The sequence below is a fragment of the Callithrix jacchus genome, chromosome 6, assembly GCF_049354715.1.
Source record: "Callithrix jacchus isolate 240 chromosome 6, calJac240_pri, whole genome shotgun sequence".
In the NCBI taxonomy this organism is placed as follows: Eukaryota; Metazoa; Chordata; class Mammalia; order Primates; family Cebidae; genus Callithrix; species Callithrix jacchus.
The window spans coordinates 28,143,464-28,215,084 of NC_133507.1; the positions used below are offsets into that span (position 1 = coordinate 28,143,464).

Sequence of the window (71,621 nt, forward strand, 5' to 3'; positions counted from 1 at the left end):
GACATAATTTAAATGGGGAAGCTTCCATAGAAAATTCCAGGTCCTTGTCTAATATTAAGCTAAAAAGGAGCTGCTAACCTATATTTGAAACACACTGAAAATTTAAATACCTGGAAAAGTACAGGGTAACATAACACCTATCTGTCTCTAATAATTAGCAAATTAATATTTTTGCTTATTTGCTTCTAATCTTTTTTTTTTTTAAGAAATAAAATGTTTCAGAGTTTATGTAATCTGTATACCCTTCCATGGTTTTCTCTCACTATCCAGAAGTAATTACTATTTTAAAGGTAGTCTGTGCACATTTTTATTACATAGGCAGCATTTATGAAGATTAATACACTTCTTTGTTTTCATGCTTTAAATATAATAAATGGTATTATATTCTATATAATTCTAAAAGTAGCCTTTTAATTCGACAGTATATCTGGAGATCTATCTGTGTTTATACATATAGATTGTCTTCTTTTACACTGGTATATTTTGCTCCATTGTATGACTCTATTCGTCTGTTCTTGCATTGCTATAAATAAATACCTGGCCGGGCGCGGTGGCGCATGCCTGTAATCCCAGCACTTTGGGAGGCCGAGGCGAGTAGATCACGAGGTCAGAAGATCGAGACCATCCTGCTCAACGTGGTGAAACCCCGTCTCTACTAAAAATACAAAAAAAAAAAAAATGAGCTGGGCATGGTGGCGCGTGCCTGTAATCCCAGCTACTTAGGCGACTGAGGCAGGAGAATTGCCTAAACCCAGGAGGCGGAGGTTGCCGTGAGCCGAGATCGCGCCATTGCACTCCAGCCTGGGTAACAGTAGCGAAACTCCATCTCAAAAAAGAAAAAAAAAAATTACAGCCGCGCTAAGCTGACTCCGCGCTGCCTGCTGCGATGGAGGCCACCGCCCAGGTCTTCGTCGAGAGACCGGACGTGGTCTTTGGCCCCGAGGCTATCGAGGCGCAATTCGAGTACTGGACAACCCGCGTCAGCCGTGAGGGCGCGTCCTCAAGGTGCACCCACGACCAGGCACTTCACCTTCCAGACCGCCCGGCAGGTGCCCCGGTTCGGGGTCATGCTTGTCGGCTGGGGTAGGAACAACTGCTCCAAGATCACCACCGCGGTGCTGGCCAACCCACTGCGTCTGTCTTGGCCCAGGAGCAGGGGCCGCAAGGAGGCCAACTACTACGGCTCGCTGACTCAGGCGGGCACCGTGAGCCTGGGCTCGGACGCCAAGGGCCAGGAGGTATTCGTGCCCTTCAGTGCGCTGCTGCCCATGGTGGCGCCCAACGACCTCGTGTTCAATGGCTGGGACATCTCGTCGCTGCACCTCGCCCAGGCGATGCAGCGCGAAGGTGCTGGATTGGGAGCTGCAGGAGCAACTGTGGCCGCACATGGAAGCCCTGCGGCCTCGGCCTTCCTCTACATCCCCGAGCTCATCGCGGACAACCTCATCCCGGGCTCGCGCGCAGCACCTGGAGCAGATCCACAAGGACATCCCAGACTTCCGGTCTAGTGCGGGGCTGGACAGAGTCATCGTGCTGTGGACCGCCATCACAGCGCTTCTGTGTGTGAGGTGGTTCCAGGCCTCAACTACACGGCCGAGAACCTGCTGCGCACCACTGAGCTTGGCCTGCAGGTGTCTCCCTCCATGCTCTTCGCCGTCGCCAGCATCCTGGAGGGCTGTGCCTTCCTCAATGAGTCCCCGCAGAACACCCTGCTGCCCGGAGCTCTGGAGCTCGCGTGTCAGCGCCGGGTTTTCGTGGGCGGAGATGACTTCAAGTCTGGACAGACCAAAGTCAAGAAAGTCAGGTCCGTGCTCGTGGATTTCCTCATCAGCTCTGGCCTCAAGACCATGTCCATCGTGAGTTACAACTACCTGGGCAACAACGACGGGCACAACCTGTCGGCGCCGTTGCAGCTCCGCTCTAAGGAGGTGTCCAAGAGCAACGTGGTGGACGACATGGTGCAGAGCAACCCACTGCTCTATACGCCCGGCGAGGAGCCCGACCGCTGCGTGGTCATAAAGTAGGTGCCCTACATGGGCCACAGCAAGTGTGCGCTGGTTGAGTATAGCACGGAGCTAATGCTGGGCGGGACCAACACAGTGGTGCTGCACAATAGGTGCGAGGACTCGCTGCTGGTAGCACCCATCATGCTAGACCTGGCGCTGCTGACAGAGCTGTGCCAGCGCGTGAGCTTCTGCGCGGACGCTGACCCTGAGCCGCAGACCATCCACCCCGTGCTGTCCCTGCTCAGCTTCCTCTTCAAGGCGCCGCTGGTACCGCCGGGCAGCCCGGTGATCAATGCGCTTTCCCGCCAGCTCAGCTGCATAGAGAACATCCTCAGGGCCTGCGTGGGGCTCCCGCCACAGAACCACATGCTCCTGGAGCACAAGATGGAGCTCCCAGGGCCTGGCCTCAAGCAAGTCAGACTTGTGGCTGTCGCCAGCCCTGTGTCCAACAAGAAAGGTCCGGTACCCGCTTCCACCAACGACTGCACCGGTGATGCCAATGGGCACCCACAAGTGGAGGAACCCCAGATGCCCACCACCTGAGGTCCCTGTCACACAGCTTCCTTGCCCTTCCTCCCCGCTGCTCCCCAGGACGCCACCTTTCCAGGCCCCCCCAAAGACAATAAAGCCGCTGCCACTCTCAAAAAAAAATTACAAAGGGTTGAACGACAGAGGAGTAACAGTACGAAGAAACTTACTTTTCGTTAGTAACCATGATGATAATATATACATTAAAAATTGTGGTATCAGGGATTCTGTCATGTAATGTGAATAAAATCAATATTTACTTTGAAAAATGTGTTGAATTACCTACAAGAGATGAATTTAACAGAAGAAAAAGGAGAGAAGTGGGCAACTTAAGAGGCCAGGCGACAAAGGGAAGAATCCTTGCATCCATTTGACAACATTTATCACACTCTGTGGCATATCACAGCAATCATCACACACCTGTTTCCTCTGTGCTATGTCATTCCTAATAATAAGTACCCATAGAAAATCGGCTTGCCTCCTGACTAACCTCTCCCATATTCTGTACAATACTAATGAGGCCAGCAAGGATCACAAGGAAGGAAAAACAAAAAATAGGAGCATCCTATTTTTGTGTTTCTTCAGTACAACCTGCAATAAGACCTTTCCCCCACTCTCTCCATTTACCAAATTTTTGCCCACAAAATTTTATAGATTTCTCCAGAATCCTCTGACAAATGCAAATGTTTCTAACATGAAAAAGTTTACTTACAGAACTGAAATATTCTTCAAAGACTAAAGTTTGAAATCCATCTAATGTCAACCTCCTTTATCTAGAATCCACTAGTTTTAAGTAAATAGCACTTTTAATATACTTCCAAAGTAAATAGAGACATTTTCATTAGATGAAACATTACAGTTACTCTATACGTTCTTATCTTGTATTTGGCCTGTTGTCCCCTATTATGTTTTACGCTTCCATTTACTTACCCAGTAAGTCAGGCCTACCAGAGAAAAGTACATGAGTTCATGAACTTAGAGTACCCTGAGTTTTGCTCTAAGATTCATTATAGTGCTCAGTTCACTAGGTTCACCTACTGGGCCACTAAAAAGCATGATATAGAGCAGCAACTTTTCATTCTATGTAGAAGAGGCTGATGGTACTCATAATCTCTCCATGTTAATTGGCAATGGGGAGAAACTCAACCCCAACCTCCCTTCTCTAGCCCCTCTCTGTTTTGCTCTATTATCCTCAGTGCAAATTCCACAGGCATTCTGTCACCTGACTATTCCAGTATGTAGATTCCCAAACCCTCCTAGAATATGTCATGATAAAGTGATCCCAGGTGAGACCCTTATCCCTTCAGAATGCCCAGCACTGTTCTGATCCCCAACTCTGACTCTGTTAAGGTATTTCTTTTGTTTGTCCTCGTATCTTAATCAGCTTTTTCTTTTCTTTTGTGCTGGAGTCTCACTCTCTTGCCCAGGCTGGAGTGCAGTGACATGATCTCGGCTTACTGAAACCTCTGCTTCCCAGGTTCAAGCTACTCTCCTGCCTCAGCCTCCTCAGTAGCTAGGACTACAGGCATCTGCCACCACACCTAGCTAATTTTGTGTATTTTTAGTAGAGATGGGGTTTCACCATACTGGCCAAGCTGGTCTCAAACTCCTGACCTTGTGATCCACCCACATTAGCCTCCGAAAGAGCTGAGATTACAAGCGTGAGCCACCACACCCAGCCCCTAATCAGGTTTTAAGTCCCCTATTATATGATGCTTTTGAATCCTCCTGAAATCTTAAAGTATAAATTACATGATCTGTAATTGTTACACCATCCAGTCCTCAAAAAACTGGATTTTTTTAAAACAGTAAAATCAGCCCCACTAGCATTTATGGAGTAGTTAGTAATGCAGCAATACTATTCTGAGAGGGAGGAACACATAGGTAGACATGAGAAGCCTTAGAGCTTACAGTGAGAAATAACGGGGCATGGTGCTGAGAATGTACACACAAATATAGTCTCTCTAAATACAGGGATGTAAAACTGCATTTTATTAAACTGCCATTTACACATCTCATTGTATTCTAATTGCTTCATAGGTAAAAATGCTTAAATGTTTTTCCTAATATCCCAAACTGGAAAGTGATGAACATATTTAATTCTCTCTCTTTTCATTTTACTTGATTTCTTAGACAATTCAGATACTGTGGGGGAACATAGGGGAACAAGCTTGAAAACCAAAGTACTTAAGTAAACTTTATTGAGTGCTCACTATATGCTAACTACTAGCGTGGCAGATTCTGGGGATAAAACAGTGAGCAAAAACCAGCAGTGATCTTTCACTGATGGAGTTTACAGTGCAATGGAACGAACCGGTAATAATCAGACCAGTCAATGATGAATTATCACAGGAATAAGTGCTGCACAGAAGAGCCAGGGTGCTGAGTGCACAGCACAGAGGGCACAACGTGGACCTGGCCTATGAGCAGGGAATGGACCGGGCGTCCGGGAGGGCTTCCATGATCAAGGACACACAGCTAGAGGAAAAACCTGAGTAGCACAGAGAGTACGCCAGGCAGAGAGAGGTAGGGGCAAATTCCTTGTGACTAGAGGGTGCAGGACAGTTCCAAGGAACTGAGAGGAAGTGGGAACCAAAGGGTAAGGGACAGTTTGATGGGAAATGAGGCAAAAGAAGCAGGGAGGGACCAGACCTTGCAGGACCTTGTGGGTTGTGTTAAGGATAGATCTTCACCCTCAAGACAATAGGCAGCCACAAAGGAGTTCTGCCTCTGTTGCTAATTACATTCTAAGACCACTTATGCAGAGCATCTGACATAGTCCCAGATCCGTAGCAGTAGGCAGCAAATGCTGATTCCCTCCCAAAGACATCCTACAACATTTACTGCTTTATCCAAAGAGTCTACCAATTAACAATCAAAATGAGTATCTCTTGTATTTTCACATCAGTATCATTGTGAAATGAATTAGTATGTTGGAGTCTTAATGGAATGTCCATTATCTCTCAATATACAAATACAATCACCCTTTGATATCCAAAGGTTCTACCTCTGAAACCAAATGCAGATCAAAATGCAGAATCCAACAGATGTGAAACCTGTGGATAGAGGGCTGATGTTTTGTATATATGGGTTCCAAAGAGCCAACTGCAGGACTTGAGTCTGTGCAACTTTTGATATCTGTGGGGGTCTGAGAACCAATTCCCCATAGACACCAACGCGCAACTAGATATACAAAAAGCAATTGTAGTTTTATTCCCTAGAAATGAACATTCTGGAAATGAGATTAAGAAAACGATTTCATTTATAACGGCATCAAAAAAACCGAAATACTACTAGTAACTCCCAAAAAATGAAGCACAAGATATAGTCTGAAAACAATAAGAGTATGGGAAGAAATTTAGGAGAACCTAAACAAATGGAAGTACACCACATGTTCTTTAACATGGGAAGAACATAGTATTATCAAGACAGCAATACTTAAAATTCATTGAAACCTTAATATAATCAAGATGGCAGTATTCCCTAAGTAGTTCTACAGATTCAATCCAATTTCTATCACAATTCAAGTTGCTTTTGTTCCCAGAAACCAACAAGCTGACTCTAAAATTCATATGGAAATAGAAAGGATTCAGAATGACCAAAACCATTTTGTAGAACGAAGAGTAAAGCAGAGTACTCCCACTTCTAGATTCCAAATTTTACTACAAATCAACGGTAATGAAGACTCTGTGTACCGGCATGGAAGAGACATATAGGTCAATGGACCAGAACTGAGAATCCACATGTCAATTGATTTTTGACAAGGGTGCCAAGAAAATTTAATGGGAGAAAGAGTCTCTTTTATTTTTCTCATCAACGAAAATTTATTTCATTAAGCATGAAGTTATATTCACATTTGTCTACAAACACAGTAAGTAAGGAAAAAATTATCAGCTTTTTTGCTGTAGTACTGGATGTTCAGTGACAGGCTCACTTGAAGGCAGAGTCTACCCTGACGGGGACTCGAGATCAGTCACTACTACTTGGGAAAAGAACACAAAGACCACCAGGTTTCTTGCCATGGTGCGGGAAGTTCAGTGGCAGGACTACTTGATGGAAAAGTCAACCCTAATGGGGACTCGAAAACAGTCATAAGTTCCTGTGAGAAGAACACAAAGACGATGAGCTTTCTTGCTGTGGTGCTGGATATCCGGTGGCAGGCTCACTTATCTTCATGGTTACTAACGAAAAGTAAGTTTCTTCATACTGTTACTCCTCTGTCATTCAAACCTTTGTAATTTTTTTTTTGAGAGTGGCAGCGGCTTTATTGTCTTTGGGGGGGCCTGGAAAGGTGGCGTCCTGGGGAGCAGCGGGGAGGAAGGGCAAGGAAGCTGTGTGACAGGGACCTCAGGTGGTGGGCATCTGGGGTTCCTCCACTTGTGGGTGCCCATTGGCATCACCGGTGCAGTCGTTGGTGGAAGCGGGTACCGGACCTTTCTTGTTGGACACAGGGCTGGCGACAGCCACAAGTCTGACTTGCTTGAGGCCAGGCCCTGGGAGCTCCATCTTGTGCTCCAGGAGCATGTGGTTCTGTGGCGGGAGCCCCACGCAGGCCCTGAGGATGTTCTCTATGCAGCTGCGCTGGCGGGAAAGCGCATTGATCACCAGGCTGCCCGGCGGTACCAGCGGCACCTTGAAGAGGAAGCTGAGCAGGGACAGCACGGGGTGGATGGTCTGCGGCTCGGGGTCAGCGTCCGCGCAGAAGCTCACGCGCTGGCACAGCTCTGTCAGCAGCGCCAGGTCTAGCATGATGGGTGCTACCAGCAGCGAGTCCTCGCACCTATTGTGCAGCACCACTGTGTTGGTCCCGCCCAGCATTAGCTCCGTGCTATACTCAACCAGCGCACACTTGCTGTGGCCCATGTAGGGCACCTACTTTATGACCACGCAGCGGTCGGGCTCCTCACCGGGCGTATAGAGCAGTGGGTTGCTCTGCACCATGTCGTCCACCACGTTGCTCTTGGACACCTCCTTAGAGCGGAGCTGCAACGGCGCCGACAGGTTGTGCCCGTCGTTGTTGCCCGGGTAGTTGTAACTCACGATGGACATGGTCTTGAGGCCAGAGCTGATGAGGAAATCCACGAGCACGGACCTGACTTTCTTGACTTTGGTCTGTCCAGACTTGAAGTCATCTCCGCCCACGAAAACCCGGCGCTGACACGCGAGCTCCAGAGCTCCGGGCAGCAGGGTGTTCTGCGGGGACTCATTGAGGAAGGCACAGCCCTCCAGGATGCTGGCGACGGCGAAGAGCATGGAGGGAGACACCTGCAGGCCAAGCTCAGTGGTGCGCAGCAGGTTCTCGGCCGTGTAGTTGAGGCCTGGAACCACCTCACACACAGAAGCGCTGTGATGGCGGTCCACAGCACGATGACTCTGTCCAGCCCCGCGCTAGACCGGAAGTCTGGGATGTCCTTGTGGATCTGCTCCAGGTGCTGCGCGCGAGCCCGGGATGAGGTTGTCCGCGATGAGCTCGGGGATGTAGAGGAAGGCCGAGGCCGCAGGGCTTCCATGTGCGGCCACAGTTGCTCCTGCAGCTCCCAATCCAGCACCTTCGCGCGCTGCATCGCCTGGGCGAGGTGCAGCGACGAGATGTCCCAGCCATTGAACACGAGGTCGTTGGGCGCCACCATGGGCAGCAGCGCACTGAAGGGCACGAATACCTCCTGGCCCTTGGCGTCCGAGCCCAGGCTCACGGTGCCCGCCTGAGTCAGCGAGCCGTAGTAGTTGGCCTCCTTGCGGCCCCTGCTCCTGGGCCAAGACAGACGCAGTGGGTTGGCCAGCACCGCGGTGGTGATCTTGGAGCCGTTGTTCCTGCCCCAGCCGACAAGCATGACCCCGAACCGGGGCACCTGCCAGGCCGTCCGGAAGGTGAAGCGCGTGGTCGCGGGTGCACCTTGAGGACGCCGCCCTCTCAGCTGACACGCGTCTTCCGGTACTCGTTTTGTGCCTCGATAGCCTCAGGGCCGTAGACCACGTCCAGACTCTCGACGAATACCTGGGCGGCGGCCTGCATCGCAGCGGGCGGCGCAGAGTCTGTTCAGGCAGCGGCAGAGGACAGCGCGGCTGTAATATTTTTACACTTAAGCCAAGCGCTTGACATCTAAACCTTAAAGACACAGGGGAAAAAACCCACACGGATTTGTTGCACTAGAGGGCGCTGTATTCCAGTTCTTCCTGAGAAAGAAGTCCTTTGGCCCCTAGTTTGCATTGCCATTGAGCAGATGTGAGAATGCTGAGGAGAAGGCAGCATTCCTGCTCTACCTTGAGATTTTTTCCATTCCAGGTCATGAGTCTAGTTTTTAAAACAATATTCGTATCCACCTGTGTTTTTCCTCCTAATAATTACAAGGATGATTATCTGGAAAACTAAGCATAGATTGTATTGTGCAAATATTTTAGAGCTTCTTTTAAAATTGCCTTGAAGGGCCGATGTGCTGTTTCCTTTTTGGGTGTCCTCAATGGAGTACAGCATTTATTTTTTGCAAGCAAATTTCTGGAAACAACCTAAAGTTACTGGTACCAAGGAGATGCCTATTGAAATCAGTGCTAGATATACTTTGCCACTGAAAGTAACGGCGAAAACCGCGATTACTTTTGCACCAACTTAATAGATATACGAAAGTGTGGATTGTATGACATAGATTCTCAACTCTCTGAGAGTCATCATCAACTCTCTTCCTGCCCACCCACATGCAAGTCCTGTGCTTCTGTGATATGTTATTCATTAAAAAAAATACCCATGCAATTACTTCTCAACTGCAAAACTACAGCATTGATAATAACTTAAATCTTTCTATGTGGCCCTCCCTAGCTAGTCATGTGTTAACTAGGGTTTATTATTTTCTTGATTCCCTTTTTATATAATTTTATTATATAAATTTATATATTATATAAAATTGTTATACAATTTTATTATATAAAAAGGAAAAGGTATTGATTACAAATGTATGAGTCATATATATTAATGTGATTGGGCTCGTCCATTAAAAAATGTCTTATTGGGTTGAAAAGCAAACCCCAATTAGGTCGCTCATTTAAAAGGTGTCAAAAATGCAGCCTGGCCCAGCTTAAGTGTCCTTGTTTATTTATCTTAGATCTTCGGGACTGAGAAATCTAAAAAACAAAACCACCCATATTTTATAGGTGACAGAGAGATCAAAGAGCTTGAAGAAAGCAGTTCACTAGAACATCAGAGTGACAATGAGTTAAAATGTTTTCTTTCTTGCATTTATCATGTTTCTATTTAAATTCGAATTCTTTTTTTTAATTAAAAAATTGGTGCAGGTACATAGGTATATATATTTATGAGGTACATGAGATATTTTGATACAGGCATGCAAAGTATAGTAATCACATCATGGAAAATGGAGGATCCATCCCTTCAAGCTTTAATCCTTTGTGAACACCAATTTCTTGAAGAGCAGGATATGCATCCAGATTTTTAAGAAGATGATTTTTTTATTCTGAAGATCTGACCATTTTTCTTCCATTTACAGGTATGCAGTAGGATCACTCAAGTCACAGTTTTGTATGTGCACATGTGATTGTACGCAAGGAGAAACTTTCTGCAAGGGCAAGAGAGTTCCAAGTTTCTCTCCCCTCTTAATAGGACTTTTATACTTAATTGGCACAATGTAGAACATTTGGACACAAAAACCTAAAAGAAAATAAGTATAATTATTTATCTGGCCTTCAGTAACATTGGATTTGAAATTCAAAAATAACAAATGTGCAAAAAAGAAATAATGTTGAATGAACTCAGGAGAGGAATAGATGAAAATGACAGAATGATATTACAAAGGAAGACTAAATTACAGGATGCCAAAGGAAGAATAGATTCAAAGGAAATGTTAATAAAGACATTGAAGAATAACAGTGGGAAAATAATAGCTAGTTAGAAAAGGTGAATGATTCCTTAAGGCCAGGTACGGTGGCTCATGCCCGCAATCCCAGTGCCTTTGGGAAGCCCAGGAGGGTGGATCATAAGAGGTTAAGAGTTAGAGACCAGCCGGTCCGACATGGCAAAATGCTGTCTCTACTAAAAGTACAAAAAAGTTAGCTGGGCATGGTGGCAGGCACCTGTAATCCCAGCTGCTCAGGAGGCTGAGGCAGGAGAATTGCTTGAACCCAGGAGGCGGAGGTTGCAGTGAGCCGAGATCACACCATGGCACTCCAGCCCGGGTGACAAACTGAGACTCTGTCTCAAAAAAAGAAAAAAAAAGTGAACCCTGAACAATGTTAACTCCAAGACATATTCTAATAAGTGACTGGACTTTAAAAATAAAGAGAAATGGAAATAACTGGAACAAAAATATAAACCTTGCTAAATATCAAAAGAACTAAAAAGGCAAAGACCCAAGTAGAGAAACAGAGTATAATACAATAATTATAAAATAAAATGATGGTATTGGATACAAATATATGAGTCATGTGAATGGGCTTATCTCATATTAAAAATGTCCTGTTGGGTTAAAAAGCAAACCCCAGTTTTCTGTTGTATGGAATAAAACACAGCGATTGAAAAGATGAAAGTGAAGAGCTGGACAAAGATGTGCCAAGCAAATGGACAAACATTTGCCAAGCAGTAAGAAAGCGAGGGCTGTCATCCTGTTACCAGAGACTGGAATTCAGGCCAAAAGACACTGAAACAAGGAAAAGGAAGATAATGTGAGAGGGTAAGTGCCACAAGTCACAATGAAGATATAGCAGTTACTATAAGTGCTATAAATAACATGCACTAAATAACAAACACAAGTCATCTATATAAAGCAGAGACCACAGACGCCAGGAGACACAGATAGAAACTCACCAATAATAGAAGACTTTAATACACTACTGGCACTGCACACCAGTCAAGTGGGCATCATAAGACTGTAAAATTATGCTGTGCAATATGGTGCCACTAGCCATATTGAATATGTGGTTATTCAGCACGTGAAAGGTAGTTAATCTGAATTGAGATGTGCTTTAATGGTAAAGTATACAATGGATTTTGAAGACTTAGTGTTTGAAAATGTAAAATATCTCAATAATTACATATTGATATAATATTTTGAAAACCTGAGTTAAATAAAATATTAAAATACCATGTTTCTTTTTACTTCTTTATTATGGCCACTAGAAAATTTAAAATTAAATGTATGACTTGTACTATATTTCTATTGTATAGCTCCACTATAGAAGAGCTAAAACTCCATCAGGTAGGTTTTATGAATATATATTAATCAAAAGACGTGCAAGACTTGTACATGGACAACTACAACAACTGTTAATATAACAGTGAAGAAAAACCTAAGTAAATGGAGGATAAAATATGTTCATTGATTGGAGGACTCACTACTTTAAAAATATCAGTTATCAATTTGATCCGTATAGTTACTGCAGATTCAGTCAAAGCCCTGTCAGGATTTTTGGTGGAAATTAGCAAACAGATTCTGTAATTTATTTGGAAATGCCAATGACCAAGAATTGACAAGACAACCTGAAAGAAGAAGAAAGTCTATTCCAATTTTGCATTCTGGAACTGGGGAAATAACCTCTTGGTAGATTTGAGGATGCACTGGGCTTAGTATAAGCTGGACCCTGCTGAAAAGCTACATCAACCACCTGACTATAAGCCCCTAGTCTGGTGAACCACAGTGACCTTTTAGATCTTCAGGAGTTAGTGTCAGTTTTGAGCAAGTGTCCGATAATCTCTGAAGAGCCTAATAATTTCTTCCCCAATGTGCTGTCATCCTGCTAAACTATCACAGGCCCCTTTGGGATGGCTAGAAGTAAGGTTTACATTATAAATCCTTGGGGGCACGGCAGGACCCTTACTCAAAAGGACTGAGCCTCCCTTTCATTCAAGAGGCTCTGGGACTGTGAACCGACTCAAGCCTGGCAATTTATTGGGGATTGCAACCCCTTATTGTAATGACTGAAGTCATTTCATCAGACCTAGAGTATTTCCATTCATACAAGTCCAATAAAGCTTTAGGTGGCTGCTCATTTATTCAGTTCTAGGGTCGCAGTTATTACTAGCCAATGTCACAGATCTCTGAGATTTAGATGAATCTGATTACTTTCTGCTCTCAGTGATCTTGGCATTGACTGTTAAGTGCCACTTCAGAGGACCCAGTTCCATGGCAGAAGTTTCTCTTGTGACATTGGGCCAACAGAGGACAACCACTGTATAGCTCCTCAAGGATGCGGGTTCCCTCACAAGATACCTCCCACAGTTTTGGTGAGGTGGGGCTCCTCTGGACTCACTCCCAAAAGGAGTGCATATATATGTTCATTAAAAGGTATAAGAAGGTTCATAGCAGCAATTTTATAATCACCTAAAACTGGAAACTACCCAAAGGTCCATCTAAGGAAGAATGGAGACCTAGATGAAAATATATGCATATAATGGAATATCATGTATCCCAAAGAATGTCCATATAAAAACATAAACTACAGAATCATGATGTGGAATGTAAGAAGCCACACAAAAAGAAGGCGTGCTGTTTAATTCTATTTATACCATTTTTAGAAACAGGAGGAACTAACGCATGGTATTAGAACTTTGGATAGTGATTGCCTTGCTGGGAATAATGTCTAAACGGTAGCACAAGGGATCTCCGGGATGCTGGTGATGTTCTTTTTCTGGATCTGGGTGCTGGTTACACAGATGTATTCACTTGATGGAATTCATGGAGTTTTACATGGATGTGTTGTGCACTTTTATGTGTATATTTTATACCTGAATGCAATTAAAACAAGAAGCAAAGCCAATACCTGGAATACCAGGAGACCTAGCTTCACCTGAAACTTAGAAGCATTCAAATATTTCACATTCGACTCTTGTGCAAGTACCAGCATTTATGATGTGTGGGATTTGAGTAAATAGAAGTGTCTATCCATTATGGTTAGCATTGCTGAAAGTGGCTTTGTTCATAGATCGTGAAGCAAAACCACAAGGGCCACAGGAAGGAATGACTCCAATCAGCTGCAGGGTTTCACGAAGTGTGTGCATGAAGCAGAAGTTTTCAGGGAAAGTGGTGAAAAGTCCTTGAAAAGTACTTGAAAGTGCATCAGCAGGAAAGGATCATAAAAAAATATCTATCGGCTACTAGGCTTATTACCTGGATGGCAAAATAATCTGTACACCAAACCCCTGTGACATGCAGTTTACCTGTATAACAAACAGGCACATGTAGCCCTGAACCTAAACAGTTTTTAAAAAATGCATCAGCTAGTTTGGTATACTGTATGTCCTTTTTGTTCTAGGTTTTATCATTTTGAAAGAACAAAACCTCTATGTATGGGACCTGCATTAAACAAATAAGCATCACCACCTCCAGTAGGCACCCTAGGTGTAGACTCCACCTCTCTTCCCTCTTCCAGATATTCAAACAGCATTACTGATAGCATTTTTGTTTTGATAAGGTTTCTCCTCGCCCATAATCATTCCAGTGAAAGGTGCGAACGTAGTAGATCGAGCAGAGCACAAGACGTCCACACCCTGGTAAGGCCTCTGACTTCTAGGATGTAAATAAGAATGAACAGACGGAGGAGCTGCCCTGGGGATCTTTATGGCCCAGGAACATGGTGTTAGCCCACTGATCCCAGACCTGGTACCAAAGCTGCCAGAACTTGTTGGGATGTCCCAGTGTTTCTCACTCTGTTTAGCCCAATTTTAACCTCCCTCTCTGCAGCTACTAATAACCATATTGTAAAGATTAAAGCATTTAAAATGGCACTTGGTACATAGTAAGCCTTAAACAAATATATTACCTACTATTACTGTCTGGCAGTTGGGGGAATGAGGCAGTCCATGTAAGTCCATTTTCTAGGTACCTGGATCTTGACTTCTTCAAGCCCACTTTGAAAACAGCTGTCTTTTTATGGGAACCTATTATAAAAGTATCACACGTTGCCCTAGTCTTATTGTTCTCTCAGTGATCTAGAAAAGTGATTGTAAACAGCACCTACTACATATGGTATTTTAATACAACAAGTGATGCCTCCTGGGTTTATTAAAGTACATGAAGCCCAAACCAAACAATTCCAGATTGCGATGTATCTTGAGTTTGTCTTAACATCCCCTCAGCTCTTGCGTTGTGCTGCTGTCACTATGCCTGCTCTCACCAGCCTCTCCTCCCTTCTAATAGGCTGCCACCTGAATAACCAGCTTCACCAGGAGTGCTACAATAATGTACAAAGCAACACTGAGCAGGCTCAAGACAAGAGCCAAGAAGTTACTGTATCATTTAAGTGGGTACACTTTACAGTATGAGCTGAGTCTAAATTTTGGCAATTAATGTTTTCCTTCTCTTAGTCCTGTTTCAGTATTTGAAGTTGCTTTGTAAGTAGTATCTGTATATGTAAGAGTTCCCCTCTAGTTAGGATGGAGATCGTTGAAATGAATGGACACATGGCTATTTCATCACAGTGGCACCCCAAGGTGATGCTGGGTATGACTGAAAATTCACAAGTGTGACCCTCATTGTCTGGAAGAGATAGAGGTGCTCTTTCGCCTGCTTAGGGTCAGCCTCTAATATTCAACCTCCAGAGCCTTGGCCAGTAACACCGTGGTTTCGTGGGAAGGGGAACCAAAAACCTGAGTTCAGGTCCAGACTTCACCATCTCCAACTGTGCTTGGCAGGTCCCTTAACCTTTTGGCACCTCAGTTCAAGTTCCTCATCTATAAAATGGTATAGTCATATTTGATTCCCCTTTGGAAAAAGCAGGTGAGATAAGTCACTGTGCGAAGACATTCAGAAGGAAAACATTGTGTTTGCTCTGTGCTCTTTTCCTTCTTCCACGTTCGGATCCCAATTCACAGCCCATACTTGAAGCCGAGTTCTTGGAAGCTGCTCCAAAGACATTGGTGTAACTGGTTACATCTCTGGTTTTTCATACTGTCAGAATTGTGAGCCCTTGAGGCAACCAACATTGGGCAAGGACACTAAGAGAAGAGGTTGGGGCCAGGTGCGGTGGCTCATGCCTGTAATCCCAGCACTTTGGGAGGCTGAGGCTGGCAGATCACAAGGTCAGGAGTTTGAGACCAGCCTGACAAACATGGTGAGACTCTCATCTATACTTAAAATACAAAAATTAGCCATGCGTGGTGGTGAGCACCTGTAATCCCAGCTACTCAGGAGGCTGAGGCAGAAGAATCACTTGAATCTAGGAGGCAGAGGTTGCAGTGAGCTTAGATGGCGCCATTGCATTCCATCCTGGGTGACTGTCTGGGTAACAGAGAGAGACTCTGTCTAAAAAAGGAAAAAAAAAAAAAAAAAAAAAGGACGGATCTCATTAGAAGACTCGTCAGCACATATATTAGCCCATGGCCCGGCCAGGGCTAAAAAAGAGAAATGTGAGAGCAGAGGTCGTGGCATCAGACATTTCCAATCTCCATTTGCCATATTAGTCACAGTGGATCCTGACAATTCTGTTTTCACTGTAACTTTCTCTGAACTTTCTGTAGTTTATGGGAAGGTTGTCCTTCCGGAATTTTAATATCCTAATTCTGATGTAAAATTGGTTATTCCCTGGCTACAGAATTTGGCTTCGTGACCTTAGCATATCAGCAAATGTATTTATTTGTAAGTATTAGCCTCCATCAATATACTTTGCTTCAGATCCATTAGTAAATGTTATAAGTTGTGCTTTTCTATTTTTCTTTGCTCATAACTGGCATGGAGATCACTATGGTTAGATTAAGCAAAAATAAGAGAACAGCATGGCTCAGAAAATAATTTTAGAAGTTCTAAAGTAATGTTGAAATGGTTACTTCTACTAATTGAATTCTACCAAATGTTGGACTTAAAGGAGAAATAAACTCTGAACTAGACAAGTTTGTTTAACACTAGATAAATCTCTTTCATGGTTGCAAACATAGAAGAGGGAGAGTCTTAGAAATAATCTGCAATATCAAACCAATTTAGCCTAGACTGAGATGAGGAGAGAAGGTGGGAAAAGGAGTAGAACCAATTATCTAAAAAATTATGAAACATGGAGGAGAGGCTGCTTTCTCAGTGGACTTGTGCAAACTTTGTTTTAGGCACAATATGTCTCTTTAGTATAGCAAGCCCTCGATAAATGTTCAATTGAGTTAAACGTCCTGGATTTCCGGTGTTAACATTCACAAAGAGATACAGTGAGGACGCTCAACCTTGCACTTTGAAACAAACAAGCAAAAGCAAGAGCCTGGTTATTTGACTATTGATTTTATTTAAAGACATTTTACTCTTTGTTAATACATATGCTGTGAAGAGAAACTACAGAATGTGGCCATTAAGCCTATTCTTTAAAATAGTTTTAAAGGATGGGTTTCAAAAGCTTTGGGACTGTAGGTGTGCGCCACCATATCCAGCTAATTTTTGTATTTTAATTAATTAATTTACTTTTTATTTACAGATGGGGTTTTGCCATGTTGGCCAGGCTGGTCTCGAACTCCTGACCTCAGGTGATTGCCTGCCTTGCCTCCCAAAGTGCTGGAATTACAGGTGTGAGCCACCGCACCCCACCTGTATTTTATTTTTTATTTTTATTTTTGGAGATGGAGACTCGCTCTATCGCTCATGCTCCCAGGCTGGAGTGCTGTGGTGCAATCTTGCCTCACTGCAACCTCCGTCTCCTGGGTTCAAGTAATTCTCTGCTTCAGCCTCCTGAGTAGCTGGGATTACAGGTGCCTGCCCCCATGCCTGGCTAATTTTTGTATTTTTTTAGTAGAGACAGGGTTTCACCATCTTGGCCAGGCTGATCTTGACTCTTGACCTCATGATCCACCCGCCTGGGCCTCCCAAAGTGCTGGAATTAGAGGCGCCCACGAAAGTATGATTTTTCTTTTTTTTTTTTTCCCGAGATGTTGTCTCACTCTGTCACCCAGGCTGGAGTGCAGTGGCACAATCTTCACTTACTGGAACCTCCACCTCCCAGGTTCAAGCGATTCTCCCTGCTCAGCCTCCAGAGTAAGTTGGGATTACAGTCGCGTGCCACCATGACTGGCTAATATTTGTATTTTTAGTAGAGATGGGGTTTTGCCATTTTGGCCAGGCTGGTCTTGAATTCCTGACCTCAGGTGATCCGCCCACCTCAGCCTCCCAAAGCGCTGGGATTACAGGTGTGAGCTACCGCGCCTGGCCTCCAAGTATGATTTCAACTGAGTATATTCCTCACTTGAAAATGTTTTGCAGAATTCTGTTACCTTTCTGTTGTGGCATGTGCTAGCATGTTATTACTTTGCTGTTAGTCATCTTCTGTTGAAAAATAGTTGGAAGCTTTGTAGTCCCCCAGTTACACAGATTTTGAGAAAGGGAAATTTCCTTTGCATTCTTACTGAGGTCTGAAAACACTGTTGGAACCACAGTTTTAGGTTGGAAAATATAACTGCTGTAAATATATGTATGGGAATGTAGATCTTACAGCTTTTATCTTTCCACAGCACAGGAAGTACATAAAGTAGCTGATATTACAATTCAAATGTCATCAAAGTGACTTTTCAGCCTTGTAAGTTTTGAATGTAAGTGGTTTTGGCTTTTAATTCTAAATTGAATTCATTGACTTAAATTCATGAAGAAACAGCAAGTTGGCAGCAAAATCTACTTTCTGAACCTGTTCAGTATTTGATGAAAATAGAAATTTTAAGTCCCCAGGCTGTAAGTTCCCTAAGGGCTGCGGACAGAGTAACACAGGAGGGGCTCACACACTAGTGAGTGAAAGAATAAGCAAATTAGGGCCGGGCTCGGTGGCTCACGCATGTAATCCCAGCACTTGGAAAGGCTGAGTCGGGTGGATCACCTGAAGTCAGGAGTTCGAGATGAGGCTATCCTGCAAAATTAGCCGGGGGTGGTGGCGGGCTCCTGCGATCCCAGCTGTTCAGGAGGCTGAGGCAGGAGAATCGCTTGAACCCGGAAGGCGGAGATTGCGGTGAGCCGAGATCGCGCCATTGCCCTCCAGCCTGAGCAACGAGAGCGAAACTCCCTCTCGATTAAAAAAGAATAAATAAATAAGCAAATTAAGGAATGAGAGCAGCATCTCAAGAGCACAGGTATTGTTTTGAAATTTATTTTAGACCTCCTTTGCAAGTCGGCGTGAATGTAATTGTTTCAGGCACTTTTTTTTTTTTGAGACCGAGTCTCGGTGTCACCCAGGCTGGAGTGCAATGGCGCGATCCTGCCTCACCGCAAACTCCCGCCTCCCGGGTTCAAGCGATTCTCCTGCCTCAGCCTCCGGAGTAGCTGAGAAGACAGGCACAGGCCACCGCGCCAGGCAGGCACTCTTAAGCGAAGCCAATCCGCGCCTCGCCAGCGGAGGGCGCCGGATCTCGCCGCGGCCCAGCCCCAGACACACCCCCGCGCCTCGCCACGCCCCCTAGCCTGCCCCCGCGTTTTGGCGTGCTTACTCCCCGCCCTCCTCCTCTTGTCACGCCTGGTGCCACGCCCTAGTGCCTCCGCGCGTACATGCCCCGCCCCTCGCCACTCCTCGTGCCCTGCCCTTGCCCCTGGAACAATTTATGCCCCGCCCCCTTGCCTCGCCGCACCGCTTGCCCAGTCCCCTCTCCGCCTCGCCACTCCAGCTCCAACCCGGGCCCGACTCTTGGCCCTCACCGTCCCTCGCTACGCCTTACCCCGCGCTTCGCGGCGCCCGGGTTCTGATTCTATTTCCTTCTCGGAGGAATTGGGAGGCCGACGTTTCCGGTAGTGCCGCGTGGAGTTAGTGGCCGCTTTTAGCATGGCAGCGTTATCTGGTCCGGCTGCTCCAGTCTTGTCGCTTAACCCGCAAGAAGATGGTGAGTTTCAAAAGGAGGTGGCGCAGGTTCGCAAGCGCATAACCCAGGTGAGCAGGCGCACTAGCCCAGGCTGCGAGTACGGGAGACGCATCGGGTCTAGGGGGTTTCTCGGGTTGCGCAATTCCCGGCCCGGCTCCTCTTGCCTTCGTGCACGCCTTCGTTACCTCCAGGGTCTCCCATCTGGATTCGCCTGAATCAGGAACCGACCTCTTGAGCTTGCAGGCCACGGTTTCCCAGACTAAAGGATTTACGCTGGTCAGTACATTATGGAGGGGTTTGGCCGCTGAGGACTTGGAGCCTTCATGTGGAGAGTAAGGGGGAGGTATTGGGGTGACGGAAGCGGAGGAAGGACCCAGCTAGAGGGAATGGGCTCCCATACCGCAGATTATCTCCGGGTTAGAGCTGTCACTGCCGCGTTGCCTCCGAAAATGGAGGCCCCAGACATCACTTTCGGGAGGTTGGAGATCTGAGAGTTATTAAAATACTTTATTTGCCAAGTTGCGCTTGCTGACTAGCGCCCCTGACATCCCTTATACTTCCTGTGGTTTTTAGCATAAAATACACCGGGAAACTTAGACGTTCTTGTTACAGAGGTAACAGACGACTGAGACGCTGAAAGGCTCATCTGTACTGTGAGAGTTAACAATCATCTGGAGAATTTTTCGATGAAGTGCGAGTAAACAGTATGCATACAAAGTGAGGGGTACAGTTATATAGAGTTCTCCGGGCAGAAGATTTAAAATGGCTTGTTCAGGGATGTCCTTGCTTATCCGCTGATTGACATAGTTATTGAGCACTGACATTTTACTGAGTGGTGGGGTGCCAGGCTGGAAAGACAGTCGACTACTGCTCAGCCATGGCCTTTGTGGGTAGAGACATTAAACAGCCAGTTCTTTAATTACTGCTGTGGTAAGTGGAAAGGCAGAGTAGGTTCTTGGGCCGAGGGCTGGGACTAGGAGTTTTGCAAGCTTTGTTGCAATGTGATTTTCTTAAAGATATTTAGCCGGGCACTGTGGCTCACGCCTGTAATCCTAGCACTTCGGGAGTCCGAGGAGGGTGGATCACCTGAGGTCAGGAGTTCGAGACCATCCTGGCCAACATGGTGAAACCTCGTCTCTACTAAAAATACAAAAAAATAGCGGGGGCGTGGTGGCAGGCGCCTTTAATCCCAGCTACTGGGGAGGCTGAGGCAGGAGAATTGCTTGAACCTGAGAGGCGGAGGTTGTAGTGAGCCAAGATCAGGCCACTACAGTCCAGCCTGGGCAACAAGAGGGAAACTCCATCTCAAAAAAGAAAAAATAATTTACCTGGTCTTTATGTCTTCAGCGAGACAAACAAGAACAATTTACCCTTGGAGTCGTCTATGTGCGCCACCTGCCTAACCTACTTGACGAAACCCAGATCTTTTCCTGTTTCTCCCAGTTTGGCACTGTGACACGGTTCAGACTGTCCAGAAGTAAAAGGGTAAGATTTTTGTAATTGCGTTTGATGTTTTGTTTTTCAAATGTGTATTATCTTTGACATTAAAGAGCACGTTCACTTATGTATTATTGTTTATCAGATTTCATTGCAAAAAGGAGAGCGGCTGAGGTTTAGAATCTGAAAGGGCCGGGCCAGGCGCGGTGGCTCAAGCCTGTAATCCTGGCACTTTGGGAGGCCGAGGCGGGTGGATCACGAGGTCAAGAGATCGAGACCATCCTGGTCAACATGGTGAAACCCCATCTCTACTAAAAATACATAAAAGTATCTGGGCATGGTGGTGCGTGCCTATAATCCCAGCTACTCAGGAGGCTGAGGCAGGAGAATTGCCTGAACCCAGGAGTCGGAGGTTGCAGTGAGCCGAGATCGTGCCATTTGCACTCCAGCCTGGGTAGCAAGAGTGAAACTCCGTCTCAAAAAAAAAAAAGAATCTGGAATGGCCACAGGAGCAAAATCAGTATTATTGTAAAAGCTTGTTTGTTACATTGCTCCAAATCCTTATATTAAGTTGACAGTCCTGGTAAATGAACTTATGTATGAGGACTAGGTTCATCCATCTTGTATTAGCCTTTGATACAAGAATCCCTATCATAGCAAAGGTTTATATGGTGAATAAAAATAAGGACTCTGGAGTTGGACTGCCAAGCTTTAGGGCCAGGCTCTAGCCCTTACTAGTTAGAGTGATATGACCATAACATGCTCAGTGTTGTGATCTGTTAAATGTGCGTAAAACTTTATGGGAGTATTTAGTCAAAGGTTAAATGAAATAATATATATAAAATCCTTAGAATTATTGCTTGGCACACAGCAAACACTATATAAGTATAATTACTATTGTGTCATACCTGCCTTCTAATGACAAAAAGGTGTATGTAACTTGTTCCAAGAGTAGAGGAGTGACCCACTTTGTTCCACTTTCTTTTTTTTTTTTTTTTTTTTTTTTAATGAGATGGAGGCTTGCTGTGGCCCAGGCTGCTGGAGTGCAATGGTGCAATCTCTGCTCACTGCAACCTCTGCCTCCCGGATTCAAGTAGTTCTCAGCCTCCTGAGTAGCTGCGATTACAGGTGCCCACCACCACACCTGGCTAATTTTTGTATTTTTAGTAGAGATTGGGTTTCACCATCTTGGCCAGGCTGGTCTTGAACTCCTGACCTCGTGATCCACCCACCTCAGCCTCCCAAAGTGCTGATATTACGGGAGTGAACTGCCTCACCTAGCCTACCCACTTTATTTTTTCCCCACACGTAAACTTTAATGGATTGTAGCCATAGATGCCTATCATCTGTTAGTTTTCCTAAAGATACAGATTATAGGTAGAATTGAGGTCCCTTTCCTACCCTTCCCAAGGCTCTTCACCTTCTCCTTTAAGTAGGGAATTAAATTTACAAATTCAGTTTTCAGTGCTATCTATACGTTTTTATTACATATATAAATGTACATATGGTATTATTTAAAAATTCTATTATTTCTATCCTTTTTCAGCTGAATTCTTTTGTTCAGTAATCTGAGCATTATTCCTGTATCTCTAGTGCCTTTGTTATCATTGTTGCTTGTTACTTGTAACTGAAGTTTATCCACCCTCCTATTGAACATGAGGTGTTGTTGTTTTGTTTGTTTTGTTTTTTTGAGACAATCTCACTGTGTCACCAGGTAGCCATAGTGTAGTAGGGCGATCTCGGCTCACTGTATCTCCACCTCCCAGGTTCAAGTGATTCTCCTGCCTCAGCCTCCTGAGTAGCTGGGATTACAGGTACCTGCCCCTGTACCTGGCTAATATTTGTATGTTGAGTAGAAACAGGGTTTCACCATGTTGGCCAAGCTGGTCTTGAACTCCTGACCTCAGGTGATCCGCCCATCTTGGCCTCCCAAAACGCTGGGATTACAGCATGAGCGAGTCACTGTACCCACCCCAAACATTAGGTTTTTTACTACTCTTAACTCTTTAGATGAAGCTGCCATGAAGTCTTCATGCAGGTACAGGCAGATTTTTTTAGAAGAGTATTTTGCAGACTTTGGTTCTCAGTAAGAAGTCAGTTTTTACCATCACAAAGAAGATAAGGGTTTAAAAGAAAAAAGTAAGTTTTACAGCACAAACCAGCACACATACACATGCATGTAAGCATAACTGAAATAAAAGTCAAATGAGACAATGTTTAAACTTGTTTTGTTTGATGATTTTGTTTCATTCTACTCAGGTTTTTGTTTTGTTTTGTTTTGTTTGAGATAGAGTCTCATTCTGTCACCTAGGCTGGAATACAGTGGTACAATCTCAGCTCACTGCAGTCTCCACCTCCCGGGTTCAAGTGATTCTCCTGCCTCAGCCTCCCAAGTAGATTACAGGTGTGCACCACACCTAGCTAATTTTTGTATTTTTAGTAGAGACAGCATTTCACCATTTTGGCCAGGCTGGTGTCAAACTCCTGACGGGTGATCCACTCACCTCAGCCTCCCAAAGGACTTAGATTATAGGTGTGAGCCACCGTAACTGGCCCAGTTTTGTTTGTTTTTTAGTATCCTTGTGACCTAAACTGATCCTATTACCCCCTAAAAGGGTCAGGCTCTGAGTTTGAAAAGTACAAGTGTTTTTCCATGTTGCAATATAGTAATTGTTCCCCCAGCTGTGTGTTTTTATTTGTAGGCTATAGAGGAGTAGAAGAAATAGTGGGATGATCATCTCTACAGTCCTCACCTGGATTCACCCATTATTAACATCCTAACACATTAGCTTCATTGTTTTGTTACTATATAAACACCTATACACACACTCTTTTTTCCTGAACCATTAGAAAAAAGCGGCAGTTATACTACTTTAGATACTTCATCATAAATCTGAGAATGACCACACTATAATGGTATATAATGCACTGTCTTTGTGAATCTCCAGTTGTTCCCAAAATGGTTTTTTGTTTGTATGTTTGTTTCATTTTTTGAGAAGGAATCTGGCTCTGTTGCCCAGGCTGGAGTTGAGTGGCACAATCTCAGCTCACTGCAATCTCCACCTCCCAGGTTCATGCGGTTCTTCTGCCTCACCCTCCCGAATAGCTAGGACTACAGGCATGCGCCACCACACCCGGCTAATTTTTGTATTTTTTAATAGAGACGGGGTTTCAGCATGTTGGCCAGGCTGGTCTCAAACTCCTGACCTCAGGTGATCCACCCGCCTCAGCCTCCCAAAGTGGTGGGATTACAGGCATGAGCCACCACACCCAGCCTTGTTTTGTTCTTGAGACAGGATCTCATTCTGTTGCCCAGGCTGGAGTACAGTGACAGGATCATGGCTAACTGCAGCAGCCTTAAACTCCTGGGCTCAAGCAGTTCTCCCACTTCAGCCTCCGAAGTAGCTGGGACTACCAGTGCATGCCTCAACACCTGGATAATGTTTTTTTTTTTTTTAATTTAATTTAATTTATTTATTTATTTATTTTCTTTTTTTTTATTGCATTTTAGGTTTTGGGGTACATGTGCAGAGCATGCAATACAGTTGCATAGGTACACACATGGCAGTGTGTTCTGTTTGCTTTCACCCCTTCACCCACATTTGGCATTTCTCCCCAGGCTATCCCTCCCCACCTCCCCCTCCCACTGGCCCTCCCCTTTTCCCCCCAATAGACCCCAGTGTTTAGTACTCCCCTCTCTGTGTCCATGTGTTCTCATTTTTCATCACCCGCCTATGAGTGAGAATATGCGGTGTTTCATTTTCTGTTCTTGTGTCAGTTTGCTGAGGATGATGTTCTCCAGATTCATTCATGTCCCTACAAACGACACGACTCATCATTTCTGATTGCTGCATAATATTCCATGGTGTATATGTGCCACATTTTCCCAATCCAGTCTATCATCAATGGGCATTTGGGTTGATTCCAGGTCTTTGCTATTGTAAACAGTGCTGCAATAAACATTCGTGTGCATGTGTCCTTACAGTAGAATGATTTATAGTCCTTTGGGTGTATACCCAGTAATGGGATTGCTGGGTCAAATGGAATTTCTATTTCTAAGGCCTTGAGGAATCGCCACACTGTCTTCCACAATGATTGGACTAATTTACACTCCCACCAACAGTGTAAAAGTGTTCCTTTTTCTCCACATCCTCTCCAGCATCTGTTGTCTCCAGATTTTTTAATGATTGCCATTCTAACTGGCGTGAGATGGTATCTCAATGTGGTTTTGATTTGCATCTCTCTGATGACCAGTGACGATGAGCATTTTTTCATGATTGTTGGCCTCATATATGTCTTCTTTTGTAAAGTGTCTGTTTATATCCTTTGCCCACTTTTGAATGGGCTTGTTTGTTTTTTTCCTGTAAATCTGTTTGAGTTCTTTGTAAATTCTGGATATCAGCCCTTTGTCAGATGGGTAAACTGCAAAAATTTTTTCCCATTCTGTTGGTTGCCAATCCACTCTAGTGACTGTTTCTTTTGCCGTGCAGAAGCTGTGGAGTTTCATTAGGTCCCATTTGTCTATTTTGGCTTTTGTTGCTAATGCTTTTGGTGTTTTGTTCATGAAGTCCTTGCCTACTCCTATGTCCTGGAGAGTTTTCCCTAGATTTCCTTCTCAGGTTTTTATGGTGCCAGGTCTTATGTTTAAGTCTTTAATCCATCTGGAGTTAATTTTAGTGTAAGGTGTCAGGAAGGGGTCCAGTTTCTGCTTTCTGCACATGGCTAGCCAGTTTTCCCAACACCATTTGTTAAATAGGGAATCCTTTCCCCATTGCTTGTTTTTGTCAGGTTTATCAAAGATTGCATAGTTGTAGATATGTTGTGTTGCCTCTGGTGCCTCTGTTTTGTTCCATTGGTCTATATCTCTGTTTTGGTACCAGTACCATGCTGTTTTGATTACTGTAGCCTTGTAGTATAGTTTAAAATCCGGTAGTGTGATGCCCCCCTGCTGTGTTCTTTTTGCTTAGAATTGATTTGGCTATGCGGGCTCTCTTTTGGTTCCATATGAAGTTCATGGTGGTTTTTTCCAGTTCTGTGAAGAAAGTCAATGGTAGCTTGATAGGGATAGCGTTGATTCTGTAAATTACTTTGGGCAGTATAGCCATTTTCACGATATTAATTCTTCCTAACCATGAACATGGAATGTTTCTCCATCTGTTTGTGTCCTCTCTGATTTCGTTGAGCAGTGGCTTGTAGTTCTCCTTGAAGAGGTCTCTTACATTCCTTGTGAGTTGTATTCCAAGGTATTTTATTCTTTTTGTAGCAATTGTGAATGGCAGTTCGTTCTTGATTTGGCTTTCTTTAAGTCTGTTATTGGTGTAGACGAGTGCTTGTGATTTTTGCATATTGATTTTATATCCTGAGACTTTGCTGAAGTTGCTTATCAGTTTCAGGAGTTTGTGGGCTGAGGCGATGGGGTCTTCTAGGTATAGTATCATGTCGTCTGCAAATAGAGACAATTTGGCTTCCACCTTTCCTATTTGAATTCCCTTTATTTCTTTTTCTTGCCTGATTGCTCTGGCTAGAACTTCCAGTACTATATTGAATAGGAGTGGTGAGAGAGGGCATCCTTGTCTAGTGCCGGATTTCAAAGGGAATGCTTCCAGTTTTTGCCCATTCAGTATGATATCGGCTGTTGGTTTGTCATAAATAGCTTTTATTACTTTGAGATACGTTCCATCGATACCGAGTTTATTGAGGGTTTTTAGCATAAAGGGCTGTTGTATTTTGTCAAATGCCTTCTCTGCGTCAATTGAGATAATCATGTGGTTTTTGTTTTTGGTTCTGTTTATGTGGTGAATTACGTTTATAGACTTGCGTATGTTGAACCAGCCTTGCATCCCTGGGATGAATCCTACTTGATCATGATGAATAAGTTTTTTGATTTGCTGTTGCAATCGGCTTGCCAATATTTTATTGAAGATTTTTGCATCTATGTTGATCATGGATATTGGCCTGAAGTTTTCTTTTCTTGTTGGGTCTCTGCTGGGTTTTGGTATCAGGATGATGTTGGTCTCATAAAATGATTTGGGAAGGATTCCCTCTTTTTAGATTATTTGGAATAGTTTTAGAAGGAATGGTACCAGCTCTTCTTTGTGTGTCTGGTAGCATTCGGCTGTGAACCGTCTGGACCTGAGCTTTTTTTGTGTGGTAGGCTCTTAATTGCTGCCTCGACTTCTGACCTTGTTATTGGTCTATTCATAGTTTCAGCTTCCTCTAGGTTTAGGCTTGGGAGGACACAGGAGTCCAGGAATTTATCCATTTCTTCCAGGTTTACTAGTTTATGTGCATAGAGTTGTTTGTAATATTCTCTGATGATGGTTTGAATTTCTGTGGAGTCTGTAGTGATTTCCCCTTTATCATTTTTTTTTTTTTTTTTTTTGAGACGGAGTTTCGCTCTTGTTACCCAGGCTGGAGTGCAATGGCGCGATCTCAGCTCACCGCAACCTCCGCCTCCTGGGTTCAGGCAATTCTCCTCCCTCAGCCTCCTGAGTAGCTGGGATTACAGGCATGCGCCACCATGCCCAGCTAATTTTTTGTATTATAGTAGAGACAGGGTTTCACCATGTTGACCAGGATGGTCTCGATCTCTTGACCTCATGATCCACCCGCCTCGGCCTCCCAAAGTGCTGGGATTACAGGCGTGAGCCACCGCGCCCGGCCCCCTTTATCATTTTTTATTGCATCTATTTGGTTGTTCTCTCTTTTCTTTTTAATCAATCTGGCTAGTGGTCTATTTTGTTGATCTTTTCAAAAAACCAGCTCTTGGATTTATTGATTTTTTGAAGGGTTTTTCGTGTCTCAATCTCCTTCAGTTCAGCTCTGATCTTAGTTATTTCTTGTCTTCTGCTGGGTTTTGAGTTTTCTTGATCTTGCTCCTCTAGCTCTTTTAATTTTGACGATAGGGTGTCAATTTTGGATCTCTCCATTCTCCTCAAATGGGCACTTATTGGTATATACTTTCCTCTAGAGACTGCTTTAAATGTGTCCCGGAGATTCTGGCATGTTGTGTCTGGCATGTTCTCATTGGTTTCGAAGAACTTCTTTATTTCTGCCTTCATTTCATTGTTTACCCAGTCAACATTCAAGAGCCAGTTGTTCAGTTTCCATGAAGCTGTGCGGTTCTGGGTTGGTTTCTGAATTCTGAGTTCTAACTTGATTGCACTATGGTCTGAGAGGCTGTTTGTTATGATTTCAGTTGTTTTGCATTTGCTGAGCCGTGCTTTACTTCCAATTATGTGGTCAGTTTTAGAGTAGGTGTGATGTGGTGCTGAGAAGAATGTGTATTCTGTGGATTTGGGGTGGAGAGTTCTGTAAATGTCTATCAGGTTTGCTTGCTCCAGGTCTGAGTTCAAGCCCTGGATATCCTTGTTGATTTTCTGTCTGGTTGATCTGTCTAATATTGACAGTGGAGTGTGAAAGTCTCCCACTATTATTGTGTGGGAGTCTAAGTCTCTTTGTAAGTCATTAAGAACTTGCCTTATGTATCTGGGTGCTCCTGTATTGGGTCCATATATGTTCAGGATCGTTAGCTCTTCTTGTTGTATCGATCCTTTTACCATTATGTAATGGCCTTCTTTGTCTCTTTTGATCTTTGTTGCTTTAAAGTCTATTTTATCAGAGATGAGAATTGCAACTCCTGCTATTTTTTGCTCTCCATTTGCTTGGTAAATCTTCCTCCATCCCTTTATTTTGAGCCTTTGTGTATCCTTGCATGTGAGATGGGTTTCCTGAATACAGCACACTGATGGGTTTTGGCTTTTTATCCAATTTGCCAGTCTGTGTCTTTTGATTGGTGCATTTAGTCCATTTACATTTAGGGTTAATATTGTTATGTGTGAATTTGATGCTGCCATTTTGATGCTAAGTGGCTGTTTTGCCCGTTAGTTGTTTTAAATTCTTCATTATGTTGATGCTCTTTAGCATTTAGTGTGATTTTGGAATGGCTGGTACTGTTTGTTCCTTTCTATGTGTAGTGCCTCTTTCAGGAGCTCTTGTAAAGCAGGCCTGGTGTTGACAAAATCTCTGAGTACTTGCTTGTTCGCAAAGGATTTTATTTTTCCTTCACTTCTGAAGCTCAGTTTGGCTGGATATGAAATTCTGGGTTGAAAGTTCTTTTCTTTAAGAATGTTGAATATTGGCCCCCACTCTCTTCTGGCTTGTAGTGTTTCTGCCGAGAGATCTGCTGTGAGTCTGATGGGCTTCCCTTTGTGGGTAACTCGACCTTTCTCTCTGGCTGCCCTTAGTATTTTCTCCTTTATTTCAACCTTGTTGAATCTGACTATTATGTGCCTTGGGGTTGCTCTTCTTGCGGAATATCTTTGTGGTGTTCTCTGTATTTCCTGTATTTGAGTGTTGACCTGTCTTGCTAGGTGGGGGAAATTTTCCTGGATGATGTCCTGAAGAGTATTTTCCAGCTTGGATTCATTCTCTTCATCCCCTTCTGGTACACCTATCAAACATAGTTTAGGTCTTTTCACATAGTCCCACATTTCTTGGAGACTTTGCTCATTCCTTTTTGCGCTTTTTTCTCTGATTTTGGTTTCTCGTTTTATTTCATTGAGTTGGTCTTCGACTTCAGATATTCTTTCTTCTGCTTGGTCAATTCGGCTATTGAAACTTGTACATGCTTCACGAAGTTCTCGTATTATGGTTTTTAGCTTCTTTAGTTCATTCATATTCCTCTCTAAGTTATCCATTCTTGTCAGCATTTCCTCAAATCTTTTTTCATATCTTTTTTCAAGGTTCTTAGTTTCTTTGCATTGATTTAGAACATGTTCTTTTAGCTCATGGAAGTTTCTCATCCATCTTCTGAAGTCTAATTCCATCATTTCATCACAGTCATTCTCCATCCAGCTTTGTTCCCTTGCTGGTGAGGAGTTTTGGTCCTTTCTAGGAGGTGAGGTGTTCTGGTTTCTGGTGTTTTCCTCCTTTTTGCGCTGGTTTCTTCCCATCTTTGTGGATTTATCCACTTGTCGTCTGCGTAGTTGCTGACTTTTCGATTGGGTCTCTTAGTGGACACCCAGATTGTTGGTGATGAAGTATTTCTGTTACTTGGTTTTCCTTCTACCAGTCTAGCCCCTTCGCTGTACGACTGCTGAGGTCCACTCCAGGCCCTGCTTGTCTGGGGTACACCTATAGCAGCTGCGGAACAGTGAGGGATGCTACCAGTTTCTTTTTCTGCTGTCTTTGTCCCAGGGTGATGCCTGCCAAATGTCAGTCTTTTGGATATAGAGGGGTCAGGGAGCTGCTTGAGGAGACAGTCTGTACTTTATGGGAGCTCAAGTGCTGAGCTGTGAGCTCTGTTGTTCATTCAGGGCTGTTAGGCTGCTATGTTTGATTCTGCTGCAACAGAGCTCATTAAAAAACCCCTTTTTTTTCTCAAATGCTCTGTGTTGGGGGTTTAGGGGTTTTTTTTTGGATGTCTGTTGAGGTGTCCTGCCTGGCTAGGAGGCAGTCTAATCACTATTTGACTGCCGAGGCTCCGCCCTGCTGTTGTGAGGCTCGCCCTGTGGCTGCAGGCTCTTGCTCTTCTGCTGTGTTCTCCACCACGGGCTACACCCTGCAGCGGAGTCTCTCTGTTGTAGCGGGTTGCCTCGGCAACGGCAGGCTGGGTCAGCAGTGGGCGTGTATCTCAGTAGGGGCGGGTTGCCTCGGCAACTGCAGGCTGTGTCAGCAGTGGGCGTGTGTCTCAGTCAGGGTGGGTTGCCTCGGTAATGGTGGACGTCCCTCCCCCACGGAGCGCCTCAGGGACAGTCTCCACAGCAAGCGTTTGGAATCGCTGTTTTGTCTGTCCCACTGCACTATCTCACACGCTGTGTCCCTGCAATCCCCTGGGCTGGCCCACTGCCCAAGTACCTTTCAGTCTCGAGTTCAGCCCCCTGAAGTCTCAGGTTGCCGTTTCAACAGGGCACCTGGACAAGCGCGCCCTGTGGGGATCGCTGGGTAGGGCCGGCCGCCGCCACCCCGTCTGCCGGCTTCTCCAGGCAGAGCCTCTGCCTGGTGTCCCGCGTCTCCTTTATACTTGGGAATTTCCCCGTTCTGTGGGCAACAAAGATCAGTCTGAAAATGCAGCTTTGACTCACCTCTCCGCGGATTAACCGAGAGCTTAAATCCTGGGTTGTTGTCGCAGCGCCATCTTGAGTTCCTCCCCTGGATAATGTTTTTTATGTTTCTTTTGTAGAGACAGGGTCTCTCTATGTTGCCCAGGCTGGTGTCAAACTCTTAGCCTCAAGCAATCTTCCCGCTTCGGCCTCCCAAGGTGGTGGGATTACAGGCGTGAGCCACTGTGCCTGGCCCCTAAAATGTCTTCAGCTATTCTTTTTTGTTACCTGTTCTGAGTCCCTCTCAAGATCTGTGCATTACATTTACTTGTTAAGGCTTCTAAGCCTATCTAGAACAGTCTCCTTGCCCTTTATTGCTTGTTTGGTTTTTCTTGAAGAGTTCTGGCCATTTGTCTTATAAAAATCCTGCTCACTGAGGAGATATGTGACAATTTGGCATTTCCAGCATTTTTGAGTAGTAAAGCCAAGCTCACTCTAATTTTGATTGTTTGCTTGGTATTTCCAACATTCTGGAATTACTGGGTAAAGTTTTTTTTAATTACATAACTTATATTTTCAAATCACTTCTCAAAAGATTTATATCAGTTTACAGTGATGGTGCACTTGGTTGGATTTCATAGTGTCTGTCTTCCACTTCACCATCTGTCTTTCCCCTCCCCGTGCTGCTGAGACAAAGTTTTGCTCTTGTTGCCCAGGCTGGAGTGCAGTGGCACAGTCTTGGCTCACTGCAAACTCCACCTCTCGTGTTCAAGCAATTCTTCTGCCTTGGCCTCCTGAGTAGCTGGGATCACAGGCGCACACCACCACACCTGGCTAATTTCTGTATTTTTAGTAGAGATTGGGTTTCACCATGTTGGTCAGGCTGGTCTCAAACTCCTGACCTCATGATTTGTCCACTGCAGCCTCCCAAAGTGCTGGGATTATGGGCGTGAGCCACCACACCCGACTAAAGACTTTTATACGTGGGGTGTTGTTGTTGAATAAATTTCAGCCATAGGAACTGTATATTTATCATATGTAATGAAAATCCCAAGAATACCAGAAAATCAGCTGTGTGTTGAGAGTCTTGCATCTTTTGTTTTTCCCCTAATAGTCTCCAGAATATGTAAATTGAAGTTAGAATTAAATGTGTCATAATGTTTGATAAGGGGCTAATATACATTATTTAAAATAATGGAGTTTTAGGAATTTAATAATGCATTCAAATCTAATTGTTCTGCTTCTTGTGGCAGATTCTCTGTTGCAGACTGGAAACAGCAAAGGCTATGCATTTGAGTGTAAGGATGTTGCCAAGATAGTTGCTGAAACAATGAACAACTACCTGTTTGGTGAAAGACTCTTGGAGTGTAAGTGCTCTTGTCTCTGTGATAGTAGGGTTGCCTGGGCACCTGGTGCTGGTGGGTGACTGTGGTGGGAAGGGCGGCTTGCTTAACTGCTTGGACATGCCACTGCATCTGTGGGATGACTCTTACAGAATGGTGATTCTGTAAGGATTTCTGTACGGATTTCAGTGTGTGTCACAGGCAGATTCTAATTGGAATTTTAAAATCTCCCATCATGAGAGCTGTTTTTACCCTAAATAGAACTGGACAAGTTACCTTGGGGACACACAGGAGAAGCAGCTAACCCATGCTTATGGGCTGTGAAAGACTTATCTGGGGATATAGCATTGACATTGAAACCTGAAGACTAAACAGCAGCCAGCCAGGTGAAGGGGACAGAAGTGAAGACAGATCATTCCTGGCTGAGGGACAGTGAATGCCAAACCAGAGGTGCCTGGCCATATGGCTATGAGGGAATGTGAGGAAAAGTAGCAAGAGATGAGGGAGCAGGAAGAGGCTTCAGGTTGGGTTACTGAGGCTTTCTAAGTCAGTGAGTTCAGAATTTATCCTGAGGGAAGTGGGGATAGCAGCAAGGGTCAGAAAGTGCATTGCAGAATCCATGTAAATGGCAATGGCTATAGCTCTTCCACACAAGAGAAGCTAAAAGGCGTAGAGGAGTGACAGCTCCAGATTAGAAATTGATCCTGCAGAAAGGAGCCAGTGCTGCCCCGACCCTGCAGTCCATAGAGTGCAGAGAGCATCCGTCTCCAGATCCTGCTGCCCTTGGGAGGCAGAGCAAAGTTTCTGGCCTCCCTGTGCCCATGGTGGCATGTGGCCATCTTAGGTACCCAAGTTCACAGCTGACAAGGCTACCCAGGTAGCATCTATTCATTTTCCATTGCTGTGAGAGAAGCTGGGATTACAGGTGTGAGCCACTGTACCCAGCCACGTCATGATGATTATGTGAGGAATGGCACTGGGGAGATTGTAAAGTTAACATTAAAATCCCTTTCCTACCACTTGGTTGAAACTTTTTATGTTTTTTTTCTTTTTAAAAACAGGTTGTCTTATGCCACCTAAAAAAGTACATAAAGAACTCTTTAAAGACTGGAATGTTCCATTTAAGCAGCCATCACATCCATCAGTGAAACGGTATAATCGGAATCGGACACTAACACAAAAGCTACGGATGGAGGAGCAATTTAAATAGAAAGAAAGGTTACTCAGGAAGAAATTAGCTAGGAAGGGAATCGATTATGATTTTCCTTCTTTGGTAAATATGTCTTCATGAAATCTTTTTTTGTGATTTGTTGTGGGGAGAGGAGGGGGTGGCTTTGTATCTCGTAAAGTACCTAGCCTAGTGCTTACCACAACCTAGGCTCACTGCAGCCTCTGCATCCTGGGTTCAAGCGATTTGCCTGCCTCTAGCCTCCCAAGTAGCTGGGATTACGGGTGCATACTATCACGCCCAGCTAATTTTTGTATTTTTAGAGATGGGGTTTCTCCATATTGGCCAGGCTGGTCTCAAACTACTGACCTCAGGTGATCTGCCCACCTCAGCCTCCCAAACTCCTGGGATTACAGGTGTGAGCCACCATGCCCAGCCAGTTTTTTGACTGAATTTTTTTTTTTTTGATACAGAGTCTTGTTCTGTTGCCCATTCTGGAGTGCAGTGGCACAATCTTGGCTCACTGCAACTTCCACCACCCAGGTTCAAGCAATTCTCCTGCCTTACCCTCCTGAGTCGCTGAGAATACAGGTGTGCACCACCACACCAGGCTAATTTTTTGTATTTTTAGTAGAAATGGGGTTTCGCCATGTTGGCCAGTCTGGTCTCAAACTCCTGATCTCAGGTGATCATCCACCTCAGCCTCCAAAAGTGCTGGGATTACAGGCGAGAGTCACTGTGCCTGGCCTGACTAAACTTTTGAAACATTGTAGGTTCTTCCTAAAACATGAGAGCAGATTCTGTTATTTCCATTATACAGAAGAGGAAGTGTCCTTTAAGTAGATAATCTGACTGAACCTTAGGCCCTGGTACTCTTGTGAACCCATCTGGGAACTGAGATGGTGAAGCTTGAAAAGAGGCATGCAAGCACTGCTTTCCCTGTGCTTTGCTTGTGACTAAGGGCGATGAGGGTGGCCTGCCTTTGCACATTCTTCCTGCTTCCACCTTCCTGAATTCAGGATTCTGTGAATCAGTGAGCTCCAGATTTGGGTCTTCCCTTCAACCTCTGCAGCTCTGTCCGTTCCTCAGCTGGGCTTCTCCTAGTTTTGCCCTTTACTTGAGATGATTCACTGTATTGAGTTTTGCTTTTTAAATTGAAATGCTCTGTCATTATGGAGGATTTACTGTTAACATATATGAGGATCTAATGCTAAGTTTAAAAAGAAAAGATATGAGACTGTTAATTTATAACTTCTTTATTGAAGATTTTACAGAAAATGGAAAGTATTTCAAAAACTAATCGTCAGAAGTCTACAAAAGGCCAGGTAAAATGTTTTTTATCATATGCCCAATATTAGAGAAAGATAAGTAGGAAAACATTTAAGACTACTATAACTGATCAATATTCAACCTGATGTGTCTTTTAACATTTATTTTAAGGGTTTACACAAGAAGAAGAAAAAGGTGGTCGGCACTCTTGACACTCCTGAGGAGACTGTGGACAGCCAGGTAAGATTGTCTCCCATATTCCGGACACCAGGTTTATACAAAGAATTTGAAGAAAGAAAGGCAGTTTCTGCCATATTAAGATTTCAAATTGAATATTGTCACATTTGGTAGATCTTTATTGTCGATTTAGCAGTTTTCTGCATAATACCTTATAATGGAACGTGCTATGTTCCAATTGTGAATTTCTGTACTAAGTTTGATAAGCATCTCAGTTCTTTATTCTTTACAATAGTATCACGAAAAGATTGAAACAGGACTAAAATAATGTGGTACAACTTGTAAAAATAGAAGAGAGGTGATGTTTCGGGTACAGTGATAATCTTGTTCTACATTTATGTATTATAATCTTTCCTTGTTGAATCTAGGGCCCCACACCAGTTTGTACATCAATATTTTTGGAGAGACGAAAATCTGAAGTGACTGAAACGAATGAAGATGATAAAGATAATGAAATAGTTTTCAAACAGCCCATATCCTGTGTAAAAGAAGAAATACAAAAGACTCAAACACCTGCATGTTCACGGAAGAAAAGGTGAAGAAAAAGCAATCCATGATTTTTAATGTATTATATTTTCTGAAAAATATAGCATTTTTCTGAGGGTGGACTTTGTATTTTACTAGGAACAATGATATGCAACCCTTGACAAGATTGTCAGAGGAAAAATACACTGTTTGGTCAAGTTAAGGAAAGCAGTCTGTAATTTTGGATTGCCTGCCCTTGGCTGAAATACAAGGGTACAGACCGGTTTACAGTGGTTTGGCTGACATTGCCTCTTTGTCCTGTTCTCTATTTTTCTTTTGACATTTCATAGCTCTCCTTCGTTACTCTGCCTGGATAGAAAGGTGACCACTAAGTGCAGGTTTAAGTACTGAACTGCAGCCTTTTCTGTCACCACCAGTTAAAGACCACCCATCTTGTTTGTTCATCTGCATGATTTGTCAGGGACATTAACTCATGAGGGTGCTTTAGATTCCAACATCACATGGTTGAAGCTGGAAGTTAAATTATATGTAGAGTGAGAAGGCAGTTCCAGTGTTAGCACAGATTTATGTATTCAGATTTTAATAGAGATTCAGAAATGATTCATTTTTACAAATCATTTTATATTAGTTTTCATTGGGCTAGCATGGATTAATAACCACTGTTTTATACTAGTATCATCAGTGAGGAATTGTATTTCAAGATTCAAACAATTACCAGCAAATAAACATTTTTTCTACAATTTATTTGTTTGCAAATAGTACTTGGGAGTCATTGGGGAAAAAAATGGTAAATTTTCCTTTTCATTAGCAAATTCAAATTCATTATAAACATTGCCATCAGATGTAGTAGCTCACGCCTATAATCCCAGCACTTTGGGAGGCTGAGGCAGGAGGATTACTTAATGCCAGGGGTTGGAGACCAGCTGGGCAACATGATGAGATCCCCACTCTACAAAGAATTTTAAAAATGAAGCTAGGGACAGTGACTCACGCCTCTAATTCCAGCACTCTGGGAGGCCGGGGCAGGCAGATCACAGGTCAAGAGATTGAGACCATGCTGGCCAACATGGTGAAACCTTGTCTCTACTAAAAATAAGAGATGGACGTGGTGGCGAATACCTGTAATCCCAGCTACTCAGGAGGTTGAGCAGGAGAATCGCTTGAATCTGTGAGGAGGAGGTTACAGTGAGCCAAGATCTCGACACTGCACTCCAGCCTCGGTAGACAAAGTGAGCCTCTGATCTCAAAAAAAAGGAAAGGGCTTAATAAAAAAATAACCCATTTGTGAAAATATACAGCATTTGAAGGCTATTCGTTGTATTAATTACCAGCAGGAGCTTTTCAGAAAACACATGAACTTACCGCATCATAGTCACCAGTGCACTTCATTTGTTCCCATGGACTTGGCCATCATCAGCAGCTCCATGGATTTTTGACAGAAATAGAATACCTTGAGTCACCCTGCCTACCTATCACACAGGAGTTTGATGGCTCAGCAGTGATAAAGATTTACCTAGACATACTGAGTTCAGGGCCAAGGCTTAAAATTTAAGTAAGAACATTCTCTCAGCTATTTCCATCAAATACTAAACAGGTTCAGAAAGTAAATTTTGCTGTAAACTTGCTGTTTCTTCATGAATTTAAGTCAATGAATTCAATTTAGAATTAAAAGCTGAAGCCAGTTACATTCAAAACATACAAGGCTGAAAAGTCACTGTGATAACATTTGAATTGTGAGTTATATCAGCTACTTTATGTACTTCCTGTGCTGTGGAAAGTTAAAAGCTGTGAGATCTGTATTCCCGTACATATATTTACAGCAGTTATATTTTCCAACCTAAAACTGTGGTTCCAACAGTGTATTTAGACCTCAATAAAAGTGCAAAGGAAATTTCCCTTTCTCAAAATCTGTGTAACTGGGCGACTACAAAGCTTCCACCTATTTTTCAACAGAAGATGACTGACAGCAGAGTAATAACATGCTAGCACATGCTGCAACAGAAAGGTAACAGAATTCTGCAAAACATTTTCAAGTGAGGAATATACTCAGTAGAAATCAAACTTGGAACCAGGCGCGGTGGGTCACGCCTATAATCTCAGCACTTTGGGAGGTTGAGGTGGGTGGATCACCTGAGGTCAGGAGTTTGAGACCAGCTTGGCCAACGTGGCAAAACCCCATCTCTACTAAAAATACAAGTAATAGCCAGGCATGGTGGCTGGCACCTGTAATCCCACCTTACTCCAGAGGCTGAGCCAAGAGAATCGCTTGAACGCGGGAGGTGGAGGTTGTAGTGAGTAGAGATTGTGCCACTGCACTCCAGCCTGGGTGACAGAGTGAGACTCCATCTGAAACAAAAAAAAAACAAAAAACCATGCTTTCATGGGGCCCCTGTAATTCCAGCACTTTGGGAGGCCCAGGCAGATGGATCATGAGGTCAAGAGTCAAGATCAGCCTGGCCAAGATGGTGAAACTCCGTCTTTACTTAAAAATGCAAAAATTAGCCAGGCGTGGTGGCAGGCACATCTAATCCCAGCTACTCAGGAGGCTGAGGCAGAGAATTGTTTGAACCCAGGAGGTGAAGGTTGCGGTGAGGCAAGATCGCACCACTGCACTCCAGCCTGAGAGCATGAGCGATAGAGTGAATCTCCATCTCCAAAAATAAATATAAAACACAGGTGGGCACAGTGGCTCATGCCTGTAATCCCAGCACTTTGGGGAGTGAAGCAGGCGGATCACTTAAGATCAGGAATTCAAGATCAGCCTGACCAATATGGTGAAACCCCGCCTCTATGTAAAAAATTAATTAATTAATTAAATACAAAAATTAGCTGGGCATGGTGGCATACACCTATAGTCCCAGCTACTTGGGAGGCTGAGGCACAAGAATCACTTGAACTCAGGAGGTGGTTGCAGTGAACCAAGATGGTGCCATTGCACTCTGGCCTGGGTGACAGAGTGAGACTCTCAAAAAAAGTAAGAAGTCATACTTGGCCAGGGGTAGTGGCTTATACCTATAATCCTGGCACTTTGGGAGGCCAAGGCAGGTGGATCACCTGAGATCAGGAGTTCAAGACCAGCCTGTCCACCTCGTCTCTACTAAAAATACAAAAATTAGCCTGGCGTGGTGGTAGGCGCCTATAATCCCAGCTACTCAGGAGGCTGAGGCCAGAGAATCGCTTGAACCTGGGAGGCAGAGGTTGTAGTGAGCCGAGATCACGCCATTGCACACCAGCCTGGGTGACTAGTGAAACTCCCATCTCCAAATACATATATATATGTATATATACACCTATAAAATTGCAGATCAACATCAGCAGGTGAACATCTCCAAGCAATGTTGATAGGAAACACTAGCTTCACACCTCCTACAAAAATGAATTCAAAATGTGTCACAGCCCTAAATGTAAAACATAAAACTAAAACACTTTTAAACCGGGCGCAGCAGCTCATGCCTGTAATCCCTGCACTTTGGGAGGGTGAGGCGGTGGTAGGGGCTGAGGCTGGGAGTTTGAGACCAGCCTGACCAACATGGAGAAACCCCGCCTCTACTAAAAATACAAAAGTACCTGGGCATGGTGGAGGTTGCATTGAGCTGAGATCATGCAATTGTGCTCCAGCCTGAGTGACAAAGCAAGACTCTGTTTCTGGGGGGGATAAAGCTTCCTGAAAGACACTTAAGAGAATAAAAAGACAAACTGGACTAGATGAAAATATGTGCAAAATAGACCTCTTGGCACAGCAGCTCTGTAATCTCAGCACTTTGGGAGGCTGAGGCGGGCAGGTCACTTGAGGGCAGGAGTTCAAGACCATCCTGGCCAACTTGATGAAAACCCATCTCTAAAAATACAAAACCCAGACAGGTGTGGTGACACATCCCTGTAATCCCAGCTACTCAGAAGGCTGAGGCAGGAGAATCACTTGAACCTGGGAGGCTGAAGTTGCAGTGAGTTGAGATCATGCCACTGTACTCCAGCCTGGGCAACAGAGCAAGGCAAGACTCTTACCCCATTCCCCCCAAGAAAAAGATCTTGCAAAACAATCAGTCTGAATTGTCATAGGGAACCTAATTTCTGCCTTTTGGCCATAAAATAGGAAGTAAAGCCGGGCGCAGTGGCTCACGCCTGTAAACCCAGCACTTTGGGAGGCCAAGGCGGGTGGATAACGAGGTCAAGAGGTTGAGACCACCCTGACCGACATGGTGAAACCCCATCTCAAATACAATGTAAAAATTAGCTGGGTGTGGTGGTGTGCTTGTAATCCCAGCTACTCAGGACGCTGAGGCAGGAGGATCGCTTGAACCCAGGAGATGGAGATTGCAGTGAGCCAAGATTGTGCCACTGCACTCCAGCCTGGGTGACAGGACCAGACTCCTCAGAAAAAAAAAAAAGAAGGACTCAGGTATAACATGAAATATGCCATTTAAAAATATGCAATAAATAATACTTATTACACATTTGCATATGTAAGATATTATTGTAAACATTTAAAATGTATTAACACATTTCATCAGAACAACTCTATGTAAAACGTTTTACTCTTCCCATCTGAAAGATGAGTAAACTGAAGCCCAGGAAGCTTAGGTAGCTTGCCCACAGATTGTATAAGATCACCCAGTTGAACTGACTCAAGACCTTAAGGTTTACTTTCAGCGGGATTAGCATAAATGCTAGATTATTCATGGCCATGAAAAGGAAAAGGGCTGGGTACAGTGGCTCATGCCTGTAATCCCAGCACTTTGAGAGGTTGAGATGAGATGGAAGGATCGTATGAGCCCAGGAGTTTGAGACACCAGTGAGCACTGGAGGGCACCACTGCACTCCACTCTGGATAAGAGAGCACAAAAACAAAATAATTAAACTGTTTGACTAGTTAGTTTACCATAGGTAGGAGTTAATGTCCCATCCCATTGATCCACTTAGGGAATGTTTCACATACCTGTCTACAAATTTCTCCTGTTCCAGTAACCAATCTGTTTTATACTTAAGTAGCTTACTAATAATTTGCAGTGGTCTGCTCTGCTTGAGTTTGTATTAACAAAAAGAAAATGAACTTGTACCAATATCGCAGAAATTACTTTTCTTTGCTGATAGTGACCAATTTTGAAATCTCCCCTGTTATAAATAAATGCTGTCAACCTTACAAAGCCCAGAAAAAGAAATCCAGACATCTGATAGTTGCCAAACATAGTTTCCACAGCAAATGTGCCATGAGGAATGCTGTTGTTCTCCGCAGCTTCATTCACATGTTCTGTGATTTGGTTATTCAAAATAGGGATTGGTTGGTTTGGGGGAAAGTAGGACTCTCGCAAGAGGAACCAAGGAAAACACCCTAATTATCTGTTTCTAAAGAGAACCGTTGAGATGTTTTTGGCAATGATACAGGATAGTCACTGGCAGTTATTTCTTCTAAAAGACTGTGGTCAATTTTTCTTCTATTTCTCCCTTTTTTTTGAGGCAGAGTGTCACTCTTGTTGCCCAGTGGAGTGCAATGGTGCCATCTCGGCTCACCACAACCTCCGCCTCCCAGGTTCAAGCAATTCTCCTGCCTCAGCCTCCCGAGTAGCTGGGATTATAGGAATTCATCACCACGCCCGGCTAATTTTGTATTTTTAGTAGAGACACTGTTTCTCCATGTTGGTCAGGCTGGTCTTAAACTCCCGGCCTCAGGTGATCTGCCCACCTTGACCTCCTGAAGTGCTGAGATTGCAGGTGTGAGCCACCACACTCAGCCTTCTATTTCTCTTTTAACAATGATAAATATTGCAGCTTTTTTCTAATTAACTTTATAAAAACAAAAACCACTGCTAAGGCATGCTTGGTATAATTTTTAAAACTGCACCCAGTACTTTAGTAAACGCAAGCTGTACAACTTCCCTACCTTGCAGATTTGTACATAGCCTGCTATCTGATTTGATGTTAATGTAGAACTAGCCATAAAAAGGCACGGTATTCAGTTGGCTTCTTATTTTCTGGTGACTTTTTTTTTCCATTTAACATATTACCTGAATAGGTAATATATGCAAATGGTATGAAAAGTCACATGGCTTGAGAGAGTATCTCTGTCCCAGGCATGGCTCATCCACCCCAGCCCCCTGACCGCCTTGCTACTCAAATGGAGATGCCACCGTCCTTCCCAGCCTCCCAGGCAGTTGTCCCCAGTGATGGGGACAGGTCAGGCACATCACATTTGTTTAATGAATGAATGCATTCAAAACATTTGTGGGTGCCCACCATGTGTCAGGCACTGGGGATCAGCAGTGAACTCAAAACAAAAATTCCTGACCCCATGAGGCTTATATTCAGCACTATGAGACAAGCAATTACCAGATAAAGAAGTAAAGAAGGTCCGGTGTGGTGGCTCACGTTTGTAATCCCAGAATTTGAGAGGCCGAGGCAGGTGGATCAACTGAGGTCAGGAGTTCAAGACCAGCCTAGCCAACAGGGTGAAACCCCATCTCTACTGAAAATACAAAAATTAGCTGGGCATGGTGGCAGGCACCTGTAATCCTGGCTACTTGGGAGACTGAGGCAGGATAATCTCTTGAACCCAGGAGGCAGAAATTGCAGTGCATTGCACTCCAGCCTGGGTGATAGAACAAGACTCCATTTCAAAAAAAAAAAAAAAAAAAAGTAAAGAAATACATTGTGTGGCACAAATGGTAAATGCTGTGGAGAAAAATAAAACAAGAAATAGGCTTAGGGACTTTTAGAGATGGAAGTGGGACTGCCATTTTCAGTGGGTGGTCAGGAATGCCTCATACCAAACATGACATTTGAGTGGAGACCCCTTGAGGAAGTGAGGGAGCCATGCAGAGCTCTCGAAGGAAAAGCTTTAAAGGCAGAGGGAACAGCAAGTGCAAAGACCCAGAGGCCAAGCGGGCCAGGGTATTTTATTATTTCTACTTTTTTTTTTTTTTTTGACATGGAGTTTTGCTCTTCTCGCCCAGGCTGGAGTGCAGTGGCAAAATCTCAGCTCACTGCAACCTCTGACTCCCGGGTTCAAGCAATTTGCTTGCCTCAGCCTCCCAAGTAGCTGGGACTACAGGCGACTGCTTCAATGCCCAGCTAATTTTCTGTATTTTTAGTAGAGACAGGATTTCACCATGTTAGCCAGGCTGGTCTCGAACTCCTGACCTCAGGTGATCCGCCCACCTTGTCCTCCCAAAATGCTGGAATTACAAGCATAAACCACTGTGCCTGGCCTGTTTTTACTTTTGTAGTGTTGAGGCTCACTCTGTCACCCAGGTGGGAGTGCAGTGGCATGACTATAGCTCACCACAGCCTCGAACTCCTGGGCAAAAGCATTCCTCCCTGCTCAGCCTCCCAAGTGGCTGAGACTACAGGCATGGTTATTGTACAAGCAGAAAGGGCACCAGGCACTGTGGCTCATGCCTGTAATCCCAGTTCTTAGGGAAGCAGTGGTGGGAGGATAGCTTGAGCCCAGGAGTTCGAGACCTGCCTGGGCAATATAGCGAGACCCTGTTCTCAAAAAAAGAAAAGAAAAGAAAAGAAACAGGAAGGGCACCAGTGTACCTGGAACATGGGGGAAGTAGAGAAGGAAAGTAAACAGGTGCATCAGGACCATGGAAGCCACTGTAAACCATTGGCTTTGACTTAGAGTAAGTCAGGGAGCATCAGTGGCTTTACAGTTTAAGGGATCAATGCTCATTACTGCAAGGTTGAGAACAGACTGTAGGGGCACACAGGAGGTCGATGCCATTGCAGTAATCCAGATGGCATCAGTGGTGGATTGGACTGGGAAAGGGAGAAGTACTCATATTCTGGATAAATGTTGAAAATAGGCCGGGTGTGGTGGCTCACACCTGTAATCCCAGCAATTTGGGAGGCTGAGGGGGACGGATTGCTTGTGCCCAGGAGTTTGAGACCAGCCTGGGCAACACAGACCCCATCTCTACAAAAGTTAAAAAGTTTTCTGGGCATGGTGGCATGAGCCTATAGGAGGCTGAGGTGGGAGGATAACAAGCCTGGGAGGTCAAAACTGCAGTGAGCCAAGATCGTGCCACTGCACTCCAGCCTGGGTGACAGAGACTCTGCCTCAAAAAAAAAAAAAAATCAGCTGACAGGTGTAGCTGATGATTTTGATATGAGTGTGAGAGGAAAAATGAGGAGTCAGGTTTGACACCGAGGATGTTGACCTTAGCAACTGAAAGAAGGGAGCTGCCTTGACTGAGATGAGGAAGGCTTGGGAAGATGTTTGAAGGAAGGGTGGAGATCTGAAGTCATGCTTTAGGAATGGTAAGTTTCATGCTCTTGATAGATACGGGGTGGAGACAGAGTGTGCAGCTAGAGAGAAGCCTGTGGTTCCCAGGAGAGTTCTCAGCTGGAGACATCAGTTTAGGAGACAGCCATGAGACTCAATGAGATTATAAAACATCAAGGGTTCTGGAGCCCTCTCACGTCTAGAGGCTATAGGCAGGAACCAGCAGAGGACCCAGAAAAGCAGAAATCTTGAGGTGAGGAAAAAGCCAGTGAGCTGTGTCCCAGAAGCCCGGAAGTGAAGTGAAGAGGGCATTACCCAGGGGGAAAAAGTGATCAGCTGGGCCCCATGTTGCTAGACATGTTAAGATGCAGTCTGAAAATGGACAGTTGGATCGAGCAATCTGGCAGTGACCTTGCAATAAGATAGCTAAGCATGTTTCCAGCCTCAAAATTCTGTAATTAATCCTTTTAGTATTTTTGTTTTTTGTTTTGAGGCTGAGTCTCGCTCTGTTGCCCAGGCTGGAGTGCAGTGGTGTGATCTCGGCTCGCTGCAACCTCTGTCTCCCAGGTTCAAGCAATCCTCCTGCCTCAGCCTCCCCAGTAGCTGGAATTATAGGTGCCCAACACACCTAGCTAATTTTTGTATTTTTGGTAGAGACGGGGTTTCACCATGTTGGCCAGGATGGTCTCGAATTCCTGACTTCAAATGATTCACCTGCCTCAGCCTCCCAATTACAAGCGTGAGCCACTGAGGCAGTCCTAGCCTTTTAGTTTATACAGGCTATTATATTTCAAATTAAACAATGGAGGAAGAGTCAAATAACACTAAAGCAGTCCCCTCATCAGAGGTTACATGGCACCTCCCACATCAAAGAGCAAGGGTAGGAAGCCTGTAGCCCCCCCAGGTGTTCTTGAAGCTATGACTGCCCTCATCATTTTTGGGGACATTAATTCTACCTGAGGCCTCTTGATTGGAGTCAAAATTGAAACCCATGTCAGCCCGGTTCCAAGGGCTATGTCCCTTTCTCCTTGCCTTTTAATATTTTTATTTCTGTTTTTTATTTTTTATTTTCTTGAGATAGAGTCTTTCTCTGTCCCCCAGCCAAGGCTGGAGTACAGTGGCATGATCTCGGCTCACTGCAACATCTGCCTTCCTGGGTCAAGTGATTCTCCTGCCTCAGCCTCCCAAGTAGTGGGATTACAGGCACCCACCACCACACCCAGCTAATTTTTGTGTTTTTAGTATAGACGGGGTTTCACCATATTGGTCAGGGTGTTCTCAAACTCCTGACCTAGTGATCTGCGCTCCTTGGCCTCCCAAAGTGTTGGGCTTACAGGCGTGAGCCACTGTGCCAAACCGACATAATTTCTTTTTAGAGCAAAAGGTTTTCACCAGCTTCAGGAAGTTACAAATTCGTTTCCTTCATTTTTGCACTGCTTTAAAAAAATGTGAAAGTGTACTGAAGGGGTTTTCTTTTTCCAGACATTTTTGTGCTGCTGATTGATCTAAAAAATATTATTCTTATCAATAATTATATACTTGAGACATGCATGGACAGGTTAAGAATTAGAGGATCCCTGGGAGGGACTCAAGATGGCGCGGTGAGAACAACCCAGAATTGAAGCTCTCGGTGAACGTGCGGAGGGTGAGTCAGGGCCGCATTTCCAGACGGATCTTTGTTGCCCACAGAACGGGGAAATTCCCATGTATAAAAGAGACACAGGACACTAGGCAGAGGTTTTGGCTGGTGCAGCCAGCGGCCAGTGCAGCCAGTGGCTGGCGCTGTAGCACAGCGGTGCTCCACAGTGCTCCGCACAAAGCGCACTGGTCCAGGTGCCCTGTTGAACCGGCAATCTGAGACTTGAGAGGGCAGATTGGCATATCTATCTGACTGAATGGGACTTGGACAGTGAGCCAGGCCAGGAGATTCCAGGGAAACGGTGTTTGGGGTAGTGCAGTGGGACAAACAAAATGGTGATTCCAAACGCTCCGGGTAAAGAGTTTCACTGCAGGCACAGCTGAACCCAGGACAGTGCAGCTCGATGGGGGAAGGGCTATCGCCATTACCGAGGCAATCTGCCCCTACTGAGGTACACGCCCATTGCTGACACAGCCTGCCATTGCCAAGGCAACCCGACACAACAGAGAGACTCTGCTGCAGGGCGTAGCCCATGGCAGCAGGGCGGAGACTGCGGCAGCAGGGCGGAGACTGCAGCAGCAGGGCACAGCCTGCAGCAACAGGGCAAACCTCACACCAGCAGAGCGGAGCCTCAGCAGGCAAATAGTGACTAGACTGCCTCCTAGCTGGGCAGGACAGCGCAATGGACACTCACAAAGAAAGCCCCAACCCCCGAGACAGAGCATCTGAGAAAAAAAGGTTTTTTTTTTTAATGAGTTCTGCTGCAGCAGAATTAAATGTAGCAGCCTAACAGCACTGAATGAACAACAGAGCTCACAGCTCAGCACTTGAGCTCCTATAAAGTACAGACTGTCTCCTCAAGCAGCTCCCTGACCCCTCTATAGCCAAAAGACTGACATTTGACAGGCATCATTCTGGGACAAATATAGCAGAAAAAGAAACTGGTAGCATCCCTCACTGTTCCGCAGCTGCTATAGGTGCACCCCAGCAAGCAGGGCCTGGAGTGGACCTCAGCAGTCATACAGTGGAAGGGCCAGACTGCTAGAAGGAAAACCAAGTAACAGAAATACTTCATCATCAACAACCTGGGCGTCCACTCAGAGACCCAATCGAAAAGTCAGCAACTACTCAGATGACAGGTGGATAAATCCACAAAGATGGGAAGAAACCAGCGAAAAAAGGAGGAAAACACCCGAAACCAGAACACCTCGCCTCCTAGAAAGGACCAAAACTCCTCACCAGCAAGGGAACAAAGCTGCACGGAGAATGACTGTGACAAAATGACGGAATTAGATGTCAGAAGGTGGATAATGAGAAACTTTTGTGAGCTAAAAGAACATGTTTTAAATCAATGCAAAGAAACTAAGAACCTTGAAAAAACATTTGAAAAAAAGATTTGAGGAAATGATAACAAGAATGGATAACTTAGAGAGGAATATGAATGAATTAAAGGAGCTGAAAAACACAATATGAGAACTTCACGAAGCATGAACAAGTTTCAACAGCTGAATTAACCAAGTGAAGAAAGAATATCAGAAGTCGAAGATCAACTCAATGAAATAAAACAAGAAACCAAGATCAGAGAAAAAAGCACAAAAAGGAATGAACAAAGTCTCCAAGAAATGTGGGACTATGTGAAGAGACCTAACCTACATTTCATAGGTGTACCAGAATGTGACGAAGAGAATGAATCCAAGCTGGAAAATACTCTTCAGCACATTATCCAGGAAAATTTCCCCCACCTAGCAAGACAGGCCAACACTCAAATGCAGGAAATACAGAGAACACCACAAACATATTCCGCAAGAAGAGCAACCCCAAGGTACATAATCGTCAGATTCAACAAGGTTGGAATAAAGGAGAAAATACTAAGGGCAGCCAGAGAGAAAGGTCGGGTCACCCACAAAGGGAAGCCCATCAGACTCACAGCAGATCTCTCGGCAGAAACTCTGCAAGCCAGAAGAGAGTGGGGGCCAATATTCAACATCCTTAAAGAAAAGAACTTTCAACCCAGAATTTCATATCCAGCCAAACTGAGCTTCAGAAGTGAAGGAAAAATAAAATCCTTTGTGAACAAGCAAATACTCAGAGAGTTTGTCACCACCAGCCCTGCTTTACAAGAGCTCCTGAAAGAGGCACTACACATAGAAAGGAACAAACAGTACCAGCCATTCCAAAATCACACTAAATGCTAAAGAGCATCAACATAATGAAGAATCTACAACAACTAATGGGCAAAACAGCCAGCTAGCATCAAAATGGCAGTATCAAATTCACACATAACAATATTAACCCTAAATATAAATGGACTCAATGCACCAATCAAAAGACACAGACTGGCAAATTGGATAAAAATCCAAAACCCATCAGTGTGCTGTATCCAGGAAACCCATCTCACATGCAAGGATACACAAAGGCTCAAAATAAAGGGATGGAGGAAGATTTACCAAGCAAATGGAGAGCAAAAAAAAGCAGGAGTTGCAATTCTCATCTCTGATAAAATAGACTTTAAAGCAACAAGATCAAAAGAGACAAAGAAGGCCATTACATAATGGTAAAAGGATCGATACAACAAGAAGAGCTAACAATCCTAAACATATATGGACCCAACGCAGGAGCAACCAGATACATAAGGCAAGTTCTTAATGACTTACAAAGAGACTTAGACTCCCACACAGAAATAGTGGGAGACTTTAACACTCCACTGTCAATATTAGACAGATCAACCAGACAGACAATCAACAAGTATATCCAGGGCTTGAACTCAGACCTGGAGCAAGCAAACCTGATAGACATTTACAGAACTCTCCACCCCAAATCCACAGAATATACATTCTTCTCAGCACCACATCACACCTACTCTAAAATTGACCGCATAATTGGAAGTAAAGCACTCCTCAGCAAATACAAAACAACTGAAATCATAACAAACAGTCTCTCAGACCATAGTGCCATCAAGTTAGAACTCAGAATTCAGAAACCAACCCAGAACCTTCACTTCATGGAAACTGAACAACTGGCTCTTGAATGTTGACTGGATAAACAATGAAATGAAGGCAGCAATAAAGAAGTTCTTTGAAACCAATGAGAACGAAGACACAACATGCCAGAATCTCTGGGACACATTTAAAGCAGTCTCTAGAGGAGTGCCCATATGAGGAGAATGGAGAGATCCAAAATTGACACCCTATCATCAAAATTGAAAGAGCTAGAGGAGCAAGATCAAAAAAACTCAAAACCCAGCAGAAGACAAGAAATAACTAAGATCAGAGCTGAACTGAAGGAGATAGAGATACGAAAAACCCTTCAAAAAATCAATAAATCCAAGAGCTGATTTTTTGAAAAGATCAACAAAATAGACAGACCACTAGCCAGATTGATTAAAAATAAAAGAGAGAACAACAAAATAGATGCAATAAAAAACGATAAAGGGGAAATCACCACAGATTCCACAGAAATTCAAATCATCATCAGAGAATATTACAAACAACTCTATGCACATAAACTAGTAAACCTGAAAGAAATGGATAAATTCCTGGACTCCTGTGTCCTCCCAAGCCTAAATCAGGAGGAAGCTGAAACTATGAATAGACCAATAACAAGGTCGGAAGTCAAGGCAGCAATTAAGATCCTACCACAGAAAACAAGCCCAGGTCCAGATGGGTTCACAGCCGAATTCTACCAGACACACAAAGAGGAGCTAGTACCATTCCTTCTGAAACTATTCCAAATAATCCAAAAAGAGGGAATCCTTCCCAAATCATTTTATGAGACCAATATCATCCTGATACCCGGCAGAGACCCAACAAGAAAAGAAAACTTCAGGCCAATATCCATGATGAACATAGATGCAAAAATCTTCAATAAAATATTGGCAAGCCGATTGCAACAGCAAATCAAAAAACTTATCCATCATGATCAAGTAGGATTCATCCCGGTGATGCAAGGCTGGTTCCACATACGCAAGTCTATAAACGTAATTCACCACATAAACAGAACCAAAAACAGAAACCACATGATTATCTCAATTGACGCAGAGAAGGCATTCGACAAAATACAACAGCCCTTTATGCTAAAAACCCTCAACAAACTCGGTATCGATGGAACGTATCTCAAAGTAATAAAAGCTATTTATGACAAACCAACAGCCAATATCATACTGAATGGGCAAAAACTGGAAGCATTCCCTTTGAAATCTGGCACTAGACAAGGATGCCCTCTGTCACCACTTTTATTCAATATAGTACTGGAAGTTCCAGGCAGAGTAATCAGGCAAGAAAAAGAAATAAAGGGCATTCAAATAGGAAAGGTGGAAGCCAAATTTTCTCTATTTGCAGACGACACGATAGTATACCTAGAAGACCCCATCGCCTCAGCCCAAAAACTCCTGAAACTGATAAGCAACTTCAGCAAAGTCTCAGGATATAAAATCAATGTGCAAAAATCACAAGCCTTTCTCTACACCAATAACAGACTTAAAGAGAGCGAAATCAAGAACGAACTGCCATTCACAATTGCTACAAAAAGAATAAAATACCTTGGAATACAACTCACAAGGAATGTAAGGGACCTCTTCAGGGAAAACTGCAAACCACTGCTCAACGAAATCAGAGAGGACACAAACAGATGGAGAAACATTCCATGTTCATGGTTAGGAAGAATTAATATCGTGAAAATGGCTATACTGCCCAAAGTAATTTACAGAATCAACGCTATCCCCATCAAGCTACCATTGACTTTCTTCACACAACTGGAAAAAACCACCATGAACTTCATATGGAAGCGAAAGAGAGCCCGCATAGCCAAGTCAATTCTAAGCAAAAAGAACACAGCGGGGGGCATCAGACTACCGGATTTCAAACTATACTATAAGTCTACAGTAATCAAAACAGCATGGTACTGGTACCAAAACAGAGATATAGACCAATGGAACAAAACATTGGCATCGGAGGCAACACAACATATCTACAACCATACAATCTTTGATAAACCTGACAGAAACAAGCAATGGGGAAAGGATTCCCTGTTTAACAAATGTTGTTGGGAAAACTGGCTAGCCATGTGCAGAAAGCAGAAACTGGACCCCTTCCTGACACCTTACGCTAAAATTAACTCCAGATGGATTAAAGACTTAAACAGAAGACCTGGCATCATAAAAACCCTAGAAGAAAATCTAGGCAAAACCATCCAGGACATAGGAGTAGGCAAGGACTTCATGAACAAAACACCAAAAGCATTGGCAAAAAAGCCAAAATAGACAAATGGGACCTAATGAAACTCCACAGCTTCTGCACGGCAAAAGATACACTCACTAGAGTGAATCGGCAACCAACAGAATGGGAAAAAATTTTTGCAGTTTACTCATCTGACAAAGGGCTGATATCCAGAATTTATAAAGAACTCAAACAGATTTACAGGAAAAAAACAAACAAGCTCATTCAGAAATGGGCAAAGGATATGAACAGACACTTTACTAAAGAAGACATATGTGAGGCCAACAATCACATGAAAAAATGCTCATCGTCACTGGTCATCAGAGAGATGCAAATCAAAACCACATTGTGATACCATCTCACGCCAGTTAGAATGGCGATCATTAAAAAATCTGGAGACAACAGATGCTGGAGAGGATGTGGAGAAAAAGGAACACTTTTACACTGTTGGTGGGAGTGTAAATTAGTCCAACCATTGTGGAAGACAGTGTGGCGATTCCTCAAGGCCTTAGAAATAGAAATTCCATTTGACCCAGCAACCTCATTACTGGGTATATATCCAAAGGACTATAAATCGTTCTACTATAAGGACACATGCACACGAATGTTCATTGCAGCACTGTTTACAATAGCAAGGACCTGGAATCAACCCAAATGCCCATTGATGATAGACTGGATTGGGAAAATGTGGCATATATACACCATGGAATATTATGCAGCAATCAGAAATGATGAGTTTGTGTCGTTTGTAGGGACATGGATGAATCTGGAGCACGTCATTCTCAGCAAACTGACAGAAGAACAGAAAATGAAATACCGCATATTCTCACTCATGGGCAGGTGATGAAAAATGAGAACACATGGACACAGGGAGGGGAGTACTAAACACTGGGGTCTATTGGGGGGAAAAGGGGAAGGCCATTGGTGGCGGGGGGAGCTGGGGAGGGATAGCCTGTGGAGAAATGCCAAATGTGGGTGAAGGGGAGAAAGGAAGCAAAACACACTGCCATTTGTGTACCTATGCAACTGTCTTGCATGTTCTGCACATGTACCCCCAAACCTAAAATGCAATAAAAAATTAAAAACAAACAAACAAACAAAAAGAATTAGAGGATCCCTTTGGAAGGAACAAGGCAACAAAGAGCCAAGTTCCTAGAAGATCAAACTTGTGTTAGGGAGCTTGCCTCAAACTTTTGTGGTGCTTAGCATCGAAACTGGTGCAACATAGATGATTCCTCCCAGTTGAGTCCTTGGCCTGTCCTTAACCGTGCATCCCAGATCTGTCCTGTTCATGGTTCTTATTCTTCTTACTCTCATTTAACGGGATTGGGAGCAAGGGGTACAGATTTCTTTTCTTTTCTTTTTTAGATGGAATTTCACTCTGTTGCTTAGGCTAGAGTGCAAGGGCATGATTTTTGCTCACTGTAACCTCTGATTCCCAGGTTCAAGCGATTCTCCTGCCTCAGCCCCCCGAGTATCTGGGATTACAGGCATGCACCACTACACCCAGTTAATTTTTGTATTTTAGTAGAAATAAGGTTTCACCATGTTGGCCAGGCTGGTCTTGAACTCCTGACCTCAGGTGATCCACCTGCCTCAGCCTCCCAAACTGCTGGGATTAGAGGGGTGAGCCACTGTGCCCAGCCAGGGTGCAGATTTTACAGCTACCTCTGCAAGCCATGGATTTGGCCACAAAAATTCACCTGTGGCATATGATAGTATCATTGGCAGTGTTTTTTTTTTAATGATACTTAAAATTGTAAAGGGTCTTATATCCACAATTGTCATGGATTTCATAAATAATCATGATGCTGGCCACATGCAAGCTATCCATGGCCCTATCTAGGCTGCTGTAGGTGCCCCACTGTTGCCATGCTCACCTGTATCCTTCTTTTTTTTTTTTTTTTTGATATGCAGTCTTGCAATGTGGCCCAGGCTCGAGTGCAGTGGCACAATCTCAGTTCACTGCAACCTCTGCCTCCCAGGTTCAAGTAATTCTCCTGCCTCAGCCTCCCAAGTAGCTGGGACCACAGGCAGGTAGCACCACACCCGGCTAATTTATGTATTTTTAGTAGAGACAGGATTTCACCATGTTGACCAGGCTGGTCTTTAACTCCTGACCTCAGGTGATCCACCTGCCTTGGCATCCCAAAGTGCTGGGATTACAGGCATGAGCCACTGCACCTGGCCTCACCTGTATCTCTTAGCTCCCAGTACATCATGTTTTTCTATCGGTATTAGCTACTTATATTTTCTTTTCTTTTTTTTGCGATGGAGTTTTGCTTTTGTTACCCAGGCTGGAGCGCAATGGCACGATCTCGGCTCACCACAACCTCCGCCTCCTGGGTTCAAGCAATTTTCCTGCCCCCGCCTCCCAAGTAGCTGGGACTACAGGTGTGCACCACCATGCCCAGCAAATTTTTGTATTTTTAATAGAGACAGGGTTTCACCTTGTTGACCAGGATGGTCTCGATCTCTTGACCTCATGATCCACCCACCTCAGCCTCCCAAAGTGCTGGGATTATAGGCTTGAGTCACTGTGCCCAGCCGCTACTTATTTTCTTACTTCCCCCATTCATTCAATGGAAATCTTTCTCCATAACTCATTTTCCTTTTTTGGAAACGGCACTCTGTAAACCAGAGGAATTGCCTTTCATTTCATCTCTTACTGGGTTAATTTTTTTGCCTCCCAGGGATTGAAATTAACTACATTCCATAAAGCCCTGGCCACAGTGGTGGCGAAGGCAGGAGACACAAAGCAGAAGGGGATGGAGATTTTCTTCTGGCCATGTGGAAACTTGCTGGGGTGCCGTGTTGGAGCCCTGTTCCCTCTCTGAGCCTAGGTACTTGTATCAGGGAGAGAAGGCACTGAATTAGCCAGTCAAGGTCCCTCCTGCCCTAACTTCTAGAGTTCATTTGAGCCCCACAAATCCTCACTGCCTAAGAAGTTCTGATGCGGGCCAGGTGTGGTGACTAAAGCCTATAATCCCAGCACTTTGGAAGGCCGAGGCAGGTGGATCACGAGGTCAACAGATGGAGACCATCCTGGTCAACAAGGTGAAACCCCATCTCTTCTAAAAATACAAAAATTAGCTGGGCATGGTGGCACATACCTGTAGTCCCAGCTACTCAGGAGGCTGAGGCAGGAGAATTGCTTGAACCCAGAAGGCGGAGGTTGCGGTGAGCCAAGATCATGCCATTGCACTCCAGTCTGGGTAACAACAGCGAAACTCTATCTCAAAAAAAAAAAAAAAAGTTCTGATGCGATCCCCAGCTTTCCCTGGTAAGGCACAGCTCTAAGACTGTGCTGACCAGAGCAATCACGGCCTCCTCTCCGGCAGGGTAAATAGCCACAGTCAACGCACATCCACAAACACGCTCCTCCATCACCTTGACTGATCAGTCCTGCCTGTCACAGATTAGTAATATCAGAGAGTGTTTCTGAGGTACAAATACTGGGAACACAAGAAGATGAGCACAAACTCAGAGAGCCAGGGGACAGACCCCACTGTAATTGTTTATCATCTGTCTCCCTTGGACTGTGCCCCATTCAACCTTGGGCCCACTCCCTCCTGTTCCCCCACACTTGGCAATCAACTGCACAGAACAGGCACCCAGGAAGTGCCAAAGGGGTGAGGTGAATAGTTCAGATGTGGATCTATGTGAGAGAAGTGCCTAGTGAGCTCATTCATTAGAAAGGAGGAAATTATCTGACACCACTGTGGGGGTTAGGGAAGACCTAAGATTCAGAACCCCCATGCTAGGAAACGCCTAAGAAACAGAGGAGGACCGTGGCAGACATCTGCTGTTTCTGGTTGCCAAGTCTCCTTGGCCTTGCTTCTTCGCCTCTCAATTTTCTTTGAATTCACCACCTCTCCCCACTCTAGTCAACCTGTTTGAGTCTCCCTTTCTTTTCTTTTTTTAAGACAGAGTCTTGCTCCTTCACCCAGGCTGGAGTGCAGAGGCGTGATCTTGGCTCACTGCAACCTCCACCTCCCAGGTTCAAGGGATGCTCCTGCCTCAGCCTCCCGAGTAGCTGGAACTACAGGCACCCACCACCACGCCCCATGTCCAGCTAACTTTTTGTATTTTTAGTGGAGACGGGGTTTCATCATGTTAACCAGGATGGTCTTGATCTCCTGACCTCGTGATCCACCCTCTTTGGCCTCCCAAAGTGCTGGGATTACAGGTGTGAGCCACTGCACCCGGCTCACATCTCCCTTTCAAATCAACCATGTGAGTAACCCCAGCAAGGGGTCCTGCCAGTGGTGACAAGGCCCAGGCCACAGGGACAGACATGTTATAAAGTCTGAGCAAATGAGAGTCCTCCCTAGGACTCTTGCTAGAACTATTGGGATAGGCCCTCTTCCCAAGTGTCTCCGAACTCGTAGGAGCAGCTGGTGGCCCTTTCATCACCACAGGGAGCTCTAGCCCAAGAATAAAGACAGCCCCAATGAAAGCCAAACCAAGAGATGGAAGGAGATGGTTTCTGGATGCCCTTATGTGAGCCCTTCAATCCAGCCATGCATGACATCCCCTAGACTTCTCAGTAAGGTGTGCTAATAATTTCCTTTTCCCCGAAACTAGTTTGAGTTACATTTCTGTCAAGCAAAAACATCCTAATACAGGCAACAGAGTTTTTTTTTTTTTATTAATTGGACAATTTGCTGGGTACTGTGGAACATACCTGTAGTCTCAACTGTTTATATGTGGGAATATTGCTTGAATCCAGGAGTTGGTGTGGGCAACATAGTGAGACTCTGTCAAAAGAAAGAAAGCAAGAGAGAGAGAGAGAGAGAGAGAGGAAGAAAGAAGAAAGAAAAGAAAGAGAAAGCAAGGAAGGAGACATAAACTGGCAGATTTGAAACAATCGTAGGTTGAAGAGGAAAGACTTATAACAAATAGCTAGGAATGACACTGTCAGAGGTGGGTTCAAGCGCAGTGGTGGGAAGAGGCCCCCTGCCAGCACCACCCCTGCCCCCACCCTGCTGATGTGGTCACAGTGAGGGCCTTCAGTAGACTGAAGAACATTCCTATCATCCTGATGAAGCCAGAAAATAGAAACCTCACTCTTTTGTCTTCCTGTTAGCAGGTGTTTGGAAGCCTTCAAACAGTTTCCAAGAGTCTCAGCAAGCTGAGAGCAGGGGCTCTCAGAAGCCCGAAGGGGAGATGTTTGGCAACTGTTTTGCTGGTAAAATGAGAGGAAGCCCACATGTACCCTTGCTTACCCCAGTGTGACCAGAGGGAAGTTTCTCCTCTCTTTCTGTTATAAGTGGCTTGCATAATTTGCCTCTCTTTTTCTGGTTAAACGTTACCCACAGCTGCCTGCTAGATGGAAAAATAGCCAGCAAATCCCACCAAGCAGGTATGTGTCGGTGAAGAATTTCCCACTCACCAGCAGGGAGATTGACCCTTCATTTTAACAACACGGGGTTGGGAGACCATAAAAATCCCTTGCGTGGCAGATGTAGAGTTGCAATTAATTGTTCCACATAGATGCTACATGTGTCAGGAAGTAAGGGATTTCTCTGACGAAATAATGACCTTCATTCAGCCACCAGATCCTTTAAGCAGGTAACACAAGCCCAGTGGCAGAACTTTTCTTTACTTTTTCCTTTCAAAAGCCATGTTTTCAGAGATTAAAGATTTGTTCTGCTTGCGTTGAAGTAGGCCTGAAAAACAAAATAGACATTTGATTTGTTTTGTTTTGTTTTGTTTTTGAGACAAAGTCTCTCTCTGTCATCCAGACTGGAGTGCAATGGCACATTCTGGGCTCACTGCGACCTCCACCTCCTGGGTTCAAGCAATTTTCCTGCCTCAACCTCCCAAGTAGCTGGGGCTACAGGCACGCACCACCACACCTGGCTGTACCTTTTTTTTTTTTTTGAGACAGAGTCTCACTCTGTCACCCAGGCTGGAGTGCAATGGCACAATCTTGGCTCACTGCAACCTCCACCTCCCAGGTTCAAGTGAGTCTCCTGCCTCAACCTCCCAAGCAACTGGGATTACAGGTGCGTGCCACTATGCCCAGCTAATTTTTGTACTTTTAGTAGAGAAAGGGTTTCACCATGTTGGTCAGGCTGGTCTTGACCTTAGGTGACCCCACCTTAGGTGATCTGACTGCCTTAGTCTCCCAAAGTGCTGGGATTACAGGTGTGAGCCACCAGTCCTGGCTAATTTTTTGTACTTTTAGTAGAGATGGGGTTTCACTATGTTGGCCAGGCTGGTCTCGAACTCCTGACCTCAGGTGATCCACCCACCTCGGTCTCCCAAAGTGCTGGGATTACAGGCATGAGCCACTGCACCTGGCCCAAAACAGACTTTAATGTCAGTTTATTCCACTCAGCATCTCAAAGTACTCAGATTACAGGTGCGAGCCACCATGTCCAGCTGTTGAATGAGTTTTGACAAAAACATTCACTTGTGCAAAAGTGCAGAATATTTCCATCACCCCACAATTCCCTCATGCTCCTTTGTGACCAATCTTCTCCCTCAACCCCTGGTTCCAGGCTACCACTGATCTCATTTCTGACCTTATAGTTTGCCTTTTCCATAATTTCTTTTTTTTCTTTCCTTTTTTTTTGAGATGGCGTCTCACCCTGTTGCTCAGGCTGGAGTGCAATGGCACAATCTTGGCTCACTGCAACCTCCGCCTCCTGGGTTCAGTTGATTCTCCTGCCTCAGCCTCCTGAGCAGCTGGGACTACAGGCGCCTGCCATCACGCCCAGCTAAACTTTTCTATAATTTCATACGAATGGAATTATACAGCATGGACTCATTTTTCTCTGTTTCACAGACCATAAGCATTTTGAGATCATCCATGTATCAGTAGTTCTTTTTATTGCTGGGTGAATGAAGCACAGCTTATCCATTCACCAGCTGATAGACATTTTAATTGCTTCCAGTTTTATGCTATCATTAATAAAGCACTTTTAAATATTCATATGCAAGGCTTTGAAGGAACATATGTTTTCATTTCTCTTGGATAAATATGTACAAGTTGGATCTCTGGGTTATATGATAAATTTATTCTAACTTTATAGGAACCTGCCAAACTATTTCCAGCAGCAATGTATGGGGGTCCCAGTTACTCTATATTCTTGCCAATATTTTGTATAAGCAGAATTTTAAATTTTAGCCACTCTAGTGGGTGTTTAGTGAAAGCACATTGTAGTTTTAATTTTGGCCCCTCATTTGACAGAAAATCATAGGCAGAAGGGTCAAAGTTTGGACTTTGCACCCATGGTCTTTTGAAGGCCATAGGTAGGGGAGGCCAAACCCATGTACCCAAGTCAAAATGTGTGGAGAAACTCTTACCCTGTGGAGGAAAAACCCCCTTGTGGATTTGTTTAAAAATTTAGTCAGCTGGGCACAGTGGCTCATGCCTGTAATCCCAGCACTTTGGGAGGCCGAGGCAGATGGATCACCTGAGGTCGGGAGTTTGAGACCAGCCTGACCAACATGGAGAAATCCCGTCTCTACTAAAAATACAAAATTAGCTGGGCGTGGTGGTGCATGCTGTAATCTCAGCTACTCGAGAGGGTGAGGCAGGAGACTTGCTTGAACCTGGGAGGCAGAGGTTGCGGTGAGCCAAAACATTGCACTCCAGCCTGGGCAACAAGAGTGAAACTCCATCTCAAAAAAAACAAACCAATCTAGTTTAGATCTTTTGAGTTTTCACACTCATGTGAGATATGCCTCCCTCAAATCTTGTGACTACCTTGGCGCCTTACCTATCTGATGTGAAAAATAAAAAGGAAAAGGAAAAAAAAAAACCTTAGTTTATGAGGGAAACTCATTACCCACCTGAACTGTAATGGAGCTGAGTCTCCTAAAGCAATCTAAACATGCAGCTTTTCTGGTTTTGAAAAAGGAAGAGCTGGCTTGGAGCTTTCCACATTGGGCCACAATCTTGACCTCAACTTCCTCAATCCTCCTGGGCATCACTTCAGGACCACGGTCAAATAACAGATAAATCAACAGTGTATCAGGCACCGTTCCACACACTGGTAACCTGGGCCCCGTCCTCATAGAGCTTACTGTCTCATGAGGAAGGCAGATGGCAAACAAGCAATTATAAGTTGTGTGCTATGGAAAGCAGGCCCAGTAAGCCAGGGGCACATGATAAAGGGGCCTAACCCAACCCCAGTGGCAGGAAGGTGCCTGAGCCCTCCAGGAAGGGAAAGAACATACACAAAGCTCTGGGGAGGAACTAGCAGTGTGAGTTAGAGGAAACCAGGGAAGTCCAACATGGCCACACCTAAGAAAGTGCCTGACAAGAGGGCTGGGAGTGGTGGCTCACGCCTGTAATCCCAGCACTTTGGGAGGCCGAGGCAGTGGATCACGAGGTCAAGAGATCGAGACCATCCTGGTCAACATGGTGAAACCCCCTCTCTACTAAAAATACAAAAAATTAGCTGGGCATGGTGGCACGTGCCTGTAATCCCAGCTACTCAGGAGGCTGAGGCAGGAAAATTGCCTGAAACTAGGAGGCGGAGGTTGCGGTGAGCTGAGATCGCACCATTGCACTCCAGCCTGGGCAACAAGAGCAAAACTCCATCTCAAAAAAAAAGAAGAAAGTGCCTGACAAGAACAAAGAGGCCAGGCTCATTGCAGCAGGATAGGGGCTGGGCCTTTGTTTTCTTCCAAGTTCCCAAGCTGTCCTGATGTCAAGCAAAGTTTGAGAACCACAGCCTAAGAACAATCTGCCAGGATACCCCTCCTGCACCAAACAGCCCCCGGTTGGATGGAACTTGATTCCTCCAGAGCGTCCTGTCTTAAAAAGCCTCCTCACCTTGCAATTCTCTATCATTTCTTTAATTTTTTGTCCAGATGGTGGTTTTTTTCACTATTATATGCCTTAATTTCCTTTTTTTTTTAAGGTGGAGTCTCACACCCAGGTTCAAGCAATTCTCCTGCCTCAGCTTCCCAAGTAGCTGAGATTACAGGTGCCTGTCAACATGCCCAGCTAATTTTTGTACTTTTAGTAGAGATGGGGTTTCTTTATGTTGGCCAGGCTGATCTCGAACTCCTGACTTCAAGATCTGCCGGCCTTGGCCTCCCAAAGTGCTGGGTTTACAGGAGTGAGCCACCACACCCAGCGTATTTATTTTAAATCAACTTTATTTAGGTATAATTTACAAACAGCAAAGTTTACCAATCTTAAAGTATTCAATGGGTTTCACCAAACTCATACAGTTGTAAAACCAACATTGCCCCAACCATTGGTCCTTTGCAGTCAAGTCCCTTCCCGCATTCCCAGCTCTGGCTAACTACAGATCAGCTTTCTGAAACAATGGTTCTGCCTTTTCTGTTCTTTCTTGTAAATACAGTATGTGTCTAGTTTCTTTCATTTAGCATTATGCTGTAGAGATTCATCTATGTCATGTGTATCAGTAATTCACTTTTTTAAATTGCTAAGCAGTATTCCATTGCATCAATTACTACAATTTGTTCACCAATTGATGGACATTTGGATTGTTTCCAGTAGTTGGCTATTACAGATAAAACTTTTTGGAAAAACAAGTACAAGTCTTTTTGTGAATGTTGCCATTTCTTGTAAGTAGATACTCAGGAGTGAAATGCTGGGTCATAGGTATGCTTACTTTTGTAAGAATCTGCCAGGAGCCGGGCATGGTGGCATGTACCTGTAGCCCTAGCTATTCAGGAGGCTGAATTAAAACCTGATTGTGTTTGAATAAAAGCACTCTCAGACCAGGCACAGAGGCTCATGCCTGTAATCCTAACACTTTGGGAGGCCAAGTCAGGTGGATCACTTGAGGTTAGGAGTTTGAGACTACACTGGCCAATATGATGAAACCCCCTCTCTACCAAAAATACAAAAATGAGCAGAGCATGGTGGCATGTGCCTGTAGTCCTAGCTACTCTGGAGACTGAGGCAGGAGAATCTCTTGAATCCAGGAGGGAGAGATTGCAGTGAGCCAAGATCACGCCATTGCACTCCAGCTGGGGCAACAGTCGAAACCATCTCAACAACAACAACAACAAAAAAAAAAACAGAAAGAAAAAGAAAAAAGCACTCTCACTGTAGAAAGGAAACTGGGTTGAAAGGGACAGGTCAGGCATGGTGGCTCACACCTATAATCTCAGCACTTTGGGAGCCTGAGGCAGGGGGATCACTTGATGTCAGGAGTTCAAGACCAGCCTGGCCAACATGGCAAAACCCCATCTCTACTAAAAATACAAAATTAGCCAAGCATGGTGGTACATGCCTATAATCCTAGCTACTCTAGAAGCTGAGGCAGGAGAATCACTAGAACCTGGGAGGCGGAGGTTGCAGTGGGCCAAGAACACGCCATTGCACTCCAGCCTGGGCAACAAGAGCGAAACTCCAACTCAAAAGGAAAAAAAAAAAAAAAAAAAGAAAGGGACAAGAAGCCAGTTAAGCAGCTTGTGTAGTCATTTAGGTGGGAGGCTTTGAGGGAGAGTTAGAAAACCTCTGGTCAACATTTACATCAGTAGACCAAGGGGTTGCAGGAAGCGGAACAGGAAAGAAGAATTTATCTTTGCATATGCTGAGTTCACAGAGGACCTGTGAACTTGATCAAGGTTGGACTGTGAGTGAGTCACAGAGCCTGGCAAAGATCTGCTCCTGACCATGTTTGGGGACTGGGGATCCCACCAACAGGGACAGCAGGGAGCAAGGACAAGAGACTGTTCTGTAACCACCCAAGGGGTTCACCTTCCCACTGCCTAGAGAGAGCCAATTCATCAAGACAGGGGAATTGCAATAGAGAAGAGTAATTCATGCAAAACCAGCTATGCTGGAGACAAGAGCTTTATTATTACTCAAATCAGTCTCTCCGAACATTCAGGGAGCAGAGCTTTTAAAGATAATTTGGTGGGTGAGGGGAAGCCTGTGAGCCAGGAGTGTGGATTGATCAGGGAATGAAATCATAGGGAGTCGAAGCTGTCCTCTTGCACTGAGTCAGTTCATGGATGGGGGCCACAAGATCAGAAGAGCCAATTTATTGATCTGGGTGGTGCCAGCTGATCCATCAAGTGCAGGGTCTGAAGAATATCTCAGGTACTGATATTAGGAGCAGTGTAGAGAGGGTCAGAATCTTGTAGCCTCCAGTTGCAAGACTCCTAAACCATAATTTCTAATTTTGTGGCTAATGTTAGTCCTACAAAGGCAATCTAGTCCCTAAGCAAGAAGGAGGTCTGCTTGGTAAAGGGCTGTTACCCATCTTTGATTAAACTGTAAACTAAGTGTCTCCCAAAATTAGTTTAGCCTACGCCCAGGAATGAACAAGGACAGCTTGGAGTTTAGAAGCAAGATGGAGTCAGTTAAGTTAGATCTCTTTCACTGTCTCAGTCATAATTTTGCAAAGGCCATTTCAGTTCGTATCTCCTTGGCTGACATCAGGAAATAAATTATCATAGGAATGGAGTTGTAAGTAGTGGCTGGTTGTCTTTTGTAATAATTCTATGTCACAGTAGCATTCAATTATATTAATTTACAGAGCAGCTAATCTTGATGGGCACTGTCAGATGTAAGTATGGATATTGGTAAGACACTTACCCTATCTTCAAGTTGCTCATAGTTTAGTAAGTGAGCGAACTGACTGTGGTTTCTAACACTGTCTCTACAGGAAGCTGTCTCTCTAACAGTCTCTCAGATCTTAACCTGTTTATTTGTATCCTCTTACTGAGTGGGCTCAATACCTGAGAAAGGCCAGCTATCATCCTTGCAGAGTTAATGCAATGAACTTTAACTTGTACAACAGCATCACCACAACTCTGTTGTACAAGTTGAAGTTCATTGCATTAACTCTGCAAGGATAAATTAATATAGTGTCTCTCAGCCGGGTGCAGTGGCTCACACCTGTTAATCTTGGCATTTTGGGAGGCCAAGGCGGGTGGATCACAAGGTCAAGAGATTGAGACCATCCTGGCCAACATGGTGAAACCCCATCTCCACTAAAAAATACAAAATTAGCTGGGCGTGGTGGCATGTGCCTGTAGTCCCAGCTACTCAGGAGGCTGAGGAAGGAGAACAACTTGAACCCAGGAGACGAAGATTGCAGTGAGCTGAGACTGTGCCACTGCACTCTAGCCTGGAGTCTGGTGACACAGCAAGACTCTGTCTCAAAAAAAAATATATATATATATATATATATATATATAGTGTCTCTCTTCCAGGATTCCTACAGGACATGCCGCTAAGGGCTCCTGCCAGGAGTGGGCTCCATCTTCAGCTGTTTTCCAGAAGCCACAGGAGCAACTGTTCTCACCCCACACTCAGAGTGAGTGAAATGAGGGTTGCCTGCAGAAAGTACTTCATGAGGACAGAGTGGTTATCAAAATATGCCAATCAGCCACACAGCTCCCAGCTCACAGATATGTCAAGGGACCAATCAGCTCGAAGGGTTTCCGTGGAGAAAAATGCTTATTTATTGGAAGACAGAAAGGAGAGTGTTGGCTGAAACCACTTTGCCTTCAACAGCAACTTTTTAATCCCTTTGTCTGGTGCATGAAATCAGGTCCCAGAACACAGAGGTTATTAATAACTGTGGGACCTTTTCCCAGTCTCCAGATCAATTGGCAGAAACCTCCGGTTATTTCCTTCTGGATGCTTCTATTATTTGGAGCTGGAAAGTGACCTCCTCCTCAAAACTGGTACAGATTTTCACCAGGCTTGGGAATTACACAGTCACCCACCAGCCCCCAGCCTTGCCTCCTCTCCACCCATCACTGGCTAGGCTGGCTGGGTGTGAGGCTGGTGTCTTTGCTTCCGCCAAGACTCCAAGTGCCATCCAGTGGAGTCCAGCATGTACCTTTCCTCCCACTGGTTCCTCACTGCCAGGTGCGGTCTGAGGCATTGATCCGCATCCATGGAGCCAGCCTGATTTAGAATGAGTCACTTTGAGCTGGCTCCTCTCCTCATGCTTGGCATAGACCATAGCATCAGCTGCTGGGCAGGAGCTGAGCAAGGCCCAGGTCTTCACTTGGGGACGTTGGGTGGATGTTCCTCCAGGAGGAGCTGCTGCGATCGGCAGGACTCAGTAGAGAGTCTTACATGTAGGGCTTCCCCAAGGGCTGGCCCTCACCTCTCTTCCTTTTCCTTCCTTCCTGTGGGGGCTAAGCCATGCCTGTGGCTTTACCAGGATCTCAGTGCAGGAAACACTGCTCTTGCTCTCACTCGCATCTGCGCTCTCAGCTGCAGGTTGCCTCCTGCCCGCTGGCCACATCACAAGGGATTGCCCTCAGCACCCAAACCCAGCCGGACACAGTGTGCTGGACAAAACTGGGTCATACTGGCTAAATACCGTCAGCTCCCCTGTGAAATGAAAGCAAGAGCCTTCGCCTTGATCATCAGGAGCATTGTCACCTCCAAGAGCTGACCTCGTCTCTCCCCACAAACCTACTCACTTGCTCTGCTTCCTGTCTCGGTGGATGGCATCATCACTCTTAGTCATTCATACTGGACAAAGCAGCTCTCTTCTAGTTCATTCTGCACTGGCCTATTTGTGTGTGTGGCTGGGGGGGGGCGGTAAATACACCTAAAATGTACTGTAGCAGTTTTTTGAGATAGGGTCTCACTCTGTCGCCAAGGCTGGAGTACAGTGGAACCATCTCGGCTTACTGTAGCCTGCACCTCCTGGACTCAAATCATCCTCCCACCTCAGCTTCTGAAGTAGCCAGGACTACAGGTGCATGCCACCATGCCCAGCTAATTTTTGCATTTTGTATTTTCTTGCAGAGACAGGTTTCATTGTGTTATCCAGGCTGTTTCTTTTGTTTTTTGGGTTGTTGTTTTTTTCTAAGATGGAATTTCGCTCTTTTGCCCAGGCTAGAGTGAAATGCTGCGATCTTCGCTCACTGCAACCTCCGCCTCCTGGGTTGAGACAATTCTCCTGCCTCAGCCTCCTGAGTAGCTGGGCACCCACCACCACACCCAGCTAATTTTTGTATTTTTAGTAGGGATAGGGTTTCACCATGTTGACCAGGGTGGTCTTGAACTCCTGACCTCAGGAGATCTACCCGTCTTGACCTCCCAAAGTGCTGGGATTACAGGCATGAGCTACTGTGACTGGCCCTAGGATGGTTGTAAACTCCTATTTTTTTTCTTTTTAATGTGAATAATGGAAGCACTGTGGTTTGTATGAACTCCTAAACTCAAGCTATCCTCCCACCCCAGCCTTCCAAAGTGCAGGGATTAGAGGCGTGAGCCACCACACCCTCCTGAAACGTAGCATCTTAACCGTGTTGAAATGTGCAGTTTAGTGGCATTAAGTACATTTGCTTTGTTGTGCAACCGTCACCACTACCGATCCACAGAACTTTTTCACATTCTCCAATGGAAACTCCGCATCCATTGAACATTTACTTCCGGTTCCTCTCCCCTCAGGCCCTGGAAACCACCATTTTACTCTGTCACTACAAGTTTGACTACTCTGGGGACTCAGGTAAGTGGAACCATACAGGATGTGTCCTTTTGTGTCTGGCTTATCTCACTTATCACAATGTTCATAGCAACGTTGATCCATGTAGTAGCAGGTGTCAGAATCTCCTTGCTTTTTCAGGCTGAATAATATTCCACTGTATGTCTGTATCACAGTTTGTTTATCCACTCATTGGTCTATTTCTTTTTCTTTTAGATGGAGTCTTGCTCTGTTGCCCAGGCTGGAGTGCAGTGGCACGATCTCAGCTTACTGCAACCTCTGCCTCCCAGATTCAAGGATTCTCCTGCCTCAGCCTCCTGAGTAGCTGGGATTACAGGAATTCACCACCACATCCAGCTAATTTTGTATATTTAGCAGAGACGGGGTTTCTGTCTGTTGGTCAGGCTGGTCTCAAACTGCTGACCTCAGGTGATCCACCTACCTTGGCCTCACAAGGTGCTGGGATTACAGGCCTGAGCCATCGCGCCCAGCCTCATAGGCCATTTTTTTTTTCTGAGATGGAGTTTCACTCTTGTTGCCCAGGCTAGAGTGCAATAGCATGATCTCGGCTCACTGAAATCTCCGCCTTCCAGTTCAAGCAATTCTTCTGCCTCAGCCTCCTGAGTAGCTGGGATTACCGGCATGCACCACCACACCCGACTAATTTTGTACTTTTAGTAGAGATGGGGTTTCTCCATGTTGGTTAGGCTGATCTCAAACTCCCAACCTCAGGTGATCTTCCCACCTTGGCCTCCCAAAGTGCTGGGATTGTGGTTCATTTTTTAAAAGAAATTTTGGATAGAAAATTAAAACACAGAGCTTTAAAACCCACCCACTACAGAAGAGGATAGGGTGCCTCTTGTCTCCTGGTGGCCCAAGGGGAGGGCTTCCTTTGGGCCTTCCTCCCCTGCCCCCTCCCTGTCCTTAGTCCTCTGTCCTTCCCTCAGCAGTGTCCTTCCAGTTGGTCTCTTCCTCTCTGTTCCCACTGCCCATCTCTGGTTTCTTTCACAATACCTTCTCATCCTCAGGCATTCCTGCCTGGATCTGCCTCCTAGAACCTGGCCTGCAAGTGCTGCCAGGGAAGCCGCCTAAGGTTCAGCCCCTGCCCTCCCGGCCCTTGGCCTCTGAGGCTGCCCGCCAGCCCATCCCAGCTGACCGTGGCTGATGTGTGTTCCCCGGCACAGGATGGACTTCCTTTGCAAACTGCCTAGAGAGCCCTTCTTTCTCCCAAGAGTCAACACGAGTCCTCCTTCCTTAGAAAGGGCCCTGAACTCTTCCTGCCAGCCCTACCTGAATTTCCCTCTCTCCTTTGTGCTCTTACAACAGTGACCCTATTCTGACTCGTGCTCTGTAGCCACTTGTCTACCTTCCAATCTCTTCTAAGATAAGTAAATTCCTGGAAGGAAAAAAAACAGGGCCCATTTACCTTTGAGTGTCCCCCGGGCTAGCCAGTGCCCTGCAGAGAAGAAGCCACAGTCAGCAAATGTGGGATCCGGAAAGCTCTCGGAGGGATCTTTGCCAGGCTCAGGTGCAGGGACCGGACTGGGGGTTGTTATTTAGCTTCTTAGAGCCTCCATTTCCTCAGAGGACTGGAAAATGGTTTTTCCTCACAGGCTGGCAGAGAGAATGCAACCAGTGTAAATTAAAGATGGTATTTGATAAATGAGGGTTCCCTTAGGTGAGAGCAGGACTGGCTGTTAGGTGTTAAAGGTCTGTGAAACAATCCCCTCCACAGGGCAAGTGGCAGGGACAATGCTAGTCCAGAATCACTGAAGGCAGGGTGCCTGGCTTGGGACGAGGGAGGTCCATCTTCCAGCAGGGGAGAGGGCCGTGAGTGCTTTCGTGGTGTCATGTCCATGGATGCTCAAAACCCCTGTGCAGCTGGGCTTAGGAACAGCCAAGCTTCATCCTTGCTTCCCAGCCCCAGCCCTTCCTCCCTCCTTCCTCTGTTCCAGCCATTTACTCGGGCTCTTCCTAATGGGCCAAGGTGACGGCACAGCAGCAGCCACACCAAGGGAGGCCTGGCACTGAGCACGGGTGTGCATGCATTTAGCCCTTGTGTGCCAGTGCCATGATGTGGCCTCAGCCTTGGGGGCACAGATTCAGTGTCTCAGTGTGGAAAGGTTCTGATGTGTCCTTTTTTTTTTATGCTTAGAAAGGCTTTATTTGCAGGGGAGGAGGAGTTTAATCAAAGAGGCCAAATCTCATGTCATCGTCTGACTCTTCAGACTCCTCCTTCTTCTCATCTTTCTTCTCCTCTGCTGTAGCAGGGGAGCGGGGAGCCTGGGGCAGAAGAGACGGCCACAGCCAGGAGGAATGCTGGCAAGCTTCCCAATACCCTGGGTAATCATATCCTCAAGGTTCTTTCCGTTCAGTTCACTGATAACCTTGTTGAGTTGGTCGTTGTTTGCCTCTCTGCCCATGCTGTCCAGGATCTTCTTGATGTCCTCAGCACTCAGGGAGGGGTTCCCCCCAGGGCAGCCAGCAGGTAGGAGGCAATGTAGTGCATCTTGGTGGCATCTGCAGTGGCAGTGGCAGAGAGACCTCATTCAACTTCAGTGGCATCAGGGAGAAAAAGGCTTTTTTTTTTTTTTAAACTGGACTATCCTGAAGTGAATTTTATTGAAATCAAAGGAAGTATTCTGGCCAGGCGCAGTAGCTCACACTATAATCCTATCACTTTGGGAGGCAGAGGCAGGTGGATCATGAGGTCAGGAGTTCGAGACCAGCCTGGCCAACCTGGTGAAACCCCGTCTCTACTAAAAATACAAAAATTAGCTGGGTGTGGTGGTGGGCACCTGTAATCCCAGGTACTTGGGAGGCTGAGGCAGGAGAATTGCTTGAACCTGGGAGGCAGAGGTCACAGTGAGCCAAGATCATGCCACTGTACTCCAGCCTGGGCAACAGAGGGAGACTCCATCTCAAAAAAAAGGTAGTATTCCTATTTGAGAGATAAAAAAATAAAATCAAGTTGTAGAAGCAAGCATCATGAGATAAACCAGTAAAGAGGCCTGCCTGCTCAGATCACACCAGAGCAGACACCAGTTTCTACCCCAGCCCATGTGAAGATGTTTTTATTCAATACAAACAGTAGCAGAGGCAACCGAATGGACACAGAATGCAAACATAAGTGCACTTGAATTTTTTGTGAGTTCTGGCTAGGCTCTGAAAAGCCTATCATTCTTTTCTTACCAGGTGAACAGAAAGCATCTGCTAATGCCAGAAACATTAAAACCCTTAATTCAGCAGGAAATAACTATAATTGAGGGCCTTCTTATTAGCTACTTGTTTCCCAATTTAGGGTTGCTTAGCAGGTTAATTTCAACATAACAAAAGGTGTCATCTAGCTGGCTACATCACACACTAGTGACAGGGGCAGGTTTTTGTATTTTTTTTTTTTTTTTAGTAGAGACAGGGTTTCACCATGTTGGTCAGGCTGGTCGTGATTTCCTGACCTTGTGATCTGCCCACCTTGGCCTCCTAAAGTACAGGGATGACAGGCGTAAGCCAGCATGTCTGGCCAACAGGGGCAGGTTTAATGAGTTTTGTACTCAGATCGCTGGGCCTCCTGGCTGCTCTTATCCATCTCTGCACCTTGGTCCTGAGCATTCTGAGACTCAGTCAGCTGAGGATAAAAGGGACCTACGAGCCAGTTGAGGGATGTGTTGTTAACAAGATAATCCATCACATCATCTAAAGATTTCTTCATTTTCTTTTCTTTTTTTTTTTTGAGACGGAGTTTCACTGTTGTTACCCAGACTGGAGTGCAATGGTGCGATCTCGGCTCACCACAACCTCCGCCTTCTGGGTTCAAGCAATTCTCCTGCCTCAGCCTCCCAATTAGCTGGGACTACAGGCACGCACCACCATGCCCAGCTAATTTTTATATTTTTAGTAGAGACGGGGTTTCACCTCGTTGACCAGGATGGTCTCGATCTCTTGACCTCGTGATCCACCCGTCTTGGCCTCCCAAAGTGCTGGGATTATAGGCGTGAGCCACCGCGCCCGGCGATTTCTTCATTTTCTGCAGCTTCCCCTTGCTGGAAGTGAGGAGGCTGTCAGACACTCCTTAAAGGAGGCAGCATTGCAGAACACTGAGTAGATGTTGCCTGCCATCACCCCCATTGCGGAGCCTGATCTTGGATGTTCTGCGGTAAGCCTTGGATGTTGGACAGGAGGGTGTGGCACGTGGTCTGGAGCTGCTGAGTCAGGTTCCGTGCAATGGTAAGAGTTTGTGACTCGATGTGCTCAGCACAGTGGACTCATCAGTATCTTCGTATCCAGTGCTCTTTCTCCACTCCACCCAGATGAAACAGAGCTTATCCTGAGCGTCCTGAATTTTCTGATGGCACTATGCACGTTCTTCCTGGCAAATTCAATCAGGTGAACAGTAGAATGGCCATGAGAAATAATCTCTTGGCATTTTTGCTTAGCTTCTTTATCCTTGCTGAGAGCCTGCTGGTAGGCATGGGAGTGAAGCTTGGTAGACAGCAATCCCAGTCTAACATAACAACTTGGCTTCTGAACCATACTGAATCCTTCAACTTTTCTAGCTTCTTTTTCTAGCTCTTCCTCAGTGACAGGGAGGTACTGCTCCACCAACAGCTCTGATTTGGTGAGTGCATTTTCCACGCCACTGCTCATGAGCTGCATCAGCCAACTCCCCAGGACTGTGTTAATGCTGCCACTGACCACAGACTTGGTCTTCTCCACACTGCCAGTCACTGTCCCTTTGCTCTTGTCTGTCACACCTGTGATCGTGCTGGCCACGGAATCCTTGGGCCCAGTCGCAGCAATCGTCAGAGCATCTTTGGCCAGAGTCACAGCACCTTGGGCATTGGCAACAACCTCAGTCCTGTCTAGCCCCCTACAGGAATAGGTATCAGCAACCAGAATTTGTGGCTGTAACTTCTGGATGATGGGCAGAGTACCGGTCATGGCCACCGAGGTGATGGTCTTCACGCCCTTCTCTGCCATCTCACGCACAGACTTCAAGTAGGGATGCTGGTCCTTTGTGCTGATGCAGGCTGAGGACATGAGGTCATACGTGGAACTAACCAAGGGCAGATTGACCACCTGAGCCACCACACTTGGTTGTGGATCACCTGCAACAGATGCCATTTTTCTTCCTGGAAAAAGAAATCAATGGGCAGCAGTGAAAGGCGAAGAGCAGGCACATCCCGAAGGCCACTGAGCTTTCCTGTTAAGGGTAACCAGAGAGACCTCAGTCCCAACTGGAAGGCCATTCCTTTACCCTTTCACCCATTCATTAACAAATGTTTATTAAGAATATAGATGGGGCAGACCCTGTTCTATGGGGCACAGCCTGCTTTTAAACAGATGAACAAGCAGTCCTGCTGTTAACTCCATCCTACTATCCCCTGTGCCGTTCCCTCCCATTGGACTCTTCGACCTCCAGGCCCTGCAGCAGCTGTAAGCAACAGCTTTCTCTTTCCCTTTAGTCCCCCACCACAGATGGAGTCTGGCTCTGTCAGCAGGCTGGAGTGCAGTGGTGCAGTCTTAACTCACTGCAACCTCCACCTCCCGACTTCAAGTAATTCTCCTGCCTCAGCCTCCCAGGTAGCTGGGATTACAGGTGCACACCACCATGCCCAGCTAATTTTTGTATTTTCAGTAGATATGGGGTTTCACCAGGTTAGCCAGGCTAGTCTCGAACTCCTGACCTCATGATCTGCCCACCTTGGCTTTCCAGTGTACTGGGATTGCAGGATGAGCCACTCTGCCCGGCCAGCAGCAGCTTTCTCTATGCAGTGCTAGTTCTCCGCTCTTGCCTTTTGGCTTCCTCTACTTTGTGGACATTTCCGAGCTATTGTCATTTTCTTTCTCCCAATTCTTTGTCTTTTGGATTTATGTCTGCTTTAACACTTTTGTTAACCTTTAGTGATGTTTCAAGTAGGAAGAGGAAGGAAATTGTGATGTTCCAGCTGCCATATTTAACTAGAATTTTCTTCCAATTGAGTTTTCACTTATTTTTACAGTGATTTATGGAGTCTGGATGTTTTCAATTTTAAAATGGTAGTTATTTATTTTAGAAATTTACAAATAATATGGCCAGGCATGGTGGCTCATGCCTATAATCCCAGCACTTTGGGAGGCCGAGGCAGGTGGATCACGAGGTCAAGAGATCGAAACCATCCTGGTCAACAAGGTGAAACCCTGACTCTACTAAAAATACAAAAATTAGCTGGGCATGGTGGTGTGCACCTATAGTCCCAGCTACTTGGGAGGCTGAGGCAGGAGAATTGCTTGAGCCCAGAAGGTGGAGGCTGCGGTGAGCCGAGATCGTGCCATTGCACTCCAGTCTGGATAACAACAGCGAAACTCTGTCTCAAAAAAAAAATTTTACAAATATTATACAAGTATAAAGAAGAATATAAAAATCACTCATCATCTCAGAAATACAGAAATAACCCCTCTTTGCAAATCAACAGAAATTTGGGGGGAAGAAAGGAACACTTCTTAACATTTTGATATATATATATATATATATATATATATATATATATATATACACATGTAGATACACATAAATTAAAGGGAATTAAATAACCTCTTTCCATTTACTTAAGTTCGATGCTAATATTTGGATGCTGTCAGCTTTCTAGAAGGCTTTCGCTGTGGGAGGTGCTTGCTAAACCTTGCTACAACACAAGGGCGTATCCCTTGCCACCAATGCTGACATTGGTGCCTCTTATATTCCCCCAGGCCTTCCTTTCTCTCCTAGTGAGCCTCAGCCTAAACTGCCCTTTTCCACTGGAGATGCTTATCATCAAGTCATTTATGAGTCAAAACCACAGTTCTTCCTGAAGTGCCTGAAGGAGGGTAAGGAACAGAATCTGGGTGTGTCCTGTCCTCCCCAAC

General features: G+C 45.0%; 1 protein-coding gene and 5 pseudogenes across 1 annotated transcript; 3 read left to right on the top strand and 3 right to left on the bottom strand.

Annotated features, from left to right (window-relative positions):
- Nucleotides 1-886: 886 nt before the first annotated feature.
- Nucleotides 887-2,674, top strand: LOC118154505 (inositol-3-phosphate synthase 1 pseudogene; annotated as a pseudogene).
- A 3,777-nt stretch (nt 2,675-6,451) lies between these two features.
- Nucleotides 6,452-8,734, bottom strand: LOC118154506 (inositol-3-phosphate synthase 1 pseudogene; annotated as a pseudogene).
- A 10,443-nt stretch (nt 8,735-19,177) lies between these two features.
- Nucleotides 19,178-36,002, top strand: LOC100412728 (MKI67 FHA domain-interacting nucleolar phosphoprotein-like). Its single transcript, XM_078329070.1, has 7 exons — nt 19,178-19,343; nt 20,623-20,760; nt 32,023-32,122; nt 33,160-33,371; nt 34,532-34,591; nt 34,707-34,775; nt 35,141-36,002. The coding sequence occupies exons 1-4, from the start codon at nt 19,239-19,241 to the stop codon at nt 33,306-33,308; spliced, it is 492 nt and encodes a 163-aa protein (XP_078185196.1). The 5' UTR covers nt 19,178-19,238; the 3' UTR covers nt 33,309-33,371; nt 34,532-34,591; nt 34,707-34,775; nt 35,141-36,002.
- A 21,982-nt stretch (nt 36,003-57,984) lies between these two features.
- Nucleotides 57,985-58,074, top strand: LOC118155192 (small nucleolar RNA U13; annotated as a pseudogene).
- Nucleotides 58,075-65,603: 7,529 nt separating this feature from the next.
- On the bottom strand, nt 65,604-67,693 carry LOC128932342 (large ribosomal subunit protein P2 pseudogene; annotated as a pseudogene).
- LOC100400037 (perilipin-2-like) lies at nt 67,690-70,359 on the bottom strand (annotated as a pseudogene).
- Nucleotides 70,360-71,621: the final 1,262 nt, after the last annotated feature.

Coding starts and splice junctions, on each gene's coding strand:
- LOC100412728 (XM_078329070.1), top strand. CDS start 19,239: ATGGCAGCGTTATCTGGTCCGGCTGCTCCAGTCTTGTCGCTTAACCCG. Junction 19,344..20,622: donor TTCGCAAGCGCATAACCCAG/GTGAGCAGGCGC, acceptor TTATGTCTTCAG/CGAGACAAACAAGAACAATT. Junction 32,123..33,159: donor TGGTGAAAGACTCTTGGAGT/GTAAGTGCTCTT, acceptor TTTTAAAAACAG/GTTGTCTTATGCCACCTAAA.